We start from the raw sequence: 72089 nt of genomic DNA on the forward strand, positions 1-72089 counted from the left end.
GGGGGGACGGCGCGTACATACGGGGGCTGGGGGGGGCGGCGTGTACCGGGCCCCCTATACCGCTCGCATCGCGGCGTACTTACCTTTTCCATCACTTTTTGGGTGCCGTAAAAATATTGCCGTTCGGACTGCTGTCGGTACGAATTGTACTTGCTGGTACGTAAAAACATGCCTAACTCCGTCCGGACGTCACGTCCGCGGTATCCCGGATTACATTCGTATGTATTTTACTGTCGGTCGGTGTTTTGTCTGACTCGTACGGAAATGGTGTTTCCGTACGAATCGTACTTGCAAATTTGTAGGGTTTTTTTCCCGGGTACGAGTCGGACGGAGAAAACGCTCCGACCGACGGTTCGTACCCGGTTTTTCCAGGATCGGAATCGGAACCTAAATTGTGACTGGGCGGCTTAAATGCAACCGTTTGAGAATATTTACTTCTTCTTATAACAGAAGTTTTAGTTTAACCGCACCTTTCCGATCTCCGAACGATCCTTCCCTGCTCCATGGTTCAAGCACTTTCCGAATTACTGGTTTTAGATTTATTGAATGACTGCTTAACTAAAATTATTGTTTATAAACCTTGTAAATATGCCCTAGTTAAGCCACTACTAAAAAGCACACCCTTAATCCTCCTAAACTGAACAACTTTTGGCCAATTTCTTTACTCCCGTTCCTATGGAATTTATTATAAAAAGTTGTACAAAGTCAACTACAGAGATATGTTAAAAATAACTCATTTCTAGATTTTCATCAAGCAGACTTTTGATCTCGTTGAAGCACTGCATGATCTAAGAAAAATTATAATTAGAGGCAAAGTCCTGGTTTTATTAGATTTACCTGCAGCTTGTGACACAATCAACCACACCATCATGAGTGAAGGCTCCAAAACACTGTAATCAAGGGATAAGTCTTGAATTGGCTTTCCTCCTTCCTTACAGACAAATATCAATCAGTTTACCTTCCTCCTTTCTGTGCCGAGCCTAGACTGCTTAAATGTGTGGAGTTTTTATCATCTTTGTTATTCTGAATCTGCTTGAGGCCCGGCACTCAGCGATGTGAGAGCATCCTTCTAATTGTGTGAAGGTAATACACAGCACATATTTAGCATTGCTAAGTAAGAGAGTACACTAAGTCCATCCAACCCTTGACTGAGAGACTGTCTTGCATTTGGTAGATGTTGTAATTTAAGAAATGTTCTTCTTGGTACTTTGTGGTTGTTATATACAGAATGCTTGGCAATTAATTCCTATGCTTGCTGAAGCAGAAGTGATTTCACACACCCTTTGTCACCTGATGACATCACTGGATTGACTCCTTGTCCCAGCCTTAACCCATCAACAGCCTCCTATTTGCAGAATCGGCATTAGGAGAAAGGCAAGGAGAGAGAAAAATCTGAAATTCTAAAACCCGCTTAACTTTCAGTATCTTACACAGTTTTCTTGGCCTCTTGAGACAAATGGTCTTAAGACCACTGAAAGGCAAATCTAGGATGCTAGCTGCTATCCCCTCGCTAACCATAATTGATTGCAATGATCACAGGCCCAAGCAATGAATCCTAGCCATTGTCTAGGCAAAACAATATCTTGTTGACCTCTCAGGGTATGGGGCAACCTTTTCTGTTTCTAGGGAATTTCAGGCACGCCATGTGTTTGTGTCATTGGTGACTACCTAGTTGGGCCTTGCCCTAGAGCCAGCTCCAACGCTAAGCTTTTTCTGAACTAGTTTCAGCACTTGTTGGATATGGGCAGGTGCCATGAAATGCCAATTCCACGCAATCATAATATATCATTGAGAGTAACCTGTGCCTTAATTGCTTGGTGCCTCCATCCCTCAACTTGGAAGTCATAATCCATTGTTGACTATTCTTGTGGAATGTCAATAGTAGGTAAAGGTCACCAGCGATGATCTCTCCGATGTGCTCCTGCCTTTACTTATTGGCCATGGAAAGACTAGAGGTTAGATATTTGATGTCGAGAAATTTTCTTAAATTAAACTGACTAAAAATTTTACTTTTGCTCAAACCAGATGATTCCTGTGTACCTAAGAGCCTGTATTGGACAACGAAAAGGGTCCATGTCCCATCCTCAAAAATGTGGTACATAATCTAGAGATTGGCCGTGATAAAAAATCTTTCCTAGACAAGCAGCAAAAGTGGTCAGACATCTTTTTGGCAACGTAAGATTTTAAAGACACGTATTTCTTTTATTGAGCAATATCTCATTGCCATAGCAAATACCCTCATGCAGTTGAGACTTCATTATGGTAAATCAGCTCACCTTGTGTTCCCTAAACACCTTACACATCATCTGCAATTAGTCCAAAACACATCCGCTTGTATATTACAAGAGCCCCTAGATGCCGCCATATTGCCTCTGTCCTCCAACATCTACATTGGCTCCCCATCAAACACAAGGCTGTTTGTAAAGCCTTTGGTATTCTCCATAAAGCACTATATTCACACACTCCTGAATTTCTTGCAAATAAATGTTCCCGGAAAACATCCCAATATCCTATTCTCAATCGTTTGTACCAATATCTTAGACTGTAACAGTGAGAGCCAGTGACAGAGCCTTTTTTGTTGCCTCTGCAAAAGAGTAGAATTATTTACCAATCCAGCCTGCTGGAATTCAGGGAATCTTTAAAGAATTAACTGTTTACTTTTAATCTTCTCTCCATGTCATACTTAATTACAGCGGAGTGAGGTTTTTACCACATGTTAAATGTCTCCTATTCAGACGTTTTATCTTGAAAATGACGCATAACCTGCAGAATCGGTTTTAATATATTGAATACCTCATGTTTTGCCTTTTATGGGCCCCCCCCATACATTTTGGTAGGTTTTATCTGCTTCATAAACTCTGAGGGTATGATAACTCGAAATGCTAACCCTATGCAAACATGTGTTTTCCCACGGATCGGAATTTAGCCCTGCACATGTAATCAAGACCTAACATGTCCATCTGCCTTGTTAGACTGGTAAATAAAAAATGGTCGCCTGCATCACCATGCATGTGCATGCATGGATCAAAACGCACATATGCACATGCATAATGCAATATGTGTGCACATCAATGGCCATCCTTGAATAGGTTTTCTTTAAACAAATCCTATTACAATATTGCCAGCCATGCATGCACTGATGTCTTGACATGCACATGCATGCAATTGGAAAAAATACTGGCAAAGGCAATAACTTGGCATTTTAGAGCTGAGGCTTATTAGCTTTGTCAATGCTTGTTGTAAAAACAAGAGCGTATTGCTTCTTGGTAGAAGTTCTATACAGGTATGCATAGCGGATCACTGGCAGAATATCGAGGAGAAGAATATCGAGCTGCCACAATATCGACGTAAAAATATTGAGTGACAGAATATCGACTTCCAATCTACAAACAGGTAAGTACACAAATATCGAATCCTAAATATCGTTGTTAATAACATAGTTTGCTAATATATCGACTTTTTTAAATGTCTTAAAAGTAATATAAAATTAATTAAATAATAAATATAATTAAGTAAAACATATGTAAAAATAATTTAAAAAACGTTAACATTAATAAATAATAATTAATAAATAATACATGTAATGTAAAAATATAAACATGTATTTTTTGTATATATTAACTTAATATTTAAAAATAATGAATATTTTTAATTATAAAATTTTTAAAACATAATTTAAAATATAATTATATATATATATATATATATATATATATATATATATATATATAAAGAAACCTATAATATAAATATAAAAATAAATTATATATAATAAGTTAAAACATTAAAATAAATATCTTTTATTAAAATAATATTTTACACTACATTAAATATAACAATACTGAAAACGTTGCATAGCATAGGGGATAAAATTACTATTCCCACTCCAGCGAGTGGTACAGTAGGGAAAGAGTTGGATAGCGGGAGGGCAAAAACTACTATTCCCACTCCAGTGAGTGCAACAGTAGGGAAAGTGTTGGATAGCGGGTGGGAATAATTAAATATTCTCACTCCATCAAAATTAATTTACCTTCCACCATTTTCCCCTATAAACGTCACCTACAATATTGTCAAATATTAATAAATTAACATAATTAACAATTAATTAATTAACTAATAACAATTAACAATAAAATTAATAACCATCAAATCTAAATTAATTCAAACAATTTACACTATAAAATAACTTTTAATAAATATAATATAAAAAATAAAAATAAAATATAAAAACGAAATTACTTCCTACCCTACTCCCCTATCAACCCTCAACCCACTCCTAAAAAAGTACACAATTAACAAAAGGTAATTAACATATAATTAATTAATCCTAAATAATTCTTAAAAAATATATTATAATTAAATTACTTCCCACCCTATTCACTTATAAACCCACAACCCGCTACGGAATTAAATTTCACAAAAATTAATTAACATAAAATTCATTACTTTAAAAACATTCTAACATATATTACAAAAATAATGCATACTTTTAACACATACACTAACACTTAAAACACACGCACAAAAAATCGATATTTTTAACAACTACATTATGACTGTCGATATTACTAACTCCGATATTATGACAAATGATATTTCTTACCTGCATTTCTATATTCTGCACCACTATATTTCTGAAAGTTGATATTATGTCCACTCGATATTTTAAACTCCATATTTTGCCATGCCTATATTTAAAATTCAATATTTTGACTGTTCCCCATGCATGTAAATTCATTAAAATGCTTCCTAGAGCCAAGGTGACCACACACAATTTATCAATCGATTACATCACAAGTATTGACTCCGTGTCCTACCCTTAGCCCCTCAATATCCTTCTATTTGCACAATAGGTGTTAGAGGAATAAACGGAGTGGAAACAACAGAAATTAAACAGTTTTCTCAAATTTCTGCTTACTTTCTGCATCTTCCACTGTTTCCATAGCCTCTTGAGACCAGTGGCCTCAAAGGAACTGCCAGGGGTACCAAGGGGCAGATGTTGGGTACCAACGGACACCCTTTTACTAATCTTAACTGTCAATGAATTGAGACACAATTCAATTATCTTTACCATCCGAATGGCATGGGGCAATCTTTTCTGTTTTCTAGAGACATTCGGGCAACACATGTTGTTGGCCATGGGTGGCTGCCAGTTTTGACTTGCCCTAGAAGGAGCCCTGATGCTGTGCTTTTGATATACAAGCCTCTGCACTTCTCAGAGATAGACAGGTACTGTGAAAGGGCAACTTCCTGGAGTCCTTATATTTTATTCAGAGCACTGGCTTGGCTCCATCTTAATTATAATTGATGCCTCCATGCCTCAGCTCGGAGGCAATCATCAATTGGCGCCTATTATTGCGTCATGTCATTAGCGGGCAGGGGGCAGTGGGCACCAGCAGTGATCTCTCTGATTGCTCCTGCCAACGCTCCAGCCAATGGAAGGGATTCAAAACACACACAAAATAACAGATGAACATTGTACATTGACTTTGGAAGCCATAACCAACACCATGCTACACAAACAACGGCTCTCACTTCCACTAAGTGACTCCAGGCAAGGTAGAGTCTTAAAGTCTAGTTATTCTAAAAACCAATCATTTTGAGAACTTGAAATCCCTGCAGAAGGCCTCCAGGATGCCAGATTCTACGGATTTAGCCTTTTCCCTTTAGGTCCAGCCTGCAACAAGTCGTAAATCTGTGCACTTAATCAAATAATTACCGTTCACTCTAACTTGAAATTACAAGGGTGAACAGTGGTATTTGAATCAGGAATTCCTGGCCCTTCTCCCTCTGCTACTGTTTTCCCGATGCCCCTGCCAGAGCTGCAAATCAATTCTGTGGAATCCGTTCAACATACTCTAAATATAAATTGTGGAAAATAAATGCAGGCACATGGCAGTTATTTCCCTCCGTGGTAAAAGAGGATCACATTCTGAACAAAAGGCAGTCATTGAGATTTGCCTTGTAGGGCGCTCGCCCGACTGACATGCCAGCCTCTGCTGGATTCGCTCTCTTTCTTCAAGGATGTGCACCAGACTTTTTCCAGAGGCCAAACCAAAAGAAATACCAGTGTTGGCTTCAGGCCCTTTTGCTAGCCATAGAGTTAAATAAATTATAGATCATCAACCTGAAAACAAATTTCCATTTGTTTGACTTACTCTGCCTTCTGCTTTCGCTCAGAGTTCATGGTGTCCGCTCTATGACCTGAGTGAATGCAGAAGGTAATGGTCGCCTTCCCACCAGTGTTTTGCCTTGGTGTTGTTCGTTGATGAAAACAGATTGATTTACAGGTAGATTGCTATGTTGTGCTACTTTAAATGAACTGTACTAACTCCCCAGGGTTAATTGGCGTGGTGCCGGATACAAGGGAGTAGCCAGAAAAATACCCCCCACTTTGATCCATGTTGCAATTGGCAATAAGTGAGCTAGTAGGGTGAGCGACCCTACCTCTGAGGGAATTCTTCATTTTCTTCCTTCTGTCCACCCTTTTATTATTTTTTCCATCTTTTTTATCTTTACTTCTCTCATTTTTCTTCCTTTCATTTTTACGTCCAACCATCATTTTTCTTACATCCCTTTCTTTTTTCATTCATTCCTTTCTTCATCCATCCATCCATACATACATGCTTCTGTCCTTCATCCGTTCTTCATCCATCCAAATATCCATCCTTCTTTTCTTCCTTCTTTAAATACATCTATCCTTTTCTTTATCTATTCATACTTCTCTGCACCCACCCATTCTGTTCATCCTACAGCAGTCCTTCCTTCTCTCCATCTATCCTGCATCCATCTCTGTAACCATTCATCCACCTCTCAATCTATCCATTCTTCCATTCGCCCATTGTTCTCTCATCACTCCTTTTCTTCCTTCCCTGCATGTGTTCTTGTATCATGTATTACCCCATTCCTCTGCTCTATCATATTATCCTCTTGCAGTTGTATGTATGAATCCCTGTTTGGGAACCAGCAGTCTCCAGGCAAGAAAACGGAGGTGTAAACAAAAAGTATAATGTTTTCTAAAAATCAGAACTGTCCGGTGAGATGCACCCCTCGCTCAAGCTGCTGAGGTGGGGGGTTCATGCAGTGCTAAATTTGAGCCGGACGTAGCCGATGAGGGTCATCAACACACATTTTTGGGAGCCAGTCTTTATTTTCCCTCTTCAAACATTTCCTGAGAGCAAGAGAGGGAAAAACACACAAGGAGGAAGGACGGAAGAAGAGAAAGAAAGAAAACTATCACAAAGGGATGAAGAAGGAACCAGCAAGAAAGAGATAAAGGGTCAGGGAGTGTCTGGCTGTGGATTAAAGATGCAGCCTTGGTATTTGACGCTGTGACATTTAATAGGGCTGGCTGTGGGCTTATGAGCACAGCTTTGGGCTCCGGCACTCATTTTATTACAAATTAAGCGGTGGGTTCACAATGTACGGGAATTAATTCAGTGATGGTATCTGTTGCTGGTTTGTGTAGTTAATAGCAGAGTTTTTAATGTTTTCATAGTTTATATTTAATCGTAGTTCTTGAAACCATAAGTACAAGAGTTGAAGCAGTGGGAGTTCCTCCTCTAAGGCTCTGCTTTTTATAAGTGAAATAAAGGGAAATAAAATGATGATAACTCGCCTTATTATCATTTTATTTTCTCCTACTTCTGTAGCTTTGCGGGAGGGGGCAGGGGAGGAGTGGTAGCACCAGCCGCGGTCTGTACAGGTAAGAGTGGTGGTAAATAATTAATTTTCCTTCATTATTGTCTCTGAAAATCCCCTTCCGACCCCACCGCTCTTACCTGCATGGGCCGCGGCTGTGTAGCACCCTCCTAAGTGCGCAATAACTGCTGGGCCGGCCCTCTAAGGACGGCCAGTCTTGGGCGCTTTGCATGTTCTCCATGCAGGCTGCATTATAGCCTGCATGGAGAACATACCCAGGTTCCCAGTCAGCATCTTAGCACCGTAACACGGTGCTCAGACCAATCCCCACGATGCTAAGGCAGCGTGGTGATTGGCTGACTGGGAGCCTGGGTGTGCATCCTGTTCAGGCCACCGAGTGAGGACTACGGAGGAGAGACGCGGCGAGATGGTCCTTTATATTTTTTTAATACTCTCTTGCCATGCCTCCTCCACCCCTCCCGCCCATGCCCCCACCTCCGATCCGTTCTGGCCACCACTGAGTTGGAGAAGTTCTTAATATCTTAAGCTAGGTACAGTGATTTCATTTTACAGAGAGAAATGGCCTCTCCAACAGAATGCCCAAGAGTACAGAAACGATACTGAAATTCAATTCTTTGTGCCAACAGTGGAGGGTCTTGGTGTTGTAGGCCAAATAACTGATAAGCTAACAAGCTTAGAGTTTGGCTTTTCTTCCAAATTTAGCTCTTCCCCCAGAAATCAGAGTATTTCTCATTACCAGCCAACTCAGGCAGTTGCATTTAAAGACATTGGCATCGAACAATTTAAACTGTGGTTTAAATTTCACAAATATTATTGTGCCAGCAGGCTGAAAATACTCCTATGTGTTGGAAATAAAACTATAGTACTTCTTTATATGCACTTTATTTCTGAATGTATGTGATATCTAACTGCCTTATTGATGAATTCATGATGATTGTCACATCAGTGCAAAGATGAAAGGTTCATCCCGCCCTGCCAGGATTTAAGCTTGTAACTTGAAGGTTGCATATTCACATCTCAACAGTTATTGCCTTAACACACTGAGCCACCTCTGCAGTTTTCCAATGAGTCTTTTCTGCCATGTGTTGGCACCAAGCCCTCCAGGCGGGGGCAGTAACAGTAGCTTTGTTGAACTCCCAGCGACTGCATGTTAGGATGCGGAATAACAGGTCAGGTCATGAGTCTGGTGAACAATTGGGCAGAGGTTCGCCTGTTCAATAAACCACTGAAGCACAGGTTTAGTCAAACAAGCTGAGTAAATACAAGCAAACCCACCCGGTCATTGAACTTCAGTCGACCTGTTTGTCGAGAGCTTGCACTGGAGAGCTGTCTGCATTTGGGATTTGTGAAGTGGCCTCGGAATGAGACCTCTTGATGGTGTTTTTGACATCACATTAGCTGGATGACAAGAGGAAAGTGGCAAAGCCAATGGGCCCGGTTATTTCATAAGTGAATGTGTGACAGGGACCTTGATGGGTGCAGTAAAAGGGTGCCTCCAAAAAAGTGTCACAAAGATGGTGTACAGCTCCGCCCACCTGTGGGTGACGTTAGCTAGTGCGTACAAGAAGTTCCAGGAAGCTCTTCTAGAGTTGATCAATGACTCTGTGCAAAAACATGCCAGGATGCATCTGCAAAGACATCAAAAGACCATTTAAATTTGACAGCTTCTGGGCACATACTGGTATTTATATAGAGGGGTGTTCTGCAGCTAGTACAACCTTATCAAGTTTTGTGCATATGTGTATCTATAAGTTGAATTCAGTTTTTCAAATATACGAAGAATTCCTCCTTTCAACCTTCGGCCCACCCCTTCTCTCTCTTTGACTGATCCCAAACCATTCTGACTACTATGAACACCCAAACGTCCTTCTCAAACTTCCCCCTCCTTTTTTAACTATGTCACCCAACTAATAGGCACACAAGATTACTACTTACAAAATCAGCTATTTCCCCTCTCAAATCAATTTCCATCATTTATCCCTACTCTAAACTCTACAAAACACTCAAGAAATCAAGAGCACAAACCTAACACAACTACTGTAGAAAGTAAGGAAAACATTACTAATCTACTAACTATTAACCTCTAATCTTGGGTTCAAGTAGCATGCTACTCGCCTAAAATCACTTCCACACCTCATCAGGGGTAGTAGGTGTTATATAAATACAATTAACAATTACAAATATAACAAAGGGGCTCCTGGCACCCTCATTAAGGATAAGTCACATGAACATGGAGAGGTTAATCAATCAATCAACCAGGATTTATAAAAGCTCGGCTAATCACCCAATAGGGTATCCAGGCGCTTGCAGGCCTCGGAGGCTTATTCGAACAGGCAGGGCTTGAGGGCCATTCGGAATTCCAGAAGTGAGGTGATTGTCCGGAGGTATTTGGACAGGCTGTTCCAGTGTGAGAGAAGGAGCATCCTCCACTTCTGCCTCAACAAATGCAGGGAATATGGTGAAAGTGAAAGGGAGACGGAGAGTAGTCTTCTCGATGGTTGGTGGAAGTTCAGGCGGTGGTTAATGTAGGTGGGTCCTTGGTTGTGTAGAACCTTGCGTGTGTGGGTCAGCAGCTTGAATTGGGATCTCTCCTGTATGGGGAGCCAGTGGAGTTTACTGAGGTGGGGTGTGATGTGGGTTCGTCGGGGAAGGCCGACGATGAGTCTGGCTGTGGTGTTCTTTATGGTCTGAAGTCTCTGTAGAAGGTGTGTGGTGATTATGTCATAGAGGGCATCTCCATAGTCCAGTCAGCTGGTGATGAGGGCTTGTGCCATGGTGCGTCTCGTGTGTAGGGGTAGCAACTTGAAGATCTTACGTAGCATGCGCAGAGTGAAGAAGCAGGTGGAGAAGACGGCATTGATCTGTGGGTTCATGGTGAGCTTGTTGTCAATGAGGATTCTGAGGTTTCTGGCGTGGTTGGAGGGAGTGGGTGCGGGTCCTAGGTCTGCTTGCCACCAGGTGTTGTTCCTTGTGTTGCTGCTGTTGCCAACGATCAGTACTTCCATCTTGTCTGTGTCAAGCTGCAGGCAGTTGCAGAGGTGGGTGAACCGTTTCTCATTGTTTCCTTCTAGATCTGTTTGGGCTTTCCTCAGACAGAGCCCCAGCCAAAACTGAATTTGGCGGCCCTCCTGATAGTCCTACACTCCATTCTCATCCCCCCTCCCATTGGTTATCCTAGTAGGGGGCAGTTTGAGCTAACAGTTAGCATCCTGTCTGAATATCTCAGAGCAGTGACCAGCCTATAAATACACATTTGCACCTTGTCCCCTCTCCTTATTCATGTGTTCAGTTGCTAAACTGAAGGTGGGAGTCCCTGGGAGGGAGCTATGGGAGAAGGAAGTAATAATAATAACAATAATAATAATAATAATAATAATAAAATGTGTAAATCGCATGGCTACACTAGCTAGTGTGTCCCCGCACTGCGACAAGAGCCCAATTATGCCCGAGGGGGGGGGGGGGGGGGGTGAGAGCCGAAAAAGGATCAGACAGGTGGGTTACCAGATGGGAAAAGCCACATCTTGAGCTTTCTCCGAAAAATTGTCTCCGATGATTCCAGTCGGAGCCCTATTGGAGGTTTGTTCCAGTATGTAGCCGCTAAAAAGCGGAAAGAGCGCCCACCCATCCTAGCTCTTCTGATGGTCGGGATGCTGACCTGACCCATCCCACTTGATCTTAAACACCGCATGGGGACATGAGGGGTAGGAAGATTATGCAAATAGGAGGGGCCCTTCTTCTGCAGAATGAGGTGACTAATGCACATAGCTTTAAAAAGAACACATTCCCTCACCGGAAGCCAATGTAGGGAAGCCAGGGCCTTGCTAGATGAGGCTCTCCTCGGAAGCATTAGAACGAGACGCGCTGTCGCATTCTGAATGCGCTGGAGTCTCTGAACACAATTGGTGTTTGCTCCCAAATAAAGGACGTTCCCGTAGTCCAAACAAGATGTCTGAAGGGCGTGAACCATCGTTTTCCTAGCTGACACCGGGAGTGCATCTAAGGTCTTCCGGAGACTGCGTAGGACTCCAAAACAGTTTCCCGTCACTCACCTGGTATGAGTTTCAAAGGAGGGTTTAGTGTCTAGCCACATTCCCAGGTTTTTTACCTGATCCCTAGGTGATGGGGTAGGACCCAGTGACTGAGGCCACCATGCGGAGGACCAAATCGAAGGGGCCTTACCTATCACTAAAACCTCTGTTTTGTTGCCATTAAGTTTAAGGCAGTGTGAGGCCATCCATAACGCCAGTTCTTGAAGACACAAGTGGAAGGGAAGAAATAGAAGGAGCCTAAGAAAATGAAAGAAAACCCGATTTACACACAGCTTGAAGACAATTAACTGAACTGGTGGTCTGCAATAAAAAAATCAGTCAGGGAAACTCAAGAGGTCAGCTACCTCTGCGTCCCTCTAACTGTAGATGCCCGGGACATAGGCCCAGCTTGCCCATTGTGAGACCGGCCTCACGGCGTATGCCCTCCCGATCATCCAGCCAACCTGCAACCACCCTCAAGACACGACATCTCCGACTCCGGCCGCCCCAGCCACACAGACCCGAGGGCCGGCCCGAGCCCCCGACAGACTCGACAACCTACCACGCATGTCCACCCGAGGGAGCGGGAACCCCCGAGCCAGACCAAGAGGCGCCAGCCCAGTCACACCTCGGGTCGCCTTCCCCCGGGAGGACTCGATCGGCCACCAAGCCCCTGGGGAGCAGGCGCCTCGCCTGCCGAGCGTCTGGGGTCCCTCCCAGACCCACCTGAAAAGACCAAAGAAACGAGCGGCAGGAAATCCCGCCGAACCTCTTCAGTCACTCAAGGCCCCCCTCTGCGAGGACTCCGGACTTCAAAGGGCAGGGGGAGTATAACAAGGGGTGCCGGAGGGACGAATGACAAGAAGACCTGGAACCATCGAAGCCTGCTGACGCTGTCGCGGCTCCTGAATACCGAACCGCCTGGGCCTGCTGAGTGACTCGCGGCCCCCAGCCATTGAACCATCTGAGCCCTGGTGACGAGATCGAGTCTCCCGACCTCCGAACCACCTGGGCCTGCTGAGTGACTCGCGGCCCCCGACTCTCGAACCACCTGAGCCCTGCGGACAAGATCGCGGCTCCCGAACTCCGACTACCTGTGCCTGCTGAGTGACTCGCGGCCCTCCCCTCGAGGACGAATTGGCAAGAGATCGCCCAGAGAAACAACACCCTCCAGCTCGAGGATTGTGAGCTATCCGCAGGGTACTTTGCAGAGACACTACCTTCAAAGACTGTCCCGCTACCCCCATTCCCCTACCACTGATTTGTAGTCTCTTGTACCGCTGATGTACTCCTTACTCCTTGGATCATAAAGATCCCTAGAAACCTTCGATAAAATAGCCTATCGTCCTACAAAGAATACGTGTGGTGTCCCTCTGTTCGTAGTGTGAGCTCAGAGTGTGCGCGCCTGGTTCGGCCTACTTGGGAGAGGTGGGTCAAAGGGGTGGGCAGGACGTGTATCGAACCCCCCTCCGACGAACGCCTTTCCAACATTTGGTGGCAGACGACGGGATCCGAGCCGACACCGAAAGAGAGCGTGCAGTGAACGACTGACGCACTACCAAATAGAGATGGAAGGAGAAACCTCCCTGGGTGCCGCAGGTACCGAAATGAGCTCGATGTTCCGAGAGGATCAATTGGACTATTATACGCATAGAGAATTAAAACAATTTTGCAAAGACCTTGGAATCGCTACCACCGGATTAAGCACAAAGGAAGACTTCCAAAAAGTATTGAAGGCCTGGGTCGAGACGGGAGCGCCCCCGACCCAAACGGAAGGAGACTCCGCCCATGAACCACAAAGCATCCCGGTGAGAAACAGCGGGCCAGAGGGGAACCTGTCCCCCGAGGAACTAGCAGACCGAGAGAGAGGCCGCAACCACGAACTTGAACTGGCCAAGCTGAAAATCGAGGGAGAACTAAAACTGGCCGAGAAAAAGTTAGCCGTCGAGCAATTACGGCTACAAGGGGAACTCGAAGAAAAGAGACGCCAAAGAGAGCACGACGAAAAGAAACTCCAGCTGGAACATGAACGCAGCCTGAAAGAGATCGAGTTGAGGGCTAAAAGCGAAGAGTCACGACCTTCCGGGACTCTACCATCCGCTCCCACCGTGGAAGCCAAAGTCCACATCCCCAAGGATGTGGTAAAGGAGTATTACAAAAACGACGATATCCAGCAGTGGTTTAAGGCCTACGAAGTCGCCATGACCTCTCACCGAGTCCCGCAGAAGGATTGGGGGGCTGGGCTATGGGGCCGGTTCTTAAGCGAAGGGAGAGATACCCTGCTGGATCTACCCTCCACGGTCATGAACTCCTACAGCCACATGAAAGAAGCCCTCGTGGGCCGGTATGGACTCACCCCCGAGATGTACCGGCAACGGTTCCGAGATTGCAAAAAGATACCGGGCACCACCTGGGTAGAATACGTGAACTTTTACAGCCGGGCCTTGGATGGGTGGATCAAGGGCAGCAAGGTCTCCACCTTCGAAGAGCTGTTTGATCTGATCGCCTGGGAACATTTAGCGGCCAACTGCTTTGTAGAACTGCGCCAACATCTCCTGGACAGTAAACTCACCGACCCTCGAAAGCTGGCCGCCGAGGCTGACCGTTGGGTGAACACCCGGGCCGCCCGAGGCCCCGTGGGAGACTACGGTCGCCACAGTCAAGGACCACCTCGCCAGAGGGGCGGAGGGAACCATGGCCGACCGAGAGACTTCCCAGGGGGGCCCCCGCACAGCCCTCCCAGCAGCCCACCAGCGGCAGGTCCAGCCCCGTCCCCAGCCAGCACCGGAGCCCCGGGGCGGCAAGGGCCACGAACCAGGATCACCTGCTTCCGCTGCCAACAGACCGGACACTACGCCAATGACCCCCAGTGTCCCCAGTATCAACGAACCGCCACGACCAACCCCCCGGCCCGGCAGATGGCCTCCGTGGCCCTAGGGGAAGAGATAGAGGACTCCGAAGAGTGGGAACCAGCTGCCATGGCCCTGGTCTCCCTTGGTGATCGAGAAATGGTCCCCGGGACACCCTTGCCCACCAACACGAAGAAGTACCGACAGCAGGTGACCATCAACGGCCACCGAGTCGAGGGCCTCCGCGATACCGGGGCAAGTGTCACCGCGGTCCACCGCAACCTAATCTCTGAAGACCAGATCCTACCCGGTGCCCTCTGTCCGGTCATATCCTCCGACAATTCCGAGAGCCTCTGCCAGATGGCTCTGGTGCCTTTCGAGTGGGGAGGAGTCTCCGGAGAATTGAAGGTAGCCGTCCGAACCTCACAGCCCGTAGACTGCCTCCTGGGCAACGACCTTGAGAGTTCCCCGTGGAGGCAAGTGGAACGAAGAGCCCATCTCGAGATGATGGCCTACCCGAATGGGTCTGCACCACCACGCGCTCCATGACCGCGCGATTGCCACTCTCCGAGGGCGGTGAGGCCCTCCCACCAAACACTGTCCCCGAGAACCGGGACACCCTACCAGAAACGGACAACCTTCCTTCGGAAGGAGAAGAAGACACTAACCCGGGAGAAGAGCCGGAACCTTCCGCCCCTGAGGCCCTGACTGAGCTCGGAGAACTGCCCGAGATGGCCCAGTGGCGCTGTGAGGGAGGTCCCTCCCGTGAAGAGTTCTGCCAGGAACAGGCCACCTGCCCTTCCCTCGTGGGACTCCGACAACAAGCAGAAGCACAGACCGCCGGTGACCGGACCGGAACCCACTGGGTCTATTGGGACAATGGCCTCCTATACAGTGAACAAAAGTCAGCCGAGCTAGGCGCAACCCGAGTTCTGGTGGTACCCCTGCGCTTCCGAAGCCTCCTCTTGGGCCTGGCCCACGATGTACCCTTGGCAGGACACTTAGGCCAAGACAAAACATATCAGCGATTAGTTACCCACTTCTATTGGCCCAAGATGCGAGCAAATGTAGAGGTCCACTGTAAATCCTGCCTCACGTGCCAGGGCAGTGGGAAAAGTGGCGGAAAGCGCAAGGCTCCATTACAACCCTTTCCCGTTGTGAGTACCCCGTTTGAGCGGGTCGGCATCGACATCGTGGGACCCCTGGATCCGAAGACCGCCCAGGGCCACAGATTCATCCTCGTCCTGGTGGACCATGCCACCCGCTACCCCGAGGCCATTCCCCTCCGCACCGTGACGGCTCCCGTGGTGGGCCGGGCTCTCATGGGGATCTTCTCCCGTGTCGGATTCCCTCGCGAGGTTGTGAGCGATCGCGGAACTAACTTCATATCCCGCTACATGAAGTCCCTGTGGCAGCAGTGCGGAGTAACATATAAGTTCACGACCCCCTATCACCCCCAGGGCAACGGCCTGGTGGAACGCTTCAACCGAACCCTGAAGGGGATGATCCTGGGCCTCGAGGAGCCCCTGCGCCGAAGATGGGACGTCCTCCTCCCTTGCCTCCTGTTCGCGTACCGAGAAGTTCCCCAAAAATCCCTGGGGTTCAGCCCATTCGAACTACTATACGGACACCCCGTCCGGGGGCCCCTGAGCCTGGTCAAAGAGGGCTGGGAGACAAGCCCCCGGGGGACCCCTCCTGATGTGTTCCGCTACATCCTGGCGCTCCGCAACCAGACCCGAAAGTTCAGAGAACTAGCAGAGGCCAACCTCGAGGCCAGCCAAGAAGAAATGAAGCGCTGGTATGACCAGAACGCAACTCTGGTCGAGTTCCAGCCGGGCCAGCAGGTTTGGGTCATGGCCCCGGTGAAACCCTGCGCCCTACAGGACAAATGGACTGGCCCCTTCAAGGTGATCGAGCGGAAGAGCCAGGTCACGTACCTGATCGATGTACAGTCCCCACGGAACCCCCTCCGGGTTCTCCACGTGAACCGTCTCAAGCCCCACTTTGTGAGAACGGAGTTAAGTTTGCTACTGGCCACCGATGATGGGGCGGAAGAAGACACTGAACCCTTGCCTGACCCCCTGTGCGCTAAAGAACTGGATGGTTCCGTGGAAGGAGTGAAACTGTCGACCACCCTCACTCCCCAACAGTCCGACGACTGTCGCCAGCTGCTCAGACAATTCGCAGACCTCTTCTCCCTCATCCCAAGAGTCACCGACTGGTGTGTGCACGACGTGGACACCGGCGACAGCCCACCTGTGAGACACCGAGCCTACCGGGTGCCTGACCGGGTCCGCACCTGCATCAAGACCGAAGTACAGAAGATGCTAACCCTTGGAGTGATCGAACCCTCCGATAGCCCCTGGGCCAGCCCGGTAGTCCTGGTCCCGAAAGCGGCCGCCCCTGGGGTCGCCCCCGAACTAAGATTTTGTGTGGACTACCGGGGGCTCAATGCGGTCACCCGAGCGGACGCTCATCCTATCCCCCGCGCCGACGAGCTCATCGACCGCCTTGGGGCCGCTCGTTTCCTCAGCACCTTCGACCTGACCTGCGGTTACTGGCAGATTGCGCTCACGGAGGGAGCAAAGGAACGCTCCGCCTTCTCCACACCCGATGGACACTACCGCTTCAGGGTCATGCCGTTCGGGATGAAAAATGCCCCGGCCACCTTCCAACGGTTGGTAAACAAGGTCCTGGCCGGACTCGAGGAGTTCAGCGCAGCATACCTTGACGACATAGCCGTCTTCAGCTCTCAATGGCACGAGCATCTCCAGCACCTCCGGCAAGTACTGCTGGCCCTGCGCCAAGCTGGCCTAACAGTGAAGGCCAGCAAATGCCAGCTCGGGCAAGGCTCCGTGGTCTACCTGGGGCATCAGGTGGGCAGCGGGCAGGTCGCCCCCCTCCAACCGAAGATCGACGCCATCAAGTCCTGGGAGCCCCCCACCACTCAGACAGAAGTCCGGGCCTTCCTGGGCCTCACAGGATACTACCGGAGGTTCATTAAAAACTATGGTAGCCTCGCAGGGCCTCTCACAGAGTTGACCTCCAAAAAGCTCCCGAAGAAGGTGCAGTGGACTCCCCCGTGCCAACAGGCGTTCGACGCCTTGAAAACCGCCATGTGCACCGCACCAGTACTCAAGGCCCCCGACTACTCCCAAGAGTTTGTGGTCCAGACCGACGCCTCTGAACACGGCATCGGAGCCGTCCTCTCGCAGTTCAACGACAAGGGCATCGATCAGCCCATAGCCTTCATCAGCCGCAGGCTGCTGCCTCGAGAACAGCGTTGGAGTACTATAGAGCGAGAGACCTTCGCCGTAGTCTGGGCCCTCAAGAAATTACGGCCCTACTTGTTCGGAACCCACTTCCGAGTGCAGACGGACCACCGGCCCTAGCGGTGGCTGATGCAGATGAGGGGAGAGAACTCTAAGCTATTACGATGGTCAATCTCCCTCCAGGGGATGGACTTCACTGTCGAGCATCGCCCCGGGACGGATCATGCCAACGCCGACGGCCTGTCCCGGTTCTTCCGCTTCGGCGAGGAGAACCCCCCAGTGGATGAGTAGTTCTCCATGCCTTTCAGCTGGGGGGGACGCGTGTGAGACCGGCCTCACGGCGTATGCCCTCCCGATCATCCAGCCAACCTGCAACCACCCTCAAGACACGACATCTCCGACTCCGGCCGCCCCAGCCACACAGACCCGAGGGCCGGCCCGAGCCCCCGACAGACTCGACAACCTACCACGCATGTCCGCCCGAGGGAGCGGGAACCCCCGAGCCAGACCAAGAGGCGCCAGCCCAGTCACACCTCGGGTCGCCTTCCCCCGGGAGGACTCGATCGGCCACCAGGCCCCTGGGGAGCAGGCGCCTCGCCTGCCGAGCGTCTGGGGTCCCTCCCAGACCCACCTGAAAAGACCAAAGAAACGAGCGGCAGGAAATCCCGCCGAACCCCCTCAGTCACTCAAGGCCCCCCTCTGCGAGGACTCCGGACTTCAAAGGGCAGGGGGAGTATAACAAGGGGTGCCGGAGGGACGAATGACAAGAAGACCTGGAACCATCGAAGCCTGCTGACGCTGTCGCGGCTCCTGAATACCGAACCGCCTGGGCCTGCTGAGTGACTCGCGGCCCCCAGCCATTGAACCATCTGAGCCCTGCTGACGAGATCGCGGCTCCCGACCTCCGAACCACCTGGGCCTGCTGAGTGACTCGCGGCCCCCGACTCTCGAACCACCTGAGCCCTGCGGACAAGATCGCGGCTCCCGAACTCCGACTACCTGTGCCTGCTGAGTGACTCGCGGCCCTCCCCTCGAGGACGAATTGGCAAGAGATCGCCCAGAGAAACAACACCCTCCAGCTCGAGGATTGTGAGCTATCCGCAGGGTACTTTGCAGAGACACTACCTTCAAAGACTGTCCCGCTACCCCCATTCCCCTACCACTGATTTGTAGTCTCTTGTACCGCTGATGTACTCCTTACGCCTTGGATCATAAAGATCCCTTGAAACCTTCGATAAAATAGCCTATCGTCCTACAAAGAATACGTGTGGTGTCCCTCTGTTCGTAGTGTGAGCTCAGAGTGTGCGCGCCTGGTTCGGCCTACTTGGGAGAGGTGGGTCAAAGGGGTGGGCAGGACGTGTATCGAACCCCCCTCCGGCGAACGCCTTTCCAACACCCATGACTCAAGCTGGTCCTGTTTGTGATTAATGGAGCTGCACAAAGGATCTATACTAGTACCTCCGCTCATCATCAAGTGGCTTTCGAGTGTGTATCGCTTTGTTATCCTAAGGAAGACCCGGATTTAAAGCATATAGGGTCAAAATTAAACAATGAAATAAATTATGAGCATGATGCAGATAGACAGTCATGGGACAAAATAAGGTGTTGACAAATTGTCCCATTTTTTAAATAACTTTGAAAATAATAGTTCACAGGCTCTCATTGATCCAATACATGTACATTATTTTGTCGTGATCTCCTTTTCACAAGCCCTGCACCGATTTCACTGTGTGGAACACCCATATTGTATTATTGTTGTCATACAATTCTTAAATGTATGTTTTGAATAAGTGATGTGTTGTTATGTCACTACACAATCTGTTAGAGGGGAGGTTGGACCCCTTACTAAGTAATTTGTTGTTAAAAATCTTTTTGTTACTTTCCCTGCAGAATCATTCTGGAATTATATGTATGCCAGAGCAGTGAGCATGCCACTCTGCAGTTGTGGGCTTTCACTATTGTAACAAGCCTAAATCTGGGCTTTAGATAGCAAGGAAGGAAGAATGGTGAGCAGTGCTTAATTTGTAAAAGAACAAGTGCCTGGTCCAAAAAGTTTGCTTAGAAGCCAGCAGACGGTGCTATTGAATGTCACAGTGCCCACACCACGGTTCCCTAGTCTTGAATCCACCTCATGCCTCTTTAATCCCCCACTAAACCCTCCGTACCCCTTCATCTCTCTCTTGCAGTTTCTTTTTCAGTCCTGCTTTCTTTTGTTGTCAATGTTCGTATGCCTTCCTCTTCCTCCTACATCCCCCTTGTGTGTTTTTCACCCTCTTGCTATGGGGAAAAGTCTGATGAGGGAAAAAATTGTCTGTCTCCAAAAAGGAGTGGACCGACCCCACCTGCAACCCCGGCTCAAATTATACACTGATGAAGTGGCTCGTGGAACCGCAGACTTTGTATTTCCATGCCGTTTCTCAGGGCTTGTAGACTCAAGTGTGTTGGGGTCACATTTTGGCTACAGTGAAGTAGGAGTCGGACTTCTCCGACCTTCTTTGTAAAGGGTAACTTTATCTCAATTTGGACTACATTGGATCTGATAACGCATGTTTGAAGCAGATGAGAAATATCATACAAAAAATATGAATTATTGTGTTTTTTTCTTACATTTTAGGAAAATGTGATCTACATATTCAAAACCAGGCAAAACTACAAACCCCAGGCATTTATATGTAAATATAAATATATAGACACACGTGTTATTTTTCGCAATCAAGATGTCGTTTCCTCATGTGTGGTTGGAAGACGTGACTGGCCGCAGGTTGTAGCCTATACCAGCGGGTGGTTTAGTCTGGGGACCACACCCCCTGCCTCTGGGAAAATATCGACTGCCTTTTAGGCTCGGGTCCCAGTTGAACGGGAAATGTGAATTAACCCCTGGCCTGGTGCTTTCAGCGTCGCCCAGTCATGAATCGCTGTCGCTATCTTCATTAACAGTAAGAGCGCGTGATGCGCGCCAAGTGACTCATGGCCGCCCGAGAAACCGCACTGCGCGAGGGAGCGGAGCCGAGATTTAATGGTAGGTTATTGATAATCACAAGGTTTATAGAGCTCGCTGCTCGGGGTCAGAGGGCAAAGTCTACAGACACACAGTTTAATTGTTTCTCAGACAGTTATCTGCTTTCACCAGAAAGGCTCCCGGTTGTGCACTCTAGCCCTGCTGCGTTGGTGTTAGTTCACCTCAGACGTCGCAGTGCCAATCTGAATTCTGAGCGCGGAATCCACAAGTACTACTCATTCGTGCAGAAAGTGAACATGAAATGTAGTAACGCTTAATATTAACACGCAGATCTTCACAAAGCTCTTCCCTAGGGGCAGATTTATGAGCCCCTTGCGCCACTTTTGCGTCACTTTTAACATGGGAAAAGTGACGCAAAAGTGGCGCAAGGGGCTCATAAATCTGCCCCTAGGGTGTAATACAGAAATGGCCCAGATAATGTTTTTTAATTAAATTGTGTGCCAGTTTACACTTGTATTTCATTGTGTGTTGCTGACTTCGCCCTGTGTACGTGCAAGACAAAGCACCGTCGTGTCACTGTGTAGCCACTTTGCAGTACTTGTTAGTCTGTGGATGGAAGGGTCCATCGTGGCGTGGGACTGCTGGCCAGGAGGTCCCACCTCTCAGTCTGTTGAGTGGGCAGACATAAATCTCACACAACAGAGAAGTCCTGCAAACTATATCCTGTCCCCTGGGATCCAAGGTAGACAGGTGCTACCATTCATGTAGCCATTCACATGGCAATGGTAAATATCATATCCACCCAGACCCACGACAAACAAGGGGAAGACAATAAATTTCTTAATACTGCCCTCACACACTTTGCAGTGTTATGCTTCATCATAGGGCCGCATTATAAATCCAGGTGCAGACCAACACTCTGGATGGAGCGCAATGATTTTTTGCCGAAGAACAGTGGTGAGCGTAGAGAAAGTAAGGAAAAGTGATAGAATACACAAAAAACACGTAACAAACGTGACACAACTTAAAAGGGGAAATGTATACCCCTGGGAGAAAGGACCAAACAATGCAGATACATATACTTAAAACAGCCTAAGGGTCAGCACATAGTATTTTATTCTACCTGTTAACCGCTGGTAGGATTAAAAACAAGATCAGGGATATAAAGGGGAGGTAACGACCCCTATAGCCCCACTGCAAACACCAACATGTTTCTGCCAATATTATGCGCTCACAAGGATCGCTCTGGCATTCATCAGGGTAGAATAAAATACTATGTGCTGACCCTTAGGCTGTTTTAAGTATATGTATCTACATTGTTTGGTCCCGTCTCCCAGGGGTACACATTTCCCCTTTTTAAGTTGTGTCACGTTTGTAACGTGTTTTTTGTATGTTCTACAACATGATGCAGATGAAGCCTTCTTTCACAATAGGTAGGGCTGGAAGATGTGTATTGTTGCACTGCCCTTTGCTGGATAACGTAGTAATTTGCACCAACCTTTCCTTCGTTGCATGCTTTGCACTGATGCTGTTGCAAATTAGCACTGATGCTTGTATAACCTTCGACTACAAAATCTACATTTGCCTCGACTGAGGTGCAAAAGCGACATTTTGCCTGAGTCGGTCAATTCCAAATGCCTGTGCAGAAGTTGTTCATTTATCATTAGCTCCTTGTTGTCTCTTTACAACAGTGCCCCTGCTGAGAGTAGAAGAAATGAGCAACATAGAATGTCACTTGGTGTTCTCTTATATTAAGTTGCCGTGTTAATGAGGACATGCATTTTTCTGCTGAGATCTCATTAACCTTGAGTTTGGGGAAAAGTCCATTGCCCCACTGCATCCGCATTTCTGTGATGGGGCACCAGGGCCGGACTGGGAACATCAACCAGCCCTGGCAGGGTGCTGGCAAGAAGCAATTTTCCAGCTTTTGTTACAGGGCGGCGATATTGCGGCACTGCTGCAAAACCGGCCCCATGGGCACAAAACTGGCCCCCACCCCTCTGGCTCACTGGGGAAATGCTCGGTGCCCGCTACGGCCAGTCCGGCCCTTTGGTACACTGGTGTTGTGGGCAACCTTCCGGCTCTTGAAATGGATGGGAAAGTTGTGTATAATGGGCCCAAGGAAGATGAGCAGTAATTGAATCTGCACATTCATGTATTTGGAACACAGACATGTGCACAAATGCTGGCGGTGTGTGGGTGGAAACAGATTCAGGCTGCCAGTTGTACTACTGAATATTGACATTAACAATATTATGGCACAAGAATAGCGAGGATGGAATATTGAGGGACAAACTATCGAAAGGTGAGGGAATATAGGGAAGTGTAGATATTCTATTCCTAACTCTAAATCTACGTACCATAAAGATATATGTACTGCTCAGGTACATATATGTGGAGTTAAGTATTAAAAATCTAGGGGCATATTAACAAGAGGCAGTGATAATTATCGCTGAACGCGCTTAGCGCGGTTTATTTTATCGCCACCTATCGCTGGAACTTTTCGCCAACCTAGCACTGTATTAGCAATGCTCAGCGCATTGGCGCTAAGAATTCCAGCGATGGTGGGAAAAACAATGAACATCGCTGGAAATTCAGCGATGTTCACCTAAAAACAGTGAAAACCTTGCTGATACAACCCTGTGGTCGTAACCCGAGAATCCACCTCCCATGCAAAGTATACCCAAGTCTGAATTTTAGCAGACGTTAAAATCCAGTGTTAATGGGCAGTTAGCGCAATTTTGTGTATCGTTAACGGCGGCCGGGGCATTCTTGTAAATATCGCGAAGCCCGGTTAGCGATATTCTCTCGTGTAGTTTTGCATGGCATGCCTCCTTTGCATATAATTAGCGTTGCGAAGCTGGGCGTTTAGAAAACGGGTGCCAAAGCATGGAATCACGCACTAGCGTGTCCTTGATGATAATGCGATAAAATTATCGCCGCTTTTCGCCCGAAAATGGACGCTAAAGCAGCGATAATTTTATCGCGGCCCCTTGATAATATGCCCATTTACCTAGCGAGAGGATATTGTTTGAAATGGCACAGTGCCGATGTGGAGGCTCTGGTGGCTAAGTGAACCTGCTGGTGAAAGGCGCGGCCGGTACAGGTAAGAGCAGTGGGATGGGTCAGGGGGTGGGGCGGGACGGGGGGTAGTGGACATACGACGGGATAAGGAAAATAAATAAAACCACTTACCTTGCGCATGCTGCCTCGCCGAGTCAGTGATGTGCAGAGCGCATGGTAAGTGGTTATATTTATTTATTTATTTTATTTTTCTCATCCCGTCGTATGTCGACTTCCCCCCTGCCCCGCCCTGCCCCTCCACTCTTACCTGTACCAGCCACGCCTGGCTGCTGACCTCTGCCAATGGTCTCACAAAGGAGGGGTAGATGTGCATATTTAAACCCAGCTGTGGGCTGGTTTTATTTCTGCTCTCTTCCTGGGTGGACTGTTTTCCCCAGTGCATTTTCTGTAATGTGACATACTCAATGCAAATTCTATTCCCTGATTTTCAGGGGGAATCCCCCCCATGCAAATGAGGGATGTTTCTTCAGCGAATCTGCTGGTTGAGGGAGTTACTCTCAAGAAGTGGGTAAATAAAGTTTGTCTAAATTGAGCTCTAAACTTATATAACCTAACCTTGTTCTATAAATATATACCTCTCAAAGAGGAATTATCATCAAATGCTGCACAAATAATTTAAAAATCTCCAGTTGTTAGACGATTAAAGGCATTGAGCAAAAATGATCATTCTCGGAAGAATATTTTTGCAGAACCACGAGACTTAAAAACATACGGTAACTTGAAAGGTGTTTCTAGACATTGCACATCTGCTTGTATCAATTGCAAAACAGGAGGAAGTGCTGTGGAGTCCCTTGTGTGAAAAAGTCCAAATAGCAGCAACACTGGAATGGTGGTTAACTCTCCCCCCAGACACAAAACACAGCCAAGGGAAGTTACGAAAAACGAAACTGATTCAACAGCATCGATAATTACAAACAGCGCTGGAACATTCAATTATTGTTTATGAATTATTGATCATTAAAAAGCGATAGAACTTTCAATTATTATTTACATATTTCTCTTGTAACCGAGCCATTACTAGGCCTAGGTGAAATTTCAATAACGCCGGAGTAATCAGAGTTATTTTGGTAATTCGGCATTACTCTGTAATGAGTAATTACTGATAATAACTTGATAACACCTTCTTGCTTAATTAAGAGTAAGTTGGGGGGGACCCCTACAGTGAGAGCATATTTAGGGAGCAGCCGCATGCGCTCACTATTCCTGTTTTGTAGCATTTAGCGCTATTTCTTAGTGTAAAATGCATCCAATGCGAATGAGAGCGGGAATTTTGCGCAAAGAAAATAGTGCTAAATGACAAGACTAAGTTGGGGGAAATCCTACCCAAAGTGCACAATTAGAGAACACTAGTGGCTAATCATGGTCTCTATTTATGTTCTCTTGCATTTAGCACTAGTTCTTTTTTGGTAGCGTGGGAGGCCCTGCTTTTAAGGTCTCGCCTGACCCAGCGCATGCGCTGGTCTGGCGAGACATATTGAGAGGGCTCCAAAAAGTGCTACCAGGCCAGCCTAGGGCTACAGTGCATGTGCGCGGGCGCGCGTGCCGCTTTTACCGCGATTACTTTCACTTTAGCGGCCGCACGGCCGCTTGGCATAGCCAATAGGTCTCGCTTTTGGGACCTTATAAGCATTTAGTTATGCAACTGTTGCATGGCTAAACACTTATAAGGTCCCAAAGGCGAGACCTATTGGCTATGCCAATGCTTGTTTAAAATTTGGTTGTGGATTCGCAGTAAAATTAAAAAAAATGTTTATAACCCCTAGTGGATCCCACTGACCCCCTCACCCGGCGTAAGGGGCAAGGGTATCCCTACATTGCTCCCTTATACCTGTTTTTAATTCTTAATTACTCAAAAACTACTGAACAGATTTTTCACCAAGTTTCAAAGAACACACTTTCTGGACCAAGATCTACCTTTTTGCCAAATTTGGTGTGAATCAGTTCAGCATTTTGAGCTGTAGTTATGTTTTCTTATCTCTCTTTCATTCCTGCTGTTCTTTCTCTTGCTCTGGGTCAAAGTCTGATGATTAAAATAAGTCCTGATCCTTAAAAATGAGTGGAGGTGCCCCCCGCCTGTACACACTGGCAAACATGAAGTGCAGACATGGATAGTTATCATTTCTCTTGACTGCCCAAATCGCTCCCTTCTTTGAACATGCCAAAGGTGTTGAACTTGCCAATGGCGGCCAAAAAATAAAGCAATACGTAAAATGAAGGAATTTTCTAGCGGGCAGCTCTATGCGTGGGTTAACTACTATAGTTACATTTTGTTGTAAGCTCCCATACCTAACTGTCACAGAGTCTGTTTCCTCTCTGTTGGTTGCACCCTAGGCACCTGCCCAGGATTGGGAAACAACCTTTACAACGCAGACATTACAACGCACTACCTTTACAACGCAGTCATTACAACGCAACATCCTTTACATTGCATGCCATTACAATGCAGCCATTAAAATGCATGTCACTACAACGCATGTCACTACAACGCTTGCCATTACAACACATTATAAGGTAAGAATAGTAATTTTTAACACTACACTATCCAACACTTACCCTACCGCTGCACTCACCGGAGTGGGAATAGTAATTTTTAGCCCTACACTGTCCAACACTTACCCTACTGTTGCACTCACTGGAGTGGGAATAGTAATTTTTACCCCTACACTATCCAACACTTACCCTACTGTTGCACTCACTGGAGTGGGAATAGTAATTTTTACCCCTATACTATCCAACACTTACCCTACTGTTGCCCTAAAAGTAATTTGCATTGTAATGGCATGCGTTGTAATGGTATGCGTTGTAGTGACATACGTTGTAAATGTAGTTTCTAAATATACATTGTGATGGCATGCGTTGTAAATCATGCATTGTAATGGATGTTGCAATGTAAAAACTGCGTTGTAAAGGCATGCGTTGTAAATGTTTGCATTGTAACGTTATACATTCCCCAGGATTGCCTTACATTGCTTGACAACCAATCTGTCACTCTAAAACTCCTATATGGTTGGACAGACTCTAATATGAAAGGACAGAGTGTGTGAAGAGATCGAGGTAGGGTTGAAGTTTGCGTGACTCTGCCCAGCCCAGCCAAACGGGGTGTTGATGGGCATCGCTTTTTATGAAGGTTTCAGCTTTCTGACAGGAGTCCACAGGGGAATGACACAAAGTGTATTTGCGGTAGTTATGACGACTCTAACAAAATGGAGGTCCATGGCTGGCCTCTGTAATCCTTTGACCCTGACCCTCCCCATGACGTAATTGAAAGCGGGTCAGCACGTGGAGGTTTACACCAACATCCAGTCCGTGAGCTCTAACATGGAAAGGGATAGGTGCGAATGATTCATTTGAGATTTATAACCGTCTCTGCCAAAACTGGGCAGTAGGTGAACATTATGCTAGATAACAGCTTTCTAAAACAGGTGCGTTTGGATTTCGCCTTTCCTCTCGCCACACAATGCTTTCCCGTGATGAATTATTAACAAAATCGTTCTGCTCGCTAATCTCTGACCTTGGCTCCGTGGCAGTACTGACAGCCGGCTTCAGGCCACTCTCGTGCCACCAAATAAGGAAGAAGGCCCCTCCAGAGGTCTCGGACTCTGAAACCGAGGCCATTTCCACGCGATTTTTTTTACTTCAGGTGCCGACAGAATCCAACAGTCCATGACGAGGCGGGCCTGGGTCAGGGTGTTCCCTTTGCTTCCACCTGATAAACTTCATGTTCGTACTGTCCCACACCGCCAGAACTCAGAATTCTTGGAAACCCCTGGCGCGCCAATACCAGGAAAAGGCGTCGGACGCTTGTCAGGCTGTGATTTACCAACATTTGCAAACAAGGGACTTGTGAGCTTTTATGCTATTGTGACACCTGGCGATAGGGCACTTTTGTGGCGATCTGCTTCATTGGGGTACCCAAAAGAGACAGAGGAGGGTGGAACTGGGGCAGACTTTTAGTATCTGGCCATGAAATAATGTGAAATGTCATTTATTATTGGAATTGTTTACCCGTTGAGTGGTTAAGAAATGTGATGTGGATCTGGCCATTCTGGGCAGGAGTTGACCCTCTCTGGAGTAAATCAAAGCAATGAGAGATTATTTGATTTCAGAGATCTGGTTTACTTTGTGTCAGTAATGCCTGAGCCCGTGATTCACTGACCCTGGTGGGGATGAGTGGGGTAGAGTTTATCTTCTGATATGCCATTGCAATGTTTGCCTTGAACAAATCTAGGTCTGAAAAACAGATCGAGTTCAAAAGCGCCCCATAATGCAACAAAATGTTGTACCTCCTACACATTTTTTTCAGAACCATTTTTATTTTCCTATAAAAACCTTACCATTTTATACGTTCACCTTCTAGAAGTAGCTGGGCTAAGGAAGAGAGGATTCCGGATGAGGGCCTAATGCACTTTAGGTGGACTTCTATATATGTTCATCCAGTTCTTGACTTAATTGGATGGGCAGGGGCAGTAGAGCAGCCCCAGGTCACTTTTAGGCCCTAATTATGAGTCTGGAGTTCCGAGGACCGGCAGACTCGAGGGGGGCGCAGAGGTGGCAGTCCAGCCACCACCGCACCTGTGGTCTAACCACCCTTTTAAGACTTAAGCAGTCAACCCACCATTGCACCGCTGCAGCCTACCAGGGAACCGCCGTTCCCTGACGGTCCTGTGGTGGTCTGAGGGCCGCAATATGCATGGTGGTGCCCCGAGGCACCACCAAGCATATTATGACTTTCCTCACCGCTAGCGCTGTCATGGAGGTTCTTCCTCAATGAAAAGGCTGGCGATGATGAAAGAAAGGGGGCCCTACAGCACCCCCTCTTGCCCCTGTGCACGGGGGTGCATGCAGAGGGGCATATGTTGTGCCCCCCTGTATTTCTGCACCCCAAATTCCTGCACAGGAAGAAATGCATAACATGGTGCATTTCTTCCTTTGCAGGAACATGCACTTGCGGTCCCGCAGCAGTGCTGTTTCAGGCTCTCAATGAGTCTTTTAAACAGCACTGCCACAGAATCGCCACACCGCCCACCCACAAGACTACAGTTTCATAGATGTGCGAGATGGTGCTTATTATTTTTTCATGGTGTATGATGTATTTACATTTAGTTCAGTTCAAGAGACTTTATTTTCACATTTAATAATATGAGAAGGTGGTGGGTGTTTAAGTTTGGTGTGCCATCATGGTCTAAGGCCTAAATGTACATCAAAAAATGTCCAGCAAATATTTTCACAACTATTGTTCAACTTAACTAATTGAACATACTAGTAATGTTCACTGAAAACACAGTGTTGTGAGCAGAATTCTTCGGTTTCCAAGAAGACTCTTATAAATCTAAGGGAAGGAGCAAAAAAACCTTTGGAGTAATAATCCCTAAAATCATTTGGCTAGAAGAAGGTCTCATTAAAACGCTAAGGAAACCTATACAAGAGTTTTCTTAGTATAAAAGTTCTATAGCCACTTAATAAGGAGTTTACATGGAATGAATAGAAATGTTTAGCACAACTATAGTCCTAAGGGGAACATTTGTATCATTAGTACTTTGCAATGCATGATCTATACACAGTTGAAAGGCTTAAAGAGGTCATTCGGAAAAAGATTAGTGCTGCTAGGAAAGTTACATTGTGATACATTCACTTTATCTTTGATGATGTTTCTTCTCCTTCAAGGTTTGCAGTCATCAATGATTGCAACCGGGCAGCATTGAAATGCAAAGCTAATGGTCAGGAAGCTTGCATACGTTTCAGCAACTGGGCCGCATTGTAGCGCGTCATGCTATCTGATGATGATGAAGGATTTATAAAGCTCAACAAATACCCTAGGGTGTCTAGGTGCTGCCTCTAACCAATACAGATCAGGATGGACTGAGCGTGGGACTTATGTCTTAAACAGCCAGGTTTTTAGGCCCTGTCTAAATTTTAACAGGCTGGCCTCTTTTTTTAGCGAGGTGGGCAAGGAGTTCCACAGCCTAGTTGTTGAGACCTTGGAGACCATATAGTTGTGGAGACCATATTTATGCAAATAAACCTTGGTCCTGAAATAACATGCACTGAACTGTCTGGCCAGGCCCTCTCTCTAAATGGAGTAAAAAGCAACCCGATCAGTATTAGCCCTATAGATTGAGTTCTTTGGGTTAGCAATCATGGGACCCATGCCTGGGTGTACTAGGTAACATGTAGGGCATCACACTGAAGCACGAAGAGCTGTGGATTTGGTGCTTGCAAGTGATAGTCACCAGTAAATTCTCAAGGCTGCTTCCCAGTACACTGCTTATTGTCCCCTATTCAAAAGTAGACTAGACAGGGCCCAGCCATATAGAAATAAGACTTAGACAAGCACCAACTGGAACAGTCCAGCCTAAAAGGCCAAGGTATGCTCCCTACAGAAGGGAACACAGGCAACACCAGATTAATTTGAATCTCACTGAGCTTGCAACTGTTATATTCTTGATATTTCTTATATATTCATATGTTTATACATTTCTAGTGGAATGCTCCTCGCTCCTAGGCAACTGTCTCGAGTTTGTTAAGTTATTCTGGAATGTAGGAGAGCGATTGCACCGTGAGCGGAGAGCAGACCATCAAGGGCCGTTTTCCTTCAATTAATCTTCTGTCCATAAAGACTCTGTAAGACTCGTCATTACAAAACTAGCGACGAGCGTGGGATCAAATACCCAGTAAGGACCTGACTTCTGTGGATGGAACATTTTTCTCCTGCATCTATGTGTTAAAAAACGGATGAAAACGAACCTACGGCCTTTGAATCCTAGTTACTGCTGATAGCCATCTACACTATTGGCTACTATAAAGACCGTCTGACAAGGTGTGTCGTATTTTTAATATTGGGGATAATTTTGACTGTACCTGCATTACGCCTTTCACTGCCATCCCCGCGCAGCACTCGTGCTGTGTTGCTAGCGCCTTTCCGCTCTAGCTTTCTCCCAGCATCAGCGTTCCCATGTTGCTCGCACCAGTCCGCGCAAGCCTTCATATGTCACTAATCCTTGTCATCTGAAGGCAGATCTCCACGTAATCACGCACTACGCGTGTGTGCCGCCATATTGAATTGGGAAAATTACCCTTTCGTTACAATCAAGCGTGTATACGCTTGCATCGTGAATCGCATTTGGCATCAGTTTTTTTTACAGCTGATTTGTGTGCTTACCAACGCCTGCTACGTTATTTAATGTGGATAATTCATTTTAAAATTGAAGCTTTACAGCTGAAAATTAATTTGTGTGTAAATTTTCATTTACAGTGACACACTCACTTTCAATTGGAACTTGAGTTATTATTACACTATTTTACATTATTTGCTTTTGTCTGTACATCTTATTATCCTTCATACATTTTTTTGCTTCACCATGACTTCCCAGTCGATCTCTGCACCTCCACCATTTTTACAGAACCCAGGGCAACCAAGTATACCATGGGAGGACTGGAAAGAAGCTTTTGAAACCTACCTGGAAGCTATTGATGGGGATGTCTATGTGGCAAAAAGAAAATTAGCCATACTTAAGCATTCATTGGGTCAAGAAGGAAGGAATGTATTAAAAATCTTACCAGGAGTTAATGAAATTACTAATGTTACAGAACAAGCTAGTGAAAGTGGGGATAATGACATTGATGTGTATGAGATAGTGTTAAAGGCACTCGAAGAATGTTTTGGGAAAAGAAACAAGTGTAGTAGTAGAGAGACAAATTATTTTCGCGAGCTCAACTTCAAAGCGAATCTATTGAACAATATGTAACTAATTTACTGAAGCCTGCTGTTAATTGTAAATTTAAATATTTAAGAGATGAACTCATTAGAGATCAAATGATTAATAGAATGTATAATGGTAAGATCCAAGAAAAACTTTTGGGCATGAAAGACCCTACTCTAGAAAAAACTATTGCAATAACCAGAAGAATATAAAACACCCCCAGATATGTAAAGGAATTAAGTGGTAACTCTACCAATAAAGAAGTTCATGATGAGTCAGTACATAGAATTAATAATTCTAACAAGCAAGCTAATTGACCAATTCATCCTAAATCTGATGAGAAAAAGTTAGATCAATCAAAAGTTAAATCCAAATATTGTTTTAGAAGTGGAAGTCCCAAGCAAACCGCTGATGCAAGCTATTGTCCTGCTGTCAGAAGCAGATGTTACAGGTGTAAGAAAATTGGGCATTATTCTAGACTATGCAAGGGCACTCCTAGTTTTCAGCTGGACAAGAAAACGATTAATTTAGTAAAAGAAGACAATTTTTCATGTGAAAGTGAAAACGATGAGGTACAGTTATTACTGATTGATTCTTCACAAGTTTGTAATTGTGGTGGGCCCAAAAATAGCTATCGCCCTCTCAAATGTTTAGTAAAGATTAATGGTTCAGAAGTTCATATGTGGGCAGATTCATGTTCTCCATTCTCTATAATTGATAAATCCAATTGGGAAAATGTGGGTTTTTCTACAAAAGAGTTACAACCTACTGACATCACACCAGAAGGTTATTGTGGCAATAGACTTCCAGTTCTAGGTTATATTTTAACTGAGATTTGTTTTAAGAACATGAAAACCTTGGCCAAACTTTACATAGTAGAAAAGGGAAAATCACTTCTTGGATGGAAGGAACAACGTGCTTTAGAAATTATTTTAAATGCAAACCATCCTGATCAAGTTTTGAATATAGCTTCGTCTAACAAGAAATGGGTCACCAAATTTCCTGATCTCTTCAAAAGTTCTCTAGGATGTTTGAAAAGATTTAAGCACCGCATTATTTTGAAAGACGACGTTGTGCCCAAAGTACACAAGTAAGAAATGTACCACTGGTTTTAATACAAAAGTTGAGAGAAAAACTACAAAGACTGTGCAATGAAAGAGTGATTGAACCCATTGAGGCATCAGAATGGTTAAGTCCAGTCGTTGTGGCTAAAAAACGAATGGTAAGATCAGGATGTGCATAGATTTGAGAGACTTAAACGAGTGTATATGGACCGATCGTCATCCCCGCCCCAGAATCAATGAAATGTTGGCCATTGTGGAAGGAGATGCATATTTCACCACCCTAGACTTATCCAGTGCACACCATCAGGTTCTTCTAAACGAGGGATGTAGACATCTTACCTCTTTCATCACGCCTGAGGGAGCATACGAATTCATTCGCATGCCATTTGGACTTGTTTCCGCATCTGCCGATTTTCAAAGAATGATGCAAAACGTTTTGTCTGGTGTAGAGAACACTTTGGTATTTCAAGACGCTGTATTGATGTGGGGACGTGATGTTGCACAACATGATATCATTTTAGAAATTGTTTTGAGTAAATTAGCTGATGCGGGGCTCACTATTGGCCTTGAAAAATGTAAATTTTGTGTTACTGAGGTAAAATATTTAGGCCATACTCTAACCAAGGAGGGAAACAAATCTAAAATCAGTTTAATTGATGCCATAGAAAAAGCCCCCCCAACTGATAAAGACCAACTTAGGTCCTTCCTCTGCCTTGTGGAGTATTACTTCAAATTTATAAGTCATTTCTCAGATAAAATTCAAAGTTTAAGAAATCTCATTAAGAAAGGGACAACATTTGTGTGGTCTAATGAGTGTCAAATAACGTTTGATGATATAAAAAAAAGCCATGGCAAAAGCTGTTTGTTTAAAACCCTGCAATCCTGATGACATGACAATAATTTCAACTGATGCTAGTAACCATGGTCTTGGTGCTGTCTTGATTCAAGTACACGAAGGCCAAGAAAGAGTTGTAGCATTTGCCTCTTGCACGTTAAAGGCTGCAGAACATACTTATTCTACTGTTGAAAAGGAAGTGCTCGCTTGCTGGTGGGGTGTTCAACACTTTCGCATATTTGTGTGGGGCATTAGATTCACATTACATACGGACCACAAACCATTAGTAGATTTATTTTCTACGAGGGGAGTAGGAAAAGCCACTCCCAGAATAGCCAAATGGCTTTACCGCCTACAAGAATATTCTTTTGATGTTAAGCATGTTCCTAGTGTAAAACATGTAAATGCTGACTGTTTGCCCAGATTACCTATGGAAAGTACACATTTTAATGATGATGATGAATGGATGATTTCTTACATTAGTGATGTGTGTGGTACAATTTCTGAAAAGGAATGGATGTCTGCTGTTAATGATGACATCACCATAAAAAATCTCATTGAGGCTCTTACACATGTTAAAGGGTGGAAATTACATCCTGAATCTTTAGAGCCTTTCAAGCTTATATGGTCGGAATTTGCCATTGTGAACAACTTTGTAAGGATGGGGTGTTGTCTTGTTGTTCCTCAAGGTCTAAGAGAAAGGTTATTAAAACTTATGCATGAGGGTCAATGCGGCATGTCAGCCATGAAAAGGCGTATTAGGAAGGATTTCTGGTGGACAGGAATGGACACTAAAATTGAAAGATTTGTACGTGATTGCATTGCTTGTGCAGTCAGTGATACGTCACATACCACCCAAGAGACCACTATTGATCCATTACCTTTACCCAAATCGCCATGGGAAAAAGTGGCCATTGATATTTGTGGTCCCTTTGAAACTCTTGGCACAAGTGACAGATTCGCCATTGTTATGATTGGCTATTTCTCAAAATGGCCTGAGATAACATTTGTAAAGGAGGTAAAGACAAGTGTTGTATTAACTTTTTGTGAGGTCATTTTTAGAAGGGAGGGTTGTCCTGCTGAAATTGTTTCTGACAATGGTCCTCAATTTATTTCTGCGGAATCTGAGAATTTGTTTTCGGCATGAGGCATTAAACATTCTAAGACCCCTGTGTACCATCCAAGGGGAAATGGTTTAATTGAGAAGTTCAACAGAGTGCTAGTTGAGAACATACAACTTACAGGTAAGAGTGGTTTAAACCGTAAACAACAGGTTAAAGAGATGTTATGGTGTTATAGAACCACTCCGCATTCGGTCACTAAAGAAACCCCTTTCAGTCTTCTCAAGGGAAGAGTACCTTGTACTATAGCTGTGCCTGCCTGGATGGACAGAGCACGCAAAAGTGAGGTAGATCATGAGGAAATAAGAGTCTGTGTCAAAGAGTATCAGAATTCTTATGGTCAAAGACATAACACACACATTCACAAATCTTGTTGATCTTTTAAGTCTGGCATGTTTGTAAGACTTTATACAGGTGACAAAACTAATAAGCGTGCATCTAAATGGTCGTGTCCCAAGGAGATTGTGTATGTCAAAGGTAATTGTGTAAAACTTGTAGATGGAAATTGGTGGAACACTAGTAAGGTATCCATATGCAATTCTACTGAACAAGAAGAATGGTTGAAATTTAATTCTCTTAAATTTCAATGTTCTAGCAGTTTTAATCCCATCTCCAATGAGAGAATTTCACAAAGAAAATATACTGTTGATCCTGTCACAACTCGTCACTCCTCCCGCACAATTGTCAGACCAAAATTTCTTGATGATTACGCATGTGATCAATACATTGTTATTATGCCCTTAGGATTGTTGTTTTGTTTATTTTGTTTGCCTTTGGGGAATATTTACTTGTTTTTTTATTGTTAGAAGGGAGATATGTTATATTCTTGATATTTCTTATATATTCATATGTTTATTCAATTAGAGTGGAATGCTCCTCGCTCCTAGGCATCTGTCTTGAGTTTGTTAAGGGATTCTGGAATGTAGGAGAGCGGTTGCACCGAGAGCAGAGAGCAGACCATCAGGGGCCGTTTTCCTTCAATACATCTTCTTTCCATAAAGTCTTTGTAAGACTCGTCATTACAAAAGCAACCTTTGTCACAGTAAACATGGGGCCATGTCCCTCACATCTAGGGAGTCACACTGAAACTCGAAGTCGATGGGTGGAAAGCTTACAACAGTTTCATCGACTGGCAAGCAGTGTCAAGGCTTATTTGCATATAGTTAGTCCCTGCCTCAAGTGGCCCAGTAAGCCAAATACTCAATGGACTGCAATGTGACCCACAGTATTTACCATTAGCTGAAATGAATTAAAGCATTTAAATCATCACCTTTTTTAATCTCTGAAGAAGGGACTTACATTTCTATTTCTTGTCAAAAATGTAGCCCCGCACTAGGTGCCTTGTTCAATCCATCCTCATCTTTTGGTGGGAAACTGATTACCACATTGTTAGAAATTGATAGACACAATGGGGGAGATTTACAAAAAAGTGACACAACACAGCGTAGTCCCCTGCGAGGTTGCGCTGCATTGGGCGAGAATGAGGAAGCAAGAGGGTGCCATATCTTCAGAGATATGACTTTCTCCTTCCCTTGCGCCGGTGCTGATTTCCATGGCCGTGCGCCATGCACACACCTTAGTGCCATAGTGCTAGGGTGTGTGCATGAGTCTAGCATAGGTTTTGTACAGGAAGGGTACCCTTCTTGTACAAAATACTATGCCTAGACACAAAGGAAAGTTTTTCCTACTTTGTATGCATTCTGCACAGTGCAGCGCACATGTAAAGTGGGAAAAGCACAGAAAAGCGTTTCTACTGTTAGCACCTCCTTTGAAGGGGCATTAACTTTTGGCACAAAACCATGTCTACAAATCTCTGTAAATATGGTTTTGCATCAGAAGGCATGGGTGGTTGCATTGGAACGCCCATGTTCCACCCATATAACGCCCGCTTTGGGTTAAGTAACACAAAGCAGTGCCTCGCGCTGCTTTGTGCTACTTTTAGAGTACTTTCCAACGCAAAACAAGTTTTGCACTGGGAAGCAAATGGCAAAAAACGATGTGCATGTTAGTGTCACTTTTGTGATGCTAACCCAGCGCAAAGTGTTTGTAAATCCCCCCCAAAGTGTCCCATTGGTGTCATATGGAGCAGGGGTCTGGATTTACACCAATTCCTCTTCTCTACAAGTGGAAGAGAATTGTTTTTGTTGATGTCTCCGCTACCTCCACGTTGCACCTCACATTATTTTTGGCATGCGGAACTTGGGCTCACTTATCTAGAGGATTTTATCAAACTTTGCTCTGTAGCATTATGGTTATCAATCTACGTTAAATCCGTTAGATAATTAGAGATTACCTATCCTGTGACAAAGGTCTAAAAGTCCCTTGACTATCTTATGTCAAAAATAGTTGGAAAAGCTGGGCCGGCCTTCCTCGTTTATGAATCCTTCTTGTGCATGCAAGGATGGCAATTTATGGTTCAAATGCACCTTTTTAGAAACCAGGGGCGATGTTATAGAAGCGCCCTGGGTGCCCAAATGGCATTTGCGCCTGCTTTGCCCGCCCGTTCACTTTGATGATACAGAAGGAATCGCAGGCACTTGTACGTCCCCTTCTGTAATACTAAAAGCACTGGCACATATACACCACCAGTGCTTCCCCAAGAGGGCATTCCTCATTTGCATGGGGGTATGGCCCCATGCAAATGAGAGATTCATGAGAAAATCCCTTTGCTTCTGCCCCCGCTCCGTATTGCAGTCTCAGGTGCAGAGGCAAAGAAGCTCTCAGGAGGCACACAGTCAGTGTGCCCCCTGATTGCAGCCCTCTGGCTGGGGGAAAGGGGCCTCAAGTACTGCCCAGACATCCCCTTGAAGGCAGATGCAGTCAGTCACTGCACCCTCCTGCAAGGAGTTCTCTGATGCCATTTGAAAGTGCAGGGGGGTTCCCCCTGCACTGTGAAAACACAGAGAGGCTTTAAAGCAGCTGCTCCGTTTGTTACCTGCATGCGCTGCTCCCAGGGCAGCGCAAGTTTGCTGCTGCCCTGGGGCAGTGCATTCCCCATATTGCCATGCATTTTCCTGGTTAGCGCTAGGTGCACCCAGCGCTAAGCAGGAAAATGCGCTGCAAATATAATACGGCCCCAGGTGCCTTTTTAGAGAAGGTCAAGAACTAAACAAACCACCAGGGAAACACTCTCCAATTGTGCAAACCTGTGTGGGCATAGAGCCCTATTTGAAGTTCGTATCAGTCGATTTGCACTTTACTTATTTCTGCAAATATTATGAAGCTTATACCATGCAGTTGTTGCTACTTTTATTAAGAAATTAAAATGTTATCAATTGCCTAGTTATGTTTCTTAGAAATGTTAAAAGATTATGTTGTTTGTTTTACAGTCGGGTCATTCTTAAAATCTATTTCATGCTGCTGAAACTCAATGCTTTTTTAAACATTATTAGGATGTTTTTAACTTATTTGTTCTTTTTTTCTGACTGCCTCTGACATTCGAAATACAGCTTTTTAGACTTGAATCTCTGAAAATGGGCATCAGGCTTGACAAACCATGTGACCATGGGTTTGTGCAGCCTCTCAAATACGCATGCTGGCACTTTCGTTTATGATTGTAGGGACTCTGCAAGTTTAGAGCCCTGCCCACTAACCTACCAACCTCAATGGATCTGCTATGCCAGGGAGTTTGACAAAGGGGACAAGGTAGGGAGGGTCTTTGCTTTGTTTGGCATGTAACTTCAGACGACTCATGTAAGCTCTGGAGATCAAGAGAGGACTCATCCCGAGACCTTCAAGCTCTTCTGGTTGACAGGTATCTATCTCCGCAGTTGGCACATCGGGTGACACAGACCCTGGACATATGTAGACAGCCTGGAGCCTGGTAGATTCTTGAGACAGATGTTATGGCTTCAGCTTCCCTCTGCATTTCATCCTCATTCTTCAGACAGGTTTCACTGATTGTGACCACAGGTTGTGGCCACAGTACTTGATGTTTCTGTGGACGAGCACAGCTGGCAGGTCCTGACAAGCATGGCTGGCTGTTCTAGACCCCCACCAAGGCATCCACACTTACTTCTTCCAAGCCTGAATGTAGAGCTCTAAGCAACTTCTTGAAGACTGGCATGGATCAGGCTTGGCAAGGTTAATTCTATGAGAAGGGCCAGCACTGACCGAGGAAGGGTCTTGAAGCAAGTAGAATGTATGTTCTTTAATTGGCCTGTAGATACTTCTGTAAATGATTTCTACTGAGGAACCCCCACCTGCCAATGTAGTTAAAGAAGGTGCATCAATGAGAAAATATACTTTTTGTGAATCTTTAGAAGTAGTGGGCGAATTCTCTTCAAATACAGTGAAGGGGAAATTTGGCATTGAAACGTCTACCCACCCAAGGGAGTCCTAAAGGACTAGATTGCTCACTCTGCATTTATGACTACAGAGCGGTCTTACATCTTAGCTAACAGTTTTGCATCATATTGTGATTGTAGGGCATAGATGTCTATGCTGAAGAAACCAACAATGGTTCCACATCAAGAGTCCAGGTAGCCAAAGAAGAAGAATCTTCAAACTTTCTAACCTTGACTTGGTGAAAAGGAAGTATGGGCACATACTCTCTGGAGTTTCCCCTGCCTCCTTAATTCTATCCCTATTCTGTGATTGCCCTTCACCAATTGAACTGGGAACACTTTGTTATGTTTGTGCTAGAGAGCAACATATCTCTCACAATACCTAAAAATAATGTGATTTCGAACATTTAGCCAAATACTTGTAAAGGAGTGATTTGAAAGGTAGATATTTGGGAAAGTAAGAACATGCTGTACTTCTAAATAGATGGTTGCAATGAACTGTATTTATAATTTCTCAAAAAACTTCATGACAGCTGCACCTATAGAACTATTTGGCTCCTAGATCTATTATGCATCTAAATAAATCACGTTAAGCTGAGATTGAAGAAAAATTTTTAACTCCATATTGTGACTATGTTCCCATAGTGCCTAATTCGTTAATCTTTCCCATCACAGTGCTCTAAACATTTTAGGAAATTGACACCTGAAGTTCTGCTCTCCCTTTTTTTAAAATCTATACCAGGAAGGTCTGATGCCAGAATATCATTGTGTTGTCTGTAAACATACTTTGTCCTATATATTGCTTACAAAAAAAATCAACCTTTGGAGTTAATATTGAAAATATACACCAAACCGTACGATATTTATGTAAATTATAGTTTGGAAATAGTATTTATGTCAAACAATGTCAATCAAAAAATAAAGGGCCTCATTTACAAGAAACTGATGGATCGGCATTGATGCGTCAGTTACCTTGCACCTGCTCCAAATGTCTATGCAACACCATGCATGCATTGTATTTCCAACACAGGGCTCCATGGCTCAAGGATTTAACAGATGCATCAGAAATTCTGATGCATCTGTTGGTGCAAAAGTGATGCATTGCCGGAGTTGATCATAAAACGTACGCAACTCCAGCAATGCTTCAGAACACATTAGCAAAAAGTCCTGTGTTAATCCTTACGCCTAATCTAAGCACTACTTTTGCCTTTTTTTTTTGCCTGGGAATGCCTACCCTGCATACATTATACCGGGCACAATGTGACGCAGGGCTCTACAACCTGATGCATTCGACCCAATGTGTCAGCTTGTAGATATGGAGCAGTGTGACGCACTGATTGCACTGCCCTTGTGTGAAAAAAAAGTGGCGCAGTGGCGGTGCAAGAGGCTTGTAAATAAGCCGCAAAGTTTCTTTGATTGATTGATGTCTGACACTAGTTCTGTGTATTATTTTCAGGCATACAACCCTCGGAAACTATAGTTTTAGATTAACAGAGACCATCTTGATTACCTATATAGATTGCTCATTTCAGCATCATTTGTATCCCAGTTGTTTGCTAAGGACTACTTAATTGCTTAAGAAAAGAAATCCTAACAAACTTTATGATGATGGATTTGAAGTCTAAGACACTTCCAGACTTCACTATGATTGACCAAGTTATTAAAGCCAATATCATAGCTATCATTAGTACAGGAGATGCAGTGGTTCTGGGGACCAGGGGTAATAGGGACCCATAGAAGTCCAATTTTGGCTGTACTTTACTTCCCATCCAGTGGACAGAGGCACCCATTTTCCTAGCTTGCACCAGGGCCTTGACCCCCTTGCCATGTCAATGATATCAATGTACTTCAGCCAGAATCCAAAAACATCACATTATGTTTCAGGACTGTTTCTTGATGTGGAACCTGCCCTTTCAATACAACTCCAATGTGAGAATGGTTACCATTTGACAAAGTGAGTTGGCAACCACTCAATATGTTGAGATTACATAAGTGGTGAAAAACCATTGCGTGAAAAAGTGTATTATTAGATAGGGTGGTTGTGAGACCTCACCAAGTAACAATATCTCTAATCTGTATCAGGCCTATTTAGGTTTCTTTAAATCAAACTATAGCTCAGTCCTGGAATGTCCTCCCACTCCACATCAGGGCCTCCTTCTCTCTTCTTGAATTCGGCAGGAAGCAGAAGCCCTGGCTTTTCAATTAACCAACCTACCATATACAGGGCTAAACACGCACACCTGCCAAGTGCCAGGATGCCCTTGTGGGTGATAAAGTACTTTTCAAATACACCTAACATAACGTAACGTGACATACCAAAGCATAACATAACATAACGTAAAGCAAGTCTGTCCACTATCCCCTATCCTCCTAGTCTTTGGCTAAGGAGGCCTTATTGGTTAGGCTTTGCCAGCATCACTCCAAAAGAGGACTCTGCCTCTTTACTCAGCGACTATTAGTATCGCTCTATGCCGATGACATCACATTGTATATACGTGAGCCAGAGGTGAATCTCTCACCAGTTGTCTGACATCACAATCAATTGGGCATAATCGACCATCTTTTCTCTCAGGGCAGCAGCAATAGAGTGCACACTTGATATCCCTCTTCAAGTGGTGCACATCTTTAGTGTGATAGCTTGAGAAATTGGTAAGCAGAGATCTTGAGACCCTATTGAAGAGCAATTATGTGCATAATTAGATGACCAGATAGCAAAGTGAATCAAACCACCTCTTTCCCTATTGTGCTCAATTGCAGTAGTGAAAATAGTTGTGATGCCTAGCTTTTTATACCTTTTTACAAACATTCCTATCCCGTTGACTAGATACATTTTCATAAGTTTACAGTCCTGCATGGTACTACTGGCATAGGCTGAAAAAACCCAAAATGCTCTGGGAATGCTCATGCTACCATTGAGCGGTGGACATGATGACTCCAGATATCCATGATATATGCGCAAGCACCCTATGCACATTATTGTTATCAACCTACCTAATTTCAGCTGCGCATGCCAGTTGAAGCTGACATGACCTGGCCCTGTCCCTAAACACAATAATCTGTTCTTAATATCAACACAGTATAGTGCACAGTCTGGGCTTGGGATAGACTCAGAGCTAGAACTGCATAGAATGGCTCTATGCATACAGAATTTCACTGGCTCACAACCTCATGCTGCCACTCTTCTCTGAGCCAAAGGCATGCACACAACTCATGTGATAACGACTTAACAAAGTAGTAGACATAAATCTGAGGAAACAAAATATTACTCTAGATAGAATTTGGGACAGGAGGGACCATGCTCACCTTAACATTTCTCTATACCAGGACCGTAAAAAGAGACTTACCCAAACCTCGCTGGGCTGCCCCCTCTGGCTCTACTGCTGGAGATTCATTCCTTCCTCGGCTTAGTTTCACAGCTTTATACTACAATGCAAAATACTGCTCCTCTCTACAACCGGTTTGCCGGGCTCTATGTACCACTGTCAAGGATCAGAGGAAATTCTGTTGTGCCCCAACAAGTCACTTGATGTCAAATTACAACTTATGTTTGATGCATGAGAAAATTATAGAATATCCACAGAATATACTACATGCCGGAGCTGTAAGCTCTTACATAGGATAAAGCTCTGGATCAATGTCAGGTGCTCTAGATGTAGGTGCTTGGAATGCTGACTTCCTGGATCTGCCATGGACATGCTTGGGGGTGGCAGGCTGTTGGCCTGATTTGCTGATAATTGTAGCTGGCATGACTGGCCTCACTATCCTTGCACCCTTGCTGGTGATGCTCCAATGATATGTTAAGGATATCCATTCCCCTAGCTGGAGGCTGGTGGTTATGGCCATGGATATCGTTTAGGGGTCACCCGGGGTCGCAGCTGTGACCATTGGCTTGTACCTTGCAACCCCTGCCTTTGAGATCCCTGGCCTCAGAGGTGGTGGCAGATCCTCGTTCTGGATGTCGGTTTTTGGTCCCACTCTCTTTGTTTTATCTCAATTTTATTTATTACACCAATAGTGACTCATGTTTCATTATTCCCTATTAGTGTAATACAAAAAGGAGTACAATTAGCCGGAATATAATCTTCCATGGCAGCTGAGGTAAATAAAAAAATGCTTCAAACTGTATGTTGTGTGCTGCTTGCGGGTGGGTGTATGTTTAGGTGAGAGAGAGAGTGTGTGCAAGTGTGAATGTGTGTGTATGTGTACACATGTCTGTGAGAGTTAAAATTAAGGTCAAAGGGTGTGTGATATCACTTCCAATACCCCTAGCGCTTTTGTGAATTGAAGTTCATGGCTATGGAGCTGGATGTGGCTAAGCCAAGAGTGGTCATACATTGGGAAAGAGGCCCTTGACCTGCAACAAAAGGCGGGCTATTGGACCTAATCGTCTGCCCTTAGCAATTGGACAGTTACTGGGGACCGATGCTGAGCCATCTGAGTTCAGAGCAGTGGCGTAACGAAAGTTGAGGGGGCTCCCCTGCCAGGTACACGGAGGAGCCCCTCTCCCGATTTATTGTGAAGCTCTACAAGCCTGAGTATTGTGCTGAGGGGGCCCCCTGCAGCTTGGGGGCCCCGGCACCATGGGGGCTGCAGGGGCCTTTGTTACGCCCCTGGTTCAAAGAATATATAGGGCTGTCTCAGCACTTACTTACTGGCAGACAGGACTGGCCCCGGCTCTACCCAATGCAATTTCACTGACTGGGATGCCATCTCTCAGGTGTGATCTACGGGGAAATCCAGAGAAGCTGCGATGGAGGAGCCTCTTTGGGGTTAGACTGCACCCACCAAGTGGGCAGCATTCATCACAAATCTTTATAGATTTGGAGAGCACTGATACATACTGAGCCTCGTCGAGTGACTGCGCTACTGCTCTTACTGCCTTGTGAGACTATCTGCCATAAAGTTCAACTCTATGCCTGATCAATACTGCACTGGATATTACTAGTTATTTGAATTGTCTTTTTAATAAATAAATAAATACATGAATAAATAAATAAATATATAGTTAAAATAAAAAGAGACTGATATATAGCATTCTGAATCAAAATGAATATGTAGATGTAAAGTTTGTAAGAAGAAAGATAATGTTTAATGGAGTGACATATCGAGACAATATCTTAAACAGAAAGTATATTTCCTTGGATTTGATTATAAATCAAATATTGCATTTTTCCTCACGATAAACGAGAGTCTAAATTGATCATCTTACAGATTTGTATAATTCAAAGATGAATAGTCGTCAGCGTAAATCATTTAAGAAAAACTGCACAAAATTAGCATTCTTGACAGGGATGAACAAATGCATTTCTATCAGAAAATTATGTGGGTGTATTGCACTACCCAACATTTGGCGACAAGACTAGCTCTAATTTTTCTTGTTGTGATGAGTAAACTTGACCAAGGTATGCCTGGGAGCAGTTAATGCATAAAAATTGTGCACATCTCTCCTGTACACTGTTAATCAGGCAATGCACAAATGCAGATAAAGATAGGTACAACTTTAATAGTTATTTCAACAAAAGCACACCAATGAAACCACAGCCACAAAGACTAGCAGACGTGCTCATGTCAGGTAAGCCCAACCTCCTTCTTTCAATGCATTGCTTGGTTCAGGGTAGTGCCTGGGAAAGTTGCCTCTGATCAGACAGGTCCAGGCACTTCCAGAGGATGTCTTCCATCCTCTCTCCATGTTGTGAATCACAGGCTCAGTATGCATAAGGGAGCATCATCCAAGTCCATTGTTCTCCTCTTTTGGCAGTCTCTGGAGCAGGCACACTGAGGGGTATCAGTGAGCTGATGTAGCTCACATTGCTTGAACATACACACCGCTTGAGGAAGAGAGACCTTCGGACAGACTCAGGTCAACTTCAGTTACTCTCCTCCAAACAGTCGACTCTTTTGGGCTGTCCCTCTTCTGGGCTCAGGAGCTCGGCTTCTACTTTCTAGGGCATTTAACTCCTGTGGGGTTAGACACACTCAGAGACAGATCCACAGCTTTTCCAGCAAAAGTGCAGACTTCAGGTGATGACCCCTCACCTCTGTGAGACTTGCTGGTAGACATAACATAAGTATTTGTAAAGCACATGTTCACCCATAGGTCTCTTGGCGCTGAATAACAGATGTTTATTGTTACCCAACTCAATAGTATTCATTTTATTGAGATGGGTGAAAGGCTGAGTGAACCCACTGGGATTTGAACCTGTGACCATGAGGGTGAACACAGGTCCCTGTAGTGAATGCATTAGTCCACTGAGCCACCAGACCCGACATCAGCCCTGTGTCTCGGCAGTTCTTTTGAGTACTCTGAGGAGCACTCCATTCCTTAGCCTTGAAGAACGTAGGATTGGAATCAAGTGGGCCTTTTGGGTTCCATATTTATACATTCTTCCCACAGTCTTTGTAAAATGTGATGGATCTCACAACAGGTATTGGCAGTACTGGCTTCACGAAGGAGTACCGACAACTTGAGCACAGTGAAGTGACTCTTATCCCCCATGGTGAAGGAGAGGGCCTGTTTTTAACTTTGGAACAGGGGCCCATAATTTAGATCATACAAATAAGAAATGCCATCCCTGGTCCACATCTCATATACCTTTTCAGAGAGATGTTTATTATAGCTGCATAACCTCCTCCCCATAGCCTTTTGCGATGCTCAGAAAATAACTTCTGTTTTTAATTTATTGATTATATGCCCATAATAGATAGAAAAGTTACCAGAAATGTCCAGTGCACCCTCAATATTGCTAGTGATCACTGGCGGATATAAAGCAATATATTAAATTCAAAATAGTTATTATAATAATAATTGGCATACAAGTATTTTCAATCTAGCCAGGAACACAGCTTCAGAGCATTTCAGTGCTTCTGACCTTAACGTGGCGGCTTTTCATGAATGAAGGAAACTGCAAGTGAGAAGTAGCATCTGGTGTCTGGTGCCCAAAGACAGTGCAATGCTCTCTCCCTTTATCCCATTTACGATTAGTTGGACAAAGGCACTGTGGGGCATATGGGCTATTGATCTGATGAACTGGAAAGACATCCCAAAACCCTTCAAAAGTGACTGACCTGAAATGCTAGCTCACCAGCTCAAGCAGAAGGACTGTACTGTCCCTGTCACAGGTTGCACGTGTGCAGCTTGGTGGTGGCAGCACACTGTGTTTTGTAATGATTATAATAACCATGCTTTTTTACCTCCATCATGTATACATGACTGCCACCCATTCATCTGAAAGTTCCACTGTTCACGATAAAACCAACATCCCAGTGGCAAGATCCTGAGCACCAAGCATGTGCAATGCTAATATGCATCACATGTTTGTCTGAAAGAGCCACAGTGATACAGACCTTTGGACTCCATTTTGGAAGAGCCTGGCCTGGGTATGTGTAGAAGATAAAGGTGGAGTTGCCTTCCCCACAGTAGCGGCTCGTGGAGGGAGTTCGGTGGGGTAGTGAGGTGGGGTGGGAAGGGGCAGGGTGAGGAAATGTAAACACCGGAATATGGATGAACGGAGGTAAGTACACATTTAAATTATTAAAACGAATTCCTTTGCACGCGTTGCATCGCATTTTGCGATGCAGCGCGCACAACGAAATTCGAGTCAGCAGAACAACATGCTCACCAAATGCTTACCAAATCCTTGCGAAATGCTATGCATACTAACCTTGGTCACTACACTATCATATAACGTGGTACCCTGATTAAATAGGTAACCGCCAAATAAACAAGAAACACAAAAAAAAATCCCCACTCTTTCAAATAGCTCAAGCACCATCAGAATCATAAAAGCCCTGTGTATTTCTCTGCTCTGCTTACCAGGGCCTAGTTACGAAAGCCTGTAAGTTGGGTTCAGCACTGTGTCTTTCGCTTTGTCTTGCTACGAATGGAAGACACCTGGGCAGAAGCGGACTCCAAGATATCCCTCGCTGTCTTCTACAACTGAAAGGGTTGTACTTGGCCCAGTTTGCAGAACCATAGTAGGACAGGTTCTAGGACACTAGAGGCAAATGGCCCCCGTCCCTACGGCATGACCCGGTAGCCCCGTCTGCCCATTGGCCTCCAAAATGGGCTGTGACAGCTTCATTGCACAGATAACTATTACGTTGCTGCATGTTACCATATTATGAGGTATGCTACCCAACAGCAGTTTCTTTACTTAAGGATACTGATTGTATACTCTATTGTACGCCAGTCCTTCAGACATCCCTGTTGCATTAATAATCATTGCTCTAGCACATTCTGATAGGCTGTTAGGATCCACTCAAGTGCTAATGCACTTTCACCTATTTAGGAAAACTTGGTCTGTAAAAAGTGTTCAGCTTGTTTAGGTACCTTAGCCTTCAAACTCTATATTCACTCTTACCAAGGAGCCATCTGTCAGCCAAGTCATCATTAGGTTATCACATCTGTGGGTGTTATGTACCAGTGCTGAATCCACCACAAAGATCTCCCTGACTCTGTTAATCAGTCCCAAGGGACCGCTGCAGCTGACATCCCCGGTCCGCCACTCCAACTAGTTTCATTTTTGTTTATTTCCTAAATTTCCTCTGGGTTGGTTTTGTTACTGGGTCAATACAATACGCAGGGTTAGGATTATCTCAGTGGGTTGGGCTTGGGTTGCTCCTGCTGTTTTTCCTGCTTCCCTCCGTTTCCCAATCCCCCACCCTCCTGCCTTCCTGCTAGCCCCTCCCACCTTCCAGGACTACAAATGGAAGCCGCTGCACAGCCCCAGTGAGCATCCTCAGACCTCCTGATAAGTGTGCGGTCTCCTGTCCTCCTACTGCTCAGCCTCGTGAATCGGCTCCTCACCACCCCCAGCCTCACCGCACCCGTTCAAACCCAGGTGACCGCTGCAGCTGACACCCCCGAACCGCGACTATAGCTAGCCTAATTTTTTTAATGTGTTCCCTAAATCTGTTTTGTGTTGGTTTTGTTCCTGCCACAGGGTTAGTTAACTTAGTGGGTTGGATTAGGGTTACTCCTGCAGTTTTTCCCCCTTCCTGGTGTTTCTCGAACCCTGCCCTCACACCTCCCTGCTAGCCACCTCTCAGAACTACAAATGGAGGCCGCTGCATGTCCACATGCAGTGGGCATGCCACTGGCATGCAGAAGGCATGCAAAAGGCAAGCTTGTTTGTGCCCATCCATGCCTGGACCGTACTCAGGCAGGACCCCTGGCCCTCCCGCCACCCTTGACCTGGACCCTGGACACCAAAATGACAGCTGCTTCAACTCCTTACCATGATCAACAAAAGGATCCTCCACCTGCTGACGCTGCCACTTCTCCTGCAGCATAACCTATGAAGGACCCCTAGCCACTCCCGACCAGAAGATTATGAACAACCTGGAACTGACCCACTGCATCCTGCTCAATGTCTGCTCCCTCTACAAGCATTCCACAGAAATCTGAGACACCGCCACCACCCTCTTCACTGAAGTCACCTTCCTCACTGAAACATAGCTCAACCTGTCCTCGAACCTTGACATCACCATCGCCAAGCCCAACGGTTACAAGATGGTACACAAAGACCACACCAACAAACAGGGGGGAGGCATTGCCATCATCTTCAACGAAACCATCAGATGCACCCTCACCAAAAACAACCAAACGCCGCTCATAGAACACATCAACTTCCAAATACAGATGGACGCAAAGACCACGATCAGAGGCACCATCGCCTAAAGACCCCCAGACTCTGACCAACCTTCTGTGAAGCCATCTCCAACCTCATTGCCCCCTGGCCATCGACTTGCGCTACTACATCCTACTCAGCGACCTCAACTTCCACATTGATGACCCCAATGACACCATCTCCATTGCCCTCCTGGGGAACCTAAACAACATTGGCCTCACCCAACTGGTCACTGAACCCACACACAATGCCGGACACACACTCAACCCTATTTTCAACTCCAGCGTCAGAATCAAATTCAGCCACACCACTGAACTTGCCTGGACTGACCACGCCATCATACACTTCACCATCTTCGTTGGCCAGCACAGCATCACCAACCATCACACCTCCTCCCACCGTAGCTGGGGCAAGGCTACGGGAACTCACTGAACACAGGCCCTCACCACCACCCAACCCAAAGCCTCAGCAGACCTTGATCAGGCCAGCCACCACTTCGCCACCTGGCAGGGCCGGCTTTAGGGCAGTGCGACTGATGCGGCCACACTGGGCGCTAACCTGTGTAAGGGGCACTGACCTTACGGGGGACACTGTGTTTAGCAATAACTTATGACTAGAGAGATATGGGGGACTTTTGCCCGGTGGTAGTGAGGGAATTTCAGGAGACGGACATAGCGTGTGGGGTGCTAAAAATGATTGTCGCACCGGGCGCCAACAGCGCTAAAGCTGGCCCTGCCACCTGGATCACCAATTGCACTGAGAAAGTTGCCCCACGGAAACCAACAAACGCCAACAAAACTTCCAAACATGCCACCTGGTACACCCCAGAGCTCAGGACCACCAAGCACAACTGCTAACAACGGCAGAAGTGTTGGCATGTCACAAAGAACCCTGCCGATAGAGCCACTCACAATACAGCCCTCCGCATCTACCTCCAACACATCAAGGAAGCCAAGAAAGCAGCCATCTCTGCCCAGATTGACACCTCGACCAACCAAACTAAGAAGCTCTTCAAAATAGTCAAGGAATTCTCCAGCCCAACAGCCACAGAAAACAACATCCTACCCTCCCAAGAACTCTGCGACACCCTTTAAGACTACTTCCACAACAAAATTGGCACCATCTACAGTAAATTCAACCCCAAATCCACCACCCTTAATCTCAATGACCTCAACCAACCTGCACACACCAACCAAACACACCAACCACCTGGTCTCCTCTCACTACCCAGACCACCACAGCCATCATCTCTTCCATCCACTCCAGTGTACCCACCAGCCCCTGCCCCAACCTCATCTTCAAACTTGAAACAAACTCAGTCAGCTCAGAAGTCACCAGCATCCTCAACATCTCCATCACCACAGCATCTTGGCTAAACAAATGGAAACACACAGAAGTGAGATCCCTCCTAAAGAAATCCTCCGCCAACCCCAGCGATAACAAAAACTATCAACCAATCTACCTACTCCCCTACCCAGCCAAAGTACTGAAGAAAGCCATCACCCAACAACTCACTGAAATGCTGGAGCAACACCACCTACTGGACACCTCACAATTCAGATTCCGAGCCGGCCACAGAACAAAGACTGCAGTGATTGCCGCCACAGACGACATCAGAACTCTCCTCAGCAGTTGGGAAACTGTGGCCTCGACATCCTCGACCTCTCTGTGACGTTCGACACCATCGCACACAACAACCTCATCAACAGACTCCACAAAATCTGCATACAGCAAGACGCCCTCGAGTAGATCGCCTCCTTCTTTACAGGACGCACACAGAGTATCCAGCTGCCTCCCTTCACCTCCGCATCCAAGAACATCAATTGCGGGTAACCCCAAGGATCATCACTCAGCCCCACCTTATTCAACACCTACATGACCCTCTCGCAGACATCGTCAGATCCCATGGCTTCAACATAATCTCCTGTGTAGAGAACACTCAACTCATCCTCTGGTTCACTGAGGACCCCACCAACTCCAAAACCATCTTCTCCAACGTCATGACCAATGTAGCCAACTGGATGAGAGGCAACTGCCTCAGACTGAACTCTGATAAAACAGAAGTACTGATCTTGAGTTTTTTTTTTTATATATAGCGCGAACTAGACCCGAGAAATCAGGTATCAGAGTGCTTTCCATGAGCACCAGTTTCATTACAGAAGGACACATTCATTTTTGTTAGGCACGGGGAGATTAAGTGATTTGCCCAGAATCACAGGATGTTTTAGCGTGGTTGCAGAGACTCGAACCCAGTTCCCCAGCTTCAAGGTCGACCGCTCTAGCCGTAAGGCTACATCCTCTCCCCATCTTCCGGAACAACACCTCCACCTAGGATCACATCTGGTGCCCAGCGGAATTTGGACCAACTCCTTCACCAACAGACCACGCACGCAACCTAGGGATCATTCTTGGCAGCCAACTGACCATGAAATGAAAAGTCAACTCAGTTGCATCCTCCTGCTTCCACGCTCTCGTATGCTTCGCAGAATCTTCAGATGGATCCCTATTGACACAAGAAAGGCCATCACCCAGGCCCTGCTCACCAGCAGCCTCGACTACGGCAATGCTCTCTACGCTGGCATCTCAAACCAGCTATTCAAAAGACGCCAGAACATACAGAACATGGCAGCCAGACTCTTCCTAAACCTTCCCAAACAGTCACATACCACCCCCACTTCAGAAACCTCCACTGACTCCCCATCCAGAAGAGATGCCAGATCAATATCCTCATGCATGCCTGCAAAGCCCGCCATGATCAAGGACCAGCCCACTACATCAACCATCGACTGAAATTCCATCGATCATTCAGACATGTGCGTTCCTCCTCACTCGCCTTCAACCACACCCGGTGCATCCACCAAAGCCACAGCGGGGGTCGCTCCTTCTCCTTCATCGTTGCTAAGACCTGGAACAACCTGTCCCACCACCTCCAAACATCACCCTCCCTAGCGGACTTCAGGAAAAGACTCAAGACCTTGCTTTTCGACAGAGACACTGCATCCTCAGCACCTAGATACCCCAAGGGGTGACAGTTCTGCGCTTTACAAATGTTAACTGATTGATTGATTGATTGATTGATTGATTGATTGATTGATTGATTGATTGATTGATTGATTGATAAGAGTGATTCTTAGTTGGAATTTTTTTTCCTTTTTCTCATGCATCTAAGTACTATATACCACCAGACATGCTTAAGGGTTTGGTGGTTGAGTTCTGGGATTCTCTTGATACTGTATAACTTCTTTTCACCTGGTATGAGATGATTTCAAGTTAGTCAATCTCTGTGTGTTTTTGTATAATCTGAAAAGTAAGCATGTTTATATACGTTCGAATTGTGATGGGCAAAATCCAATTCACAAGTCTGCCCTTGGAATCTTTGTTAATGATAGCTAATTCATTTGCAAGTCACATCATGCACTATGGCAAAGTCGCATAGAACTGCTAACACCTTGCTTGATTAGTGCATGTTTCTATGACTGGAAATTCACCTTTTTGAGCACAGTCAGGTTTGCGATTGTTAGGCACTTTGAAATGCCTTCTTGCATTTAACTCCTTGCTTTTAATCAATCTCGATTTTCTCTGCACAAGACAGGAAAATCGCAATTTGTTCTCAATTGTTCTTATTTTCATTTTGGCACAATTCTGTTAAAATTAGATTACTGTGCAAATCCCTGTTTGTGCAGGGATAGGAATTATGAGTTGTGCAGTAAATTCCTTACCCACTCAATTTGTCCTCATGAATTTTGCCATGCTAAAACTTGCTGAAATATAACAAGAGAAAAGATGGGATAAATTCTGAGATATGTGGAATTTGCTACAGAAAGTGCTAAATTCCAGATTTAAATCCTCATTTTCACATTGGAAGTTACTTCATCACACGATGTTGGTTTACCGGGTGAGGCAATTAACTCCTCTTCTTCAGGTAGATTCATAATCAGGGTCATTGAGTGTAGGTCACTTGTTCACAATAGTAAGCAAAGACATGTGTAGTGAAATTCCGTAGGTGATTTGATTCCATGCCTTTGAATTCTACTCCCTCTAAAAAATATTGTGTTTGACCGTAGTAAGTCTCAAATCCCTGCTACTAAATTATTTAGGGGGCCGCTTTGGGCCAAAGGAGGGGCGCATCACAGACCACAAACAAGGCTTGTTCAGTATGAAAAAGGCTGCTTTATTGAAGACAGGTGCACCTGACAACATATTATCCTTGGCCTGCGCCGTACAAAACTAAACCTCACTAAATATTCTCTTCCTGCCTTACCCTCCACCCCCACCCCTAAAGTTTCCCAGTTTGCAACCATTTATAAACCCCCAACTCGGTCATTCCTGCTGACCCATTAATCTTGTAACCTCTTAGCAATTCCTAAAATAACTATCTAAGTAAATGTTCCTATGCTACTTCCCCTTCCTGCGTGCTCTCGGAGTGACTTTTCCCAACCAATAAACTTAAAGTGTAAACAAATCTGACAACTATTACCAAGAAAAACGCCCACCGAAAAACTATTACCAGTAAAACAAAATACCAGCACCTGCTTCAAGCGACAACCCAATGTACATAGTTTCCCCACCCGGTGCACCTGTTCCCCAAAAACCCACCCTGGCCACCAAAAATCCAATGACGTACCAAGCCCCTAAATCTTTCCCCCTACCCCAACCCTAGAAAAAACGGAGAGGGTGGGCGGGACAAAATTCCCCCCCTCTACCTAACTAACCGGCCATCATGTCATCCCACCAAAATGGTGGCTGGTGACCCAAAAGGGCCGGTCTTAAAGGACCTAGCCCAAACACAGCCCAACAAGACATTGGCCCAAAATCCCCCAGGGGGGGCAGGCCTCCCATTGGTCGGCCGCCCCCCCCCAAAGCCCTATTGGGTCAAAGGAGGGGCGCATCACAGACCACAAACAAGGTTTGTTAAGTGTGAAAAGGCTGCTTTATTGAAGACAGGTGCACCTTACAACACATTATCCTTGGCCTGCGCCGTACAAAACTAAGCCTCACTAAATATTTCCTTCCTGCCTTACCCCCACCCCCACCCCTAAAGTTTCCCCGTTTGCAACCATTTATAAACCCCCAACTCGGTCATCCCTGCTGACCCATTAAACTTGTAACCTCTTAGGACTTCCTAAAATAACTATCTAAGTAAACATTCCTATGCTACTTCCCCTTACTGCGTGCTCCTGGAGTGACTTTTCCCAATCAATAAACTTAAAGTGTAAACAAATCTGACAACTATTACCAAGAAAAACGCCACTCAGAAAAGTCTGCCTCCAAGACTTTTCTGACCCCCCCCCCCCCTCTAGGGCCTAGGCCGTTCCGTATACCTTCTGATGTCCGATGCCCTATCTAAATCCTCCTTGATCTGGATGATATACAACTCCACTTCAAAATGCGACAAATATACCCCATCCTCTGATGAAATGTCCTGCAGCCTATCTAATTTCCGTATGTTCAACTCTCCCTATGCCCTCCTTGTCACAAAAAACCCGGCATGTCCCGGTTACTTTTCCTCCTGGCCATATCTATCACTGCTGGCCACTCAGCCCCCCTCCAATGCCTCCTTGGGATGCATTCCGACCAGATAACGTGACACCCTGGCCATTGCTGTTTTATCTGTAACATATCCCTCTTCATTTGTTATAACCAGGCCAAACCTTTACACAAAATCCAGGTCATTCTCCCCACGTGAATAATTCAAACATCAGGGCAAATACCACCGTGCACCCTCCTGTTGAAAGTGGTAGACCACTCATGCCACCTCATGCGCCTTTCCTGAACAATGAAACTTGCGTCCACACCCAAATTCAAACCCTTTCCCTTTCGACAACTCACAACGTTCATCCCATTTAACGAAAAAATTACCCACAATCCAGATGTACAATTCCGCCACAGCAGGCCCCCCCTCCGCACCTGAAAAGACACATATATGAGACAAGAAAATGACACAAACTACGCTTCCCTTTCCCGCCAAACCCAGCTGCTTAATGTATGACTTAAAGCAGTCCGACGTCCTACGTCCCAAAGGCCTAAACTCTTCCCTCCCCCACCCCCGCTTTGTGGCGTCAGTCGTTGCCCCTATGCGAAACGAACGTATCCCATACTGGCCAGGAGCTTCCCCCAAAATTAGGAGGGCTCGCCTCATGATCCATAGCAGTTGCGTCGCTGACACCCGGCCGCCAGCTTTTCGGCGAAATACGTCCTTGTCACCTTGATCCACATCCTCGGCCATCACCCCACCCCCAAAATACCGAACATGCCCTTATGTCCTGACAGTACCCATGACCACCCATTTCCTTACTCCCCACTGGTCTGTTTTTTGGATCGTTTAGGCGGCACCACTACCTTTTCATTCCGCAGATCCACCTCCCCACATTGTACCCCTTGTACCTTGTTCCCACCCAGCATTCAGAGACACGAAAAGCTCCGAACTACCTCCAAAACATTGGGGTAGAAAACAAAACGACCTCTGCTGACTTCCGGCATATCCGTGGCAGAACCTGTATCAAGCCGGACAGGAGCCCAGCTGACCACGGCTACCGTGCCCATGAACCTCCTCCCCTTTCACGCGCCCAACCTTCAAATATGCGACTGCCCCGTATCCCCGCCGAGGGCTCATAGCCCCACCATCGCTTGCCCATAGACGCTATGCCCGACACGTGCCTGCTATTGTGACCCTTTGGTAAGCCCTTGTCAATCATGGACAATATGAGCTTTACGACCTCCTCCTCCCTCGCCCATTGTTCTGATCTTCGCTGTGCCCCAGCCTCCAGAAACTCCTTTCAAGCCGGCTCATATGCCCTCCGTGTGGATGCGGCCATGGCACCTTCTACCAGCTGGAAAACCCTTTGTCTCCTACCTCTCACATCCCTGCTGGAACTTGCGTCCTGCCCTGTCCGCCTCTGTGACTAGACCCTGGAACCCCTGCCGCTGCAACCGCGATAACGTGTCCGCAAATATCATTGTCCACTCCTGGAACCTGCCTGGCATGAAAAAGACATCGGGCCCGATTCACAGAACTAACTTAAGACAAAATCCTAAACTTACTACCATTTTGGTATTCACAGAAGGCACTTACTCATTTTGGTATTCACAGAAGGCACTTACTCATTTCGGTATTCACAGAAGTTAGGAGTCCTAACTTTAGGACTCCTAAATGCCTTCTGTGAATACCGAAAGTCTTAAAATTAGGATTTTTCTCAGTTTAGTAGTAGTATAGTTAGGACTCCTAACTTTAGGACTCCTAAATGCCTTCTGTGAATACCGAAAGTCTTAAAATTAGGATTTTTCTCAATTTAGTAGTCCTAAGTTTAGGACTCCTAACTTTAGGACTCCTAAATGCCTTCTGTGACTACCGAAAGCCTTAAAATTAGGATTTTTTTCAGTTTAGTAGTAGTATAGTTAGGACTCCTAACTTTAGGACTCCTAAATGCCTTCTGTGAATACCGAAAGTCTTAAAATTAGGATTTTTCTCAATTTAGTAGTCCTAAATTTAGACTTAGGACTACTAAATTGAGAAAAATCCTAATTTTAAGACTTTCGGTATTCACAGAAGGCATTTAGGAGTCCTAAAGTTATGAGTTCTAACTATACTACTACTAAACTGAGAAAAATCCTAATTTTAAGACTTTCGGTATTCACAGAAGGCATTTAGGAGTCCTAAAGTTAGGAGTCCTAAACTTAGGACTACTAAATTGAGAAAAATCCTAATTTTAAGACTTTTGGTATTCACAGAAGGCATTTAGGAGTCCTAAAGTTAGGAGTCCTAACTATACTACTACTAAACTGAGAAAAATCCAAATTTTAAGACTTTCGGTATTCACAGAAGGCATTTAGGAGTGCTAAAGTTAGGACTCCTAACTTATGTGAATACCGAAATGAGTAAGTGTCTTCTGTGAATACCAAAATGAGTAAGTGCCTTCTGTGAATACCAAAATGGTAGTAAGTTTAGGATTTTGTCTTAAGTTAGTTCTGTGAATCGGGCCCATCGTGTCCCAAAACATCTCAACACAAAACCCTGCAACGGCTTCAGCACCTGAGCCTCCCCCACTGGTTGTCTGTTCACCACCTGTACCACTAACATGTTGTCCACCTTAAAAATCACCGTCTCGTGGGCCAGGTCCCGTGTCCATACCGTCACTGCCACTACTAATGGTAAGAGTTCCAAAAACGCGATGCTCCTCTCCCCATCCTTCCAATGTTGCGGATTCCTCCGACGGCTTCTTAGTGGTACCATTGAAACGTTTCCGGAATGTGTGCCACATGCTCCAATCTTCCCTAGTACCGGCCGACAACCACATGTGGTGATGTAGCATTGTCAAACATAACATAACATGTGTATTTGTAAAGCGCACGTATCACCCAAGGGTCTCAAGGGGCTGAATAACAGATGTGTATTGTTACCCAACATAATGGTACTCATTTTATCGACCTCAGATGGATGAAAGGCTGAGTGGACCCGCCACGATTAGAACCTGTGACCATGAGGTTGAACACAGCCCCCTACAGGGGATGCATTAGTCCTCTGCGCCACCAGACCCGGCTATAAACCATGCTATTGACATCCAGCATGTCCTGCATAACGTCTGTCATGCTCGCGCCCCTCTACACGCAAAATCTTTTAAGTGTCCTAGCCGTACCTGAACTTCCCTAACCGTCACCTTCTGTTTCGCCAGCAAATTATCTATCAAAAGCAGCATTTGCAGTTTTTGGTCCACCGTAAGGCGTGCTTCCATTACCTCTGAATCCAATTCCCATGCCAAGCAATGACAACACTCTACTGGGACCTTGCAACTCCTCTGGTGCCAGGGGCACTCCCAGGTAACCCATGAGCTCTTTAAAACTTGTCAGTTGCTCCTGACAGTCCGCAGAACCGGGCTGGCTCACCAGGAAAAAGTCATCCAGGTAGTGTGTCATCGTCTCTTTACCCGTGTGCCATGAGAAAACCCATTGCAAAATTGAACTAAAGTGCTCAAATAAGGCTCATGATAAGGAATACTCCATTGGCAGGGCTGTGTCCACGAAGATGGAACCCTCAAACTGTATGCCCAACGACTGGTAACCCCCGGGTGTACTGGCAGTAAGCGAAACGCTGATTATGTGTCGTCTTTGCCATGAAGGCACCTGCTCCTACTGAGGCCACCAATTCTCGTGTTACCTCTACCGATGAATAGGACACAGAAGTCAATTTGGCCGCTATGACGTCATTGACCGATGCCCCCTCCGGCCAGGAGATGTGTTGTATCAGCCTGTATTGCCCTGGGTCTTTCTTTGGCACCACCCCAACTGGGGAATTGATCTCTAAGGGGGCTACACGTGAACAGGCCCACCCCGTGTCCCTCTTGTATTTCCTTGAACAATTTGGCTCGCATTGCTGCCCCATGTGTCTTTGCAGATTGCCCTTCTCGACCCACCTGGCGGCCCGCGGCCCCTCATAACCTAACTTACAACCCTCTTTAGAAACTCATCTCAAGAGCTCAGCGTCCTCGGTCCGCAGATGAAATGCCAGCCATTGTTCCAAGCAACTCTGTCTAATGGGTGTATGAGCCTTTGCCCATAGTCCCTTGTGCTCCTCTGCCAACCCCTGCCCCCTGCGGGGTGCTGCGTGCCCTGGTTGGACTGCTGCCATTGCCCGTTAAAACCCTGCCCCATAACCTTGCACCAAAAGGTGTCTTCGTGAGCACTTCGAGCATTTGTGCTTGAACTTGCAGAATTGTCTGGCACATGTGCCCTGATTGAAATCCCAGCATGGTCCCAGAGCGTACCTGGTGCCATTTGCCATTTACACTCCCCCCTCAGGTGGGGTGGTTCTGCTAGGGGTGGGAAACCAGCGGAAGCCCACTGGCCGTGTAAATAGTGTTCCCAAACTTTGTGTCCCCCATTGTCTGCTGCTCTCCTTATTCCCCTCGCTAAACTCCACCCACCCTTTTGTTCCTTTTTCTTCTGCCTGGCTCCCACCCCTTTGCCAGTCTGCACACCGACCACCTGCCGGTGTCCCCACTCAGTGCCTGCAACCCCCCTCTTCCCTCCCCCCACGCATCTGTGCCTGCCGCCACTCTGCCCCACATGCTGCCGCTCTGCTATGCGTGGGCCTTAGCCTTACCCGACGTCAAGGTCGGCCTCCTGACCAGATACCGCCGCCTGACCCATTGTGAAGGAGGAGCTGCCACGCCATCCACCATGCGCAATCTACTGTGTCCCTTCTGCAAAAACTAGGCACATCATTAATGGCATCCCCCCCTTTCTCTGTGCTATCTTCGTCATAATTCAATATCCACCGGCCGTCCCCCGTGGACTCCAGCCTGTGTTTGTCATATTCCAATAACAACAGGCCGTCCTCCGTGGACTCCATCCTGTGTTTGTCATTCCAATATCAACAGGCCATCCTCCGTGGACTCCAGCCTATGTTCGTCATTATCCAATATCAACAGGCCATCCTCTGTGGACTCCAGCCTGTGTAATTGTGCTTGCTCCCTTCCCTTGCCTATCAGTGAACCTACGTCCAAGCATGCCTGCTGCTCCTACCCCAGCCTTTCTGCAGTATCCCTTATTGTGGACCTCAACACCTGTGCCCTTGCCCCTGAGGCCGCATCGACCCACCGGGATTGTGACACACGAGACCGCTCATTCATCCTAACTTGCGCCACTTTGTGACAGTCCCTCGCCGGGGTCCAGCTGCCTGCACATGGCATAGCCTGCCCGTCCTCTCAGTGGGGAGGAGCAGCATGCAACTCACCAGAGGATCACACCTGCCCTGGAACGGGAAAGCGGGGACCGACATGCCGGGGTTAATGCCTTCTGCTGTCCCTGCCAATGCCCCACTTCCCCCGTCGCCACCCTGGGGAACCGTCTGGATGCCCCCCGCCAGGGTACCCCCGCAGGCACCCGTAAGCCCTGGATACTGCTCAACCACTCCTCCTCTTCTCCACTCCCTACCAATGTATGGAAATGCCTCTTGCCCGTGTGACCCCCACCAACCCTCCCTCCCTTGCAGAGGGCCCTGTCCACCCACCCTCCCCAGCTTCAGGGTGGCATGGGGCCCTACCTGGGCCCCCCCGCTCCACCCTCTGTGAGACCAGGACGACCCCTCCCTTCTGCCCACCCGCGTTACACCATGTCAAGAGACCTGGTTTTGCCCGTTGCCCTCCCCGCCCCCCTCCGGGGCTCCCCCTGCAGGCGCCCCCAAAAACCCCAACTGGACGGCAGCACTTCCCTACACCCAGGGGCCCCCACCCACTCCGGGCCCTTATCTGGCTGTTCCATTCCCCCCGCTCTACCCGGCCGCCCTGCCACTCCCTAAAAGTATGAGAGATGCCCAGACACCCAATATTGATATCGGGGCTGCCCCCCCGCTCAGGAGTTGATCCGCATTCCTCCCATGCCTGCCCCTCTCGAGCAATATCAGGGCTGACCCTCTCCAGCAATATCGGGGCCGCCCCCTGCCGCATGAAAACTAGGCCTGGGCCAAAATTCCGTTCAGTTCGCGGAAATTGCGATAATTTGGCATTTTCGCGTTCCGCGGAAAGCGCGAAAATGTCAAAATTTCCGCATTCCGCAGCTTGGCGATAATTTGTTTCTTGCTCGCGCTGTAAAATAATACATTCTCGCGTGCGCGCGATCCCCTTACCTGAATCCCCGCGTTCGCCGACAAGTTTTCCCGATCCGGTCGCGTTCTCCACGGGATGTTGGATTGTTGGTAGCCATTTGCGCTGTCTCGCGACAGTTCGCGCCCGCAGTAACGTCATGCGTCGCGCGGTCACGTCTTTCTTCTCGCGATCATGCACCGCGAGACAAGTGAAAACAAGATGACCGCGCCCGCGAGCAGCCGCATGGGTAAGTTGGCGAGCCACGACCACGCAGAAAATACCGCGAACGGGCGGCAAAAAAACTTCAGCATCTTCGCGATATTTCCGCGTGTTTGTGGAGATTTTTAACATTTTCGCGATAATTTGCGAAAGTGAATTTCGCAAATTCCGCCCACCCCTAATGAAAACCCACCCTCCTCCGGTTTTGGTTGGGGGCCCCTCCCGATCCACAAACACACTCCAGGGAGGCCCGAGGAGCTGCACAATACGTGCTGTCTTTACCCGCGAGGCTGCCTAGCCCTGCCACCACGCCCACCCCCAGCTCAGACCTCCCGTGTAGTTCGGGAGCGCGGTGGCAAGCACGTTAAGACCGCCGCGGCGGCCCCGCTCGGTGCCACCCTTGCAGGCCTCACCTCATTCGCGGGCCGCAGCAATCCGTGCAGCCCGCTTCTGTGAGTAACTTAAGGCCTCAGTCACCCTGGGATCCTCGCCGTGCAACCTCTCAGCGTCGGTTCCCCGACCATTGTTGCAAACGCTGCCCGCTCTACCAAACAGAAAGCGCCACATACCTCTGCGACTCCCGCTATATAGAGTCCTAAACCTTCCCATAACGAATCCTCACACAAAATTTTTCCCCCCTCTACCTAAATAACCGGCCGTCGTGTCGCCCCACCGAAATGGTGGCTGGTGACCCAAAATGGCCGGTCTTAAAGGACCTGGCCCAAATACAGCCCAACAAGCCCAATTGGGCTCTGGACTGCGCAATTGGCCCAAAACCCCTGGGGGGGCAGGCCTCCCGTTGGTCGGCCGCCTCCCCAAAGCCCTATTTGCATACTTTTAAAATTGTGTTTCTAAATTGTTGATATTATACAGAAACTCGCTCTTTCTACTTCATCATTCATGAATTCATGAATCAACATGAATAGAGGAATCCCTACTTTTCAGCTTCGCATATCTCCTTTTGTAAAATGTTATTACATAGTTTTGATGCTCTTTGAAGAGTTTCTTGAAACCCTATCCACATAAACAGCACTTAGGAAGCACAAATTTGCCAAAAAGTAAAATAGCTAGCACTCGTATCACATTATATTGTAAAGGCTGATGCCAAAATCTGTGAACTGCCTGCCAAACATAGGGCAAAATTTATGAAAAATGTTTGCACACAGAGCAAAATCACTGGCTTTCCGAGTATCTAATCCATAGTTGTAGCGCGTGAAAAGTGAAAAAGCAATATGTGAACTGCAATGATCACAAGGCAACCATAGCCGTCAAGGGGAATCTCCTTATTGTTGTAACTCGCAAGGCAATTTATCAGTGCTTTGTAACTGCTCCTGAAGGTGCAAACATTGAATTGTTACTGATTACTAAGGGAAAGCTGTAAAAATTTTCCAATTTCAGAATGTACTGTTTTTGTGTATTGTGCTCCCAGTCATTTTGAGATGTATGTCACACTGCCAACACATTGCGAGTGCAAATGTTGAGATGGGTGTCTGTCATCCCTTGCAGGCCTCCATCCCTGGAATAGCTGCTATGCCAGGGATGAGCAAGGACACTTCCTTCCTCATTAGTATTAATGATTTGAGTTCTTGCACCACGTTGTCTCCAGGCACTTTACTCTGCATCTATTTAGAATACTGGGCACAAGGCAAATGAGTGACGGCACCAGGCATGCAACTCCATTGGGCTAAAAGGGCTTCAGCCCCTCACACCATCATGTGCCATAGCCTGGGCTGCTTTTTGACGTGCTCGTCTTGAGTAAAGCCAGGGCAGAGCATTGCTTGGAAGCCAGCACAGAGATGCTGCAAAATGTTCTCACGGGACATGGAGGAGGTCAACGGTAACCTAGGTCATAGACTCCAGGGTAGGGACTCTCACTGTGCATGGCAATGCGTTTTGGATTTCACTGTTGTTTTAATTAGACCTAATAATTGCCTAGAAACACTGGGATGACAGAGAGAGCGACTGCACTTGAAAGATGATCTCTGCCCTCTCTTCAACTTGACTGGTACCCTTTGAGTGCTTCCACGCAAACAAGGCAGAAAATTACAAATTCTCTTCTATGTGTGAAACTGGGTTACTGGTTGAGGGGGTGAAACCCTACTCATGCAGTCACCAGAATCCTTGTCAGGGCGAGGTACAAGCAAACCCCAAATTAATATGTGCTCAACTCTCTGGTAGCTTGGCACAGAGCAGTCAGGCTTAACTTAGAGGTATTGTGTAAAGTATTTATGCAGGACTTCAAACAGTAATAAAGTGAAAACACAACTTAAGAAAGAACCCACACCAATTTAGAAAAATAGAGCAAAATGTAATAAGTAAATCAATACCGAGACAACAAGAATCCAATCAGTAGAACTGGAGAAATGCAATTTAAAAATGTTAGTGAAAATAGTGCGAAAAGCCCTAAGCAACACTCGTGGCTATCTGGTTGTGCGAGGCCGGGAGGAAGTCACAAGTTCACACCGACTGCGATGGAGCACAGGCAGGATCCTGGGAAAAGGTTAGTCTCACTGGAAAGTTACCTTCTCTGTCCAATGCAAAGAGTTAAGTTCACGAAGGAGAGCCCAGCGAGGAGCAGGCAAGCGTCGCAGACGTCAGTCGATGTACCACGAAGAGCAGGACTGCCGTCATGGACAGCCGTCACTGTAGTTCAATTATCCTGTTGTTGTAGTGAAAGGTTGGGCAGGAGCCTCGCAGTGGCACTCCCCGTGAGCCATCGATGCTGTAGTCCGAAGGGTCGGGCTGACGGACCTTCTAATTGGCAGGCAATGCAACTGACATGGTTTTGGCACCAATTGCCCATTTGCGGTTTTGAAGAGCCCAAAAACCGATTCAGCTCCACTGAGGCCACACCAATGGTCCAGGACCTGAGGGGCACCACTTGGGGATCAGGGGTTGCTCCAGTTGGATATGGCTGCTAGATCAGGTGGTTGGGAGCCTGTTATGTCCCAGTGGCTCTGAACAGGAGGTTAGGAGACTAGTCCTTGAAGTCACTCTGGGAGTCCTGGGTTGAAGTGCAGGTCCACTCCCTCTGACTCAGGCAGGAGGGCAGCAGAGAAAAACTCCAGCAGGACAGCAGTTCAGCAAGGTAGTAGTCCAGCAGGGCAGCAGTCCTTCTTCCTGAGAGAAACTCCACAGGTCCAGAAGTGTACTGAAGAGTTGGTGTCTGAGATCCAATATTTATACCAGGTGCCTCCTTTGAAGTGGGTAAAGCTTCTACAGGTTTCCTTTTGAGGAGCACAGGTTTCGCACCTCCCCTGCACTGACTCCAGACTCACTACAGGGGGTATGCAGCCCTTTGTGTGGAGGCAGGATACAGCCTATTCAAGTGTATGTAGGGCTGTTCCCAGCTCCACCTGTCCATCCTGCCAGTGATAGCCCATACAGGAACAGCTAATCTCTCTACTGTGTGTGGCTATCTAGGAGGAATACACAAAGCCCAGCTGTCAGCTACACCCAGTTATGTGACCCAGAGACAGGCTGCAGGAACTAAATGACTAAGGCAGGAAAATGGCAACTTTCCAAAAGTGGCATTTTCAAAACTGTAATTTAAAATTAAATTTTACTATAAGGATTTTTCATTGCAATTCCAAAGACTGCAAACATGAACGAGTTACATGTTCCCATTTGGAAGCTGCAGCTTATTAAATGTTATAAGGTACCTCCAATGTTCTCCTATGGTAGAGATAGGCCTTGCAGTGGACAACAACATATGTAAGAGCTTTTCACTACCAGGCCATGTAAAACTTAAAAGTTGATATCCAACTTTTTAATTGCACTGTACCCTGGCCTCTGGCTGTCCAGGGCCTACCCTAGGGGTGACTTATAGGTATTGAAAAGGGAGATTTGGGCATGCCAAAAACTTTATTTTGCCAGGTCGAAATGGGAGTATAAAACTGTTCACACAGGCACAGGCCTGAGACGAGTTTGTGAAAGGGCTACTTAAGTGGGTGGCACAATCAGTGCAGCAGACCCACTAGTAGCATTTTGTACAGTCTCTGTACATGTAGTACCACTTTAATAGGGCCTTATAAGTAAATGAAATATGCCAATTGGGTGTAAGCCAATTCTACCATATTTAGATGAGAGAGCACAAGCACTTTAGTACTTGTTAGCAGTAGTAAAGAGCGCAGAGTCCTAAGGACAACAAAACGACATTCAGCAAAAATAGGAGGAGTGAAGGCAAAACGTTTGGGGGTGACCCTGAAGAAAGAGCAAAGGCCAACAGTATGCAATTGCATTCATATGTAGCCCTTATTACACATGACGAGGGGTAGCAAGCATTATATAGATGCAACAAAGGGGAGAACGTTTTTCTTTTTTTAATGGGGTTGCAGTAATTCAGTGTCCACAAGGCGGTCTAGACTTTTCAATCAATAGCCTCCTGCATTCAGGTGGGGTGGAGGATGGTTGTGGTTTTGGTACTAAAAAAATTCAAGTAGGGGCTAATAAATAGGAACATGCAAAGTGATATTGACAAACAGGTATATGGACAGTACTTACTTTGTTTTGGTGGTTGCTAGTGGTTTGACACCAGCACTTATTAACGGCCACACATATTAAGTGAAAAGGGATAACCAAAGTATGTGGTGGGGTTAACTAAATTTTGCAGCAAGAATGAGAAAATGAAACAGAGTATTGTGACAAATTTTGTGATCATATTCATTATTTTGTAATTTTTACTCACCTGATCTAAGGTTTCACTTCACTAGTACCAATGCGACACCAAAGTACAGCAATAAGCAACTAAAGATGGCCAGTCGACCTTTCTGAAAAGCCTTCCAGTGTGCAGCAACACAGTTTTGCTGCAGTTTCAGTAACATTTGGAATGTTTGAGCTCGAAACATATTTTTTGCAAAAATCTGCAAATTTTTCAGCAGAGGACGAAATATGTGGCACATGCAAATCAATAATAATGCGAAAAACATCACAGCCACAGAATTCAATAATTCCAGTGGCCCTGCATATTAGTTGGGGCAGGGTATTTTAAATGATGGTACCACAGGCAGCAGTCCAGATCCAATAAGGAAATTCTCTATTACTGCCTGTTCTTTCCCAGAAGGAAGGCCAGCTAAGACCCAAATATTGATGTTCCTTGTGAGTCCATCAGGTGATGGCTTAACAATACCATAGTGTGACACAGTTACTCTAACAGTTGACGAAGACAGGGGCGCAGAGCAGCCTGTCACTGTGCTCATTTTTCTCATGCTTGCTCTGTGGTCCAGTTTGGCTAGGGTAGGACATGGGCACCACAGAAGAAATGCACATGAGGTACAATATTCTCCTATGTAACATCAAAGGCTGATAACCTCTCAGAAGGCCCTGTATGTCTGTTGCTCTTTGTGTTTGGTTGTCAAACAAGTAAAAGACTGAAGAGGCAAATCAGCATGGCGCTGTGCATGGACAGCACCTGCAATTGCTCTTAATAAATCTTTGTGCTGCACAGGGGTGGCTCCTCCATTAGGGCGGAGGAGCGTCACCCCACTACTTTCTCACAGTGCGAGAAGCAGAAACATAAAATGGTTATAGCTACCATTTCATGTTTCTGCTTCTCGCACTGCGAGAAAGCAGAACAGAAGGGTTTGGTTGCAGGCGGGCAGGCGGGCAGGTGGGCTCGGCTACTCTGGGAGCAGGGGAGGAGTGGTGTGCCCACTCCTGAGCCATCATGACTGGTTTGGTCGGCCCTCTGGGGCTGCCCAAACCAGTCATGCAGACTCCGCCCTTTCTCCATGCAGGCTGCAATGCAGCCTACATGGAGAAAATATCTTCCCCGTAAGCCCCTGGCTGGGTGGCAGCCCCACCAATCACAACGCTAACATTGCAGCATTGTGATTGGCTTAGGGCTGGGGAGGGAGATTGCCTGCTTCCTGTTCCTGCTGGAAGCAGGGGAGCAGGAGCAGGTGCCAAGCAGGGCTGGCGCCGAACAAATGCGGGACCCGGCCTGCGGACAGGTACGTTTTTTCTTTTAAACAAAATATTTTTAACCCGTCCTCCTTGCGCGACTCCTCCACGCCCGCACCCACGATTAATGCTGGCCACGACTGTTGCTGCAGCTGCATGGTATGCCTGAGACAGCTCAGCACTCATGGAGTCTGCCTCTTGGTTCTCTTTCCCATCTCTGCGAGTAGCAGTTGGTGCTTGTAATACCTTGAGCTGCAGGAAGAAGGGCACTGTGCTCTAGATCAGAGTAACACACACATCACAAATGGTCAGTTGAAATGCATACTGGCTGTGCCTGCATGGGCCTTGCTGTTCCTCAAGCTGATCCATTTTGCAGTCAGCTGGAGCCACCCTCACCTACTATTGCTCCATGCCAATATCAAAACAATAAGTGTAGTCCAGTGGGTCAACAAACCTGCTGAAGAGACACAGTTCAGGTGCCTCTCCTTTTCTCAATGTCCATATGAACAGTGGATTTTAAAACTCAAAATGGGGTTCCCAGAGACAAAAGTTCAAATTTTACATGTTTGTTCATTACTTTTTGCTTTTCAACTACTATGGCACCAACCATAGGCTGTCACCTGGGCCTCTGCACTGTACATTTTATTTTTGTCTTCCTTTTTATTTGCCACTGTCTCCTTCACCCTGCCTATACAACCCTGTTCTTTCTAAAATTCTCCACCACAAATATAGGACACAAAGAAAACCAACATGCCCTGAAAACAACGACTTTCAAGAAGACATTCGTAAAAAGCATAAACGGTAAGGAGCATGGGGAGATGGCACGCGTGTGCAGTAGAGAGTGGATTAGAAGACAAGATAAGTAAAGATGAGAGGTTCATCTGCAGTGCAAAGCAAGCATCACATATCTAGTGTGTTGCTGCACAACGCACTAATCGAAGGATTAGGACTGCTTGAGATTTAGAAGCACATTTATAAGCCCCTTGCGTTGCCGGTAGGTCACTTTTTCCATATTAAAAGTGACGGTTCAGCGGAGCAAGGGCCTTGTAAAAAAGCCCCATAGTGCTGAAACCCCTTCACATACAGAGCAGAATCCAAGCACAAATTGAACTAAGCTCATACAAATATACTGTTGAGCTCCTTTAGACACTTCATTTCTTGTACTGAACCAGAACTGATCCCTTATGTGCATAGGCACAGACAGAGTCACGTTCCTTCACAGACTGGGAGCCAGATCTCAGGCCGCGTTGAGCTACTTACATGTTCAGTCCCACAATGTAGAAGCAGATTTTGTGGGGATGGAGATTATTGGCACCAGATCAAAATCTGTTGAGGTAACAGAGGCCTCTCATCAAGGTTAGTCTCAAATATGGACTGTCCCTTATAGGAAGTGAGGAGGAGAAGGTGGGAGGGAGGATGACATTGAGAGAGAATGTACTAGCAGAATATATTGTGGTGAGACAAGACAGAGAATAGTGAGAGAGAAAATGGAGAGGAAAGAGGAGAAAGCGCAGAAAGAAATGAAAGGAGAATGTGACTGAGATGGGAAAGAGGAGAGAAGAAGGGTGACATGGGAGATGGCAGAGCGAATGATGTGCGAACAAGAAGCACAACAATGATGCTGTGGCAAACTACACACCACATATTACCCACTTACTTTCTTCTTCACCCGAGGTCTGACTATCACCTTGTTTTTCGGCAATGCCAGTGCTGCCAGTGGATGTTGCAGATATGAATCTCCAAATAAACATTTTAGACACCAGCACCTGGGGACCTGGGCTTGAATCCAGCTTGGTACTTGACAGAAAATTATACAGTTCAGGGCAAATCACTTAATTTCACTGTAAACTTTAAATGTGAGATGTCAGCAGAAATGTGTGTAATTCAAAGACTTAAGCCCCCACTTGGACTAACTCCCCATGGTGTACAGTGCTCTATTGCTCCACAGCTGTTTCCGTGCTATATAAACAACTCATACATGTTTTTATATTGTGATCAGTTGATCCAACATATCCCACACTCTGAATGCCCCTACCATTTGAGCTCTTGGTTAACAATCCTCATTTTGTGTCAACCACACAGAAACCTCTTCACAATTTTCTTTATCCCAGTACATGCTCCACACCTTTAGATGGATTCATATAAACCTGCTTCTCTAGGTCCTCCCATACACATCTACTTGTTCCCTGTAAACATGTGTTTTTTATGTGGCTGATGTTGCTCTTAGTAAGAAAATACCCTTTCCCAATAAGGCTTCAGAGCTTTGTTTTATGTGTGCCAGAAATAAAGACCCAACACCTGACTCATTTGGTACAATTTTGCAGACATCTGATGCTCACTGGTCTGGTGGACTCTCTTGAAGCTCCAGCAGTTCTTAGAGTCTCAGGTGAAAGCACTGGCAAAGCAAATAGATCTGGCTTTAAAGAAAATACGGGCATGCACAAATGCTATTTGAAAGTGTTAGCACATTAAAGAGATTACTATTGGATTTGCTAATATGCGTTCTTATATTGACTCTGAGGATGTCTCCACCCCCTTTACGTGAAGGGGTTTCCCTACCACTGTGGTCTGAACTAATAACCCCTTCTGAAGTTTAGGCCTAGGTGCTTCCCTGACAGCACCATGCTATGAATAGTCTGAGCAGGTTTGCTAGGGGATCTTCTCTATGCTGTATTGGCCAAAATATCTTTGGCAGTTCTCGGATTTTGTTAAAGCTCATGTAATAAGCCATGGTTGCCAGCCATAATATGTTCAATTCTCCTACAATATAGGGACCAGCATCTTAAATGTATGGCATGGTGGTTGAAAACTTCCTTTTCTCATGATTCATGATGTAAGATGCATCCACAGACCACTTTCAGAGATAAAAAGGAATTTATTTGAGTAGTACGGAAATGCTTGTGGATCGTCCGGCAAGGCTTCAATCAGCGAGGAACAAGCAGGGCCATACTTTAATGCCTTTGAATATGTGGGCAATAGGTGCTCACAGATACTGAGCCTGTGCCTGTAATGTTCAGTATTTTATCACATCCACCATACCAGGGCTCTCCAAAGTGGGTCCTGAGGGCAGGATCCATGCAGATTTTTAAGATAACTACATTTATCTAAATGACGATATGCTAAAAATCTGGCATGGATTTGGCTCTCCAGGACCGACTTTGGAGAACACTGCACTATACTAACCACGCTGGTTGTGCTGATTAATTCTGCATATATGACATTTAATTTTTAGTTCCTGGCGTAAGAGGCGGGATACAATTGGTGCTCAAAAAGTGCACAATCCTACAGTTAGTAAAATATTCAAATCAAAAATTAAATATATGATTGTGGGACTGTAGAATAGGTCTTTCGTCTCATGGATGGAAGCTACAAGCGGTGGGGGAGAATAATGGCAGCAGACTGATTAGAGACAAAATATGATTGAAGCCACGGCACACAAACACCGTTTCACAGTTCGCATGAGACTCTTCCTCCACAAACAAGTTCCCGCTGACCAAAATGATGCGAAAAAGAGTAACTTTCAGAAAAATAACAATTAAACGAAATAGGCAATACCCAAAAACTTGGAATCATGCAAGATTGTTTGCATAATTATTCTTTTGAGTAACATTGTTGCTACTGGAGTTTTTTGTTTTTGGCAGTGGTTGACGTGCATTAAGCAAAGTATGGGAACTGTGATGCTGTGCGCAAAGGGGCAGGGTGAGGGAGTATGGCATGGCTAAAAGAAAACCTAAATATTCTGTAACTTTTTTTTGTCTTTTACCTTTGGGTAACTACTTATGAAATAAGGTACACCTTAAATGAAAAATAAAGGCAAGTTCAGTGAGTAATCAGTGGGAAATGCACTATCGTACATTATGAAACCTCTATTACTTAATGCACTGCAGAGGCATTTGTCTGTAAGCAGAGAGCCAGACAATTGAATCCTGGTTGGTGCAGTGAAGAATAGTGCCTTGTTTATGTTTAGTGCTACGAGGTCCCAGTCTGTAACAGAAAGCACTGTGAATATGTAAGTCATTATTTCAAACTTGCATTACACACAGCAGAAGATAGGGTACTATACAATGCGCAAAAATATTTAAGATAAGAAATTGCTTTCGAATATGGATTTTGGTAATATTCAGACTGTTCTTAGTGCATTTTTTATAACCGCCCTTTAAAAGCACACACTTCACATCTCAGCTGGTAACTCCCTTGCAATACTACTCAAAAACAATAAATCTAACCATGAAAAAAAACCATCAGGAAGCTTCAAGTTTTGCCATCAATTAAAGTCAACACTGGCTTCCAAACACCCTTTACACCCTTTACATGCGCAGATGAACCAGTTGTGCATATTTACATTTCTTTCAGGCAAACGGACACCCTGGCAGACTCCCTGCCTTACAATTCAGCTGAGGCATTTCAGCTCTCGGAATTAACCGTCCTGGGATGGTAATCTTTTCACAAAAAGTCCAGTTTTTCTTAAATTAAAAAAGTATGGGTACTTCCACTGTGTTCTTTGCTGTTTTTATAAAGCGTAAAACTGGCCCAAGAGGGTTACAGTACTTCGCAGGCAAGGAGAGATCCAGTTGCAGCTCCTAGTGGGAGGGCTGCGGGGCGGTGGGGCTGGGGAGGGGCCGGGGGGGGGGGGTAGAAAACTACGGCATACGGCTGACCGGAGGTATGTACATAGATAAATAAATAAAACAAATTAAATTGTGCGCGCTGCAACGCAAATGGCGTTGCAACGCAAATGGCGTTGCAGAGCGCAATGTAATTTGTTTTCTTTATGTACTTAACTCTGGTCGCCGTATGCCGGAGTTTACTACCCCCCATCCTGCCCCTCCCCCACACCACCGCCCCGCAGCACTCACGATCCCATCTTCATTGGGTCTCTCTCGACCATTTCTATGAAACTGAGGTTTTGGTTAGGTGGTTGTACAACTCTTTAACAAATCTAAAGAGCATTCCTCTGCCATGCAGGCATGCCATTAATGGAAGCTGCCATAGAGGGCTTGAGGATTACTGCTTCATGCTTTCACTTTCCTCTTTCCATAAAACAGTGATGGGAAGTGCGTGGACCTCTATTCCATTCTTTTCCCTTCCGTTGCATTATTTGCGTCCAATTAAGAGACTCTTGCGAGCCACACAGCATGAGCCAACTACTGGTGCGTCCTAATAAAGTGGTGCAGATGACAGCTGCGTATCATCAAGCACTTCAAGTCCATCAAAGGCAGTAAATCTGTAAGACAAGAGAATTCCTCTGATTGATACATGTGTCCAGCATCTCTGCTTTAATAAATCACCATGGATACGGCAGTGCCATGTTTTGTAATTCCCCACAGGGGTGCATGCAAATTGAGACCAATCCTCCCTCATTACCACGCAAAGAAAAAAAGCAGTGGCGGTAGCAAAATTTACCATCTACGGATTAAATGGTTTCATCCACTTATTTTTTTGGGGGGGGAGGGGGGCCGTTGCCAGTATTTTTCATCTTTACTATGGAGTTTTTGATTTTCCCAAAGAATCCAAGGCATAATTTACCAGATGTTAATTTGAAACATTATCTACTTAACTTCACTACATCAGCAGCACGTTTGTATCACAGAGCTTTGTGGCATTAATAAGTATTGGGGTAAAGGCGCACAGTAGTTGCCAAATTAGTGCAGTGGCAACGTGAAGACAAGTGGAATAAGCACTGGTCATGGGCGGCTGGGTGAGCGGGGTCCTGGCATAGAAGTTTACGGGGGTCTCTTCACATAGGAGCAGGACCAAGGCTGAGTCCCATGTTGTTGGTTCTCGAGTGTCTTCTCGGGTAAAAAACAATGGACTGGATTGTGTCTAGAGTAATGCTAAAAGGTGAGGTTATTAAATCAGTCCACCCAGAACTTTTTTCCTTTTTCCCCATAAAAATTCCAT

The sequence above is a fragment of the Triturus cristatus genome, chromosome 7 (assembly GCF_964204655.1).
Source record: "Triturus cristatus chromosome 7, aTriCri1.1, whole genome shotgun sequence".
Lineage (NCBI taxonomy): Eukaryota > Metazoa > Chordata > Amphibia > Caudata > Salamandridae > Triturus > Triturus cristatus.